General features: G+C 37.4%; 2 protein-coding genes across 5 annotated transcripts; both read left to right on the forward strand.

Annotated features, from left to right (window-relative positions):
* Positions 1-23,256: 23,256 nt before the first annotated feature.
* Positions 23,257-26,842, forward strand: LOC113290763. Its single transcript, XM_026540345.1, has 7 exons — positions 23,257-23,811; positions 23,901-24,055; positions 24,206-24,399; positions 24,504-25,362; positions 25,478-25,583; positions 25,680-26,325; positions 26,673-26,842. The coding sequence occupies exons 1-7, from the start codon at positions 23,257-23,259 to the stop codon at positions 26,840-26,842; spliced, it is 2,685 nt and encodes an 894-aa protein (XP_026396130.1).
* A 5,301-nt stretch (positions 26,843-32,143) lies between these two features.
* Positions 32,144-36,664, forward strand: LOC113285608. 4 transcript variants are annotated; one of them, XM_026534431.1, is made up of 9 exons: positions 32,144-32,659; positions 33,313-33,404; positions 33,947-34,066; positions 34,410-34,549; positions 34,914-35,033; positions 35,505-35,559; positions 35,676-35,839; positions 36,249-36,328; positions 36,449-36,664. In XM_026534431.1, the coding sequence occupies exons 2-7, from the start codon at positions 33,353-33,355 to the stop codon at positions 35,717-35,719; spliced, it is 531 nt and encodes a 176-aa protein (XP_026390216.1). In that variant the 5' UTR covers positions 32,144-32,659; positions 33,313-33,352; the 3' UTR covers positions 35,720-35,839; positions 36,249-36,328; positions 36,449-36,664. The 4 variants fall into 4 exon arrangements, with proteins under 4 accessions (XP_026390216.1, XP_026390214.1, XP_026390215.1 ...); XM_026534429.1 differs by lacking the exon at positions 32,144-32,659 and adding an exon at positions 32,682-32,969 and having other exon boundaries at positions 33,927-34,066; positions 34,430-34,549; XM_026534430.1 differs by lacking the exons at positions 32,144-32,659; positions 35,505-35,559 and adding an exon at positions 32,682-32,969 and having other exon boundaries at positions 33,927-34,066; positions 34,430-34,549.
* Positions 36,665-72,089: the final 35,425 nt, after the last annotated feature.

Consider the following 72,089-nt stretch of genomic DNA (forward strand, 5'->3'; position numbering starts at 1 on the left):
CCGGCCTCTTGCAAGCCAAAGAGCCAACCTTTGTTGGTCAAGGCAATATGCTCATGTCACCAAAGTGTTCGTGTCTCAGTCCTGAGAATTTTGATATTTTCTGATGTGCGTTTGAGCAACATTTCAAGAAAATATGAAGACATCAAGGTTTTTGCTCAAACTGAGGAAACTTCATAAGATGAAGGAAATAATAATAATAAAATAAAGAATCATGAAGTGTGGGACCGGCTATGGCGGAGGCATGGCCGGCCGTCCAATAAGCCCGGTCCCATGGCATTTTTCCTAATTTTATATTATTTTTCATGATTTTAGGGAAATACCATGAAATCAAGGAGTTTGTTGAAATAAAGGAGTTTTCCTTAAAGTGAAGGAGTTTCCATGAGATGAAGGAAACAATAATACTAATAATAATAAAATAAGGGGAATGTGGGACCGGACACAACAAGGGCATGGTCGGTCGGCTAGGGCCCGGTCTCGCGAATCTTCCCTAATTTTAAATTATTTTCATGATTTGAAGGAAATATCATGAAATTAAGGAGTTTTCATGAGATGAAGGAAATAATAATAAAATAATGAGGAATCATGAGGTGTGGGACCGACCACAACTAGGGCATAGTCGTCCGGCTAGTAAACACGGTCCCACGACACCTTTTCCAATTTTATATTATTCCCTTGATGTGAAGGAAACATCATGAAACTGAGGAGTTTCCTTAAAATAAAAGATATTTGTTCAAATGAAGGGATTTTCATGAGATCAAGGAAAATAATAAAAATATGATAAAATATAGAATTGGGCGTGGGACGGGCATCTGAGCCACGGTGTGACTGGTCGGCCGGTGGGCCCAGTCCCCTAGCGCCTTACCTAATATTTTATTATTATTATTATTTTTCTTCCTATTTTGCATAGGTTCATCGTTCCTTTGTGTTTTGGAATGCTCGTTCATGCATTCAGGTGCTCGTTAGTGCATTATTGTTGAATACACTTGCAACATTTTTTCGGGGCTTACTGGATAGCGGCTCAGATGCCCGCACGTTGAATATTTATCACTAACCCATGAAATTATTCTGGGAAGAAGAACGTCGAATATTCCTGAATATTCAGTTAATGAATTTAAGGATTAGAAATAATAAATTGATGGCTCTATACTAGCAGGCATGCTGTCTAGGAGCTTTAATTATCTGAGAATTGAGTAATATGAGCTTGTTGAAGCGTCATATTTTCTTTATATAGTCAGGGAAAATATTGTTACATCCTAAAGACGTTATTGCTCTATACTAGCAGGCAAGTTGTCTAGGAGCCATCTAATCTTTCGATTCTATATAAAAGTAATTATTGGAATTGCTCAGTATTGATGAGATATGCCGTTGCCTCAGCTGAGAGACTACACATCTACGTATACTCTGAGAGACAATATTCTCAGTCAGAGATTCTTGTGGCATGAGCTTTCATGCTTCGATGAGAGACATGAGCCTCAATACTCATCTGATTGATGGATCAGGAGTATGTATAATTATGGTTTTACGATTTTATCCTTTGTCGAAAATCCACCATCTATATTAAGTCCCCTGCTTAGTGAGGGACAGTCATGTTCCTCAATCAGCACTGGATGGTGATTTTCTAGTTACAAACGAAATAAGTAATTGAACTTAGTCGTAAGATAAGATGTTACCGGATTTTCGATTGCGCGAGCAAACCATGGATTGAACGAAGATCCCAGTGGCATGATAGAGCGTCATCTAACGAGCATAAAGTGGTGTAGCACCGCTGATTTGGTGATGGAACCTTGGTCTGTTTAGGATTCGCGGGTCCGGGCCCGAAAAGGAAATCCTTGTGAAATTTGGTTTTGGAAATAAAATTTGGGGATATTTGACGTTTGGTACCCAGAAAATTTCCAGTACCTAGCTTTGGTACCCAACATTTCAAATATTAAGAGTTGGTACGTTGACCCGTAGAAGACTGGTAAATTAAACTGTGGACTTGACAATCTGTTAACTAAATATTAAAATCATTAATAAACCTAAATTCTTTAACAGCGATTAACTCATCTTTACAAAAAAATAATAAATAATAAATTACAGTACAAAGTGAATTCATTACACCTCTCTAGCCTTCTCTATCATGATTCTCTTCTTATATCTCGAGCTAATCATGAGCTGTAATGAATTTCTTCTTCTCTATCTGATGCAAAGCTTTTTTTAGCTCATGTCAAAAGCAGCAGTAAAAGCAACTAGCGCTACTCATGTAGAAAGCAACGTACACGCACCATGATTGGATACGATACATGAAAATTGAATCCCCAAATCACTGTTTATAATATCACCAAATCATTCAGTAACAGTAAGATTGAGTATCAATTAAAATTAAATCCTTAAAAAAAATCAGAAGGATCAAATGTTGACGATAAAATTGAATTTCCTCGAATCATTCGAGCACCACCAGAACCAGCAACACCACACCACTACCACCACCGCCACCACAATCGAGCTAAATCCAGTCAAAACCCATCCCAATATCGCTAATCATACCTAATTTCAGTCAAAACCTTTCCCAATTCAATTATCAAATCCCATTAACAGTCAAACGAAAACCCAAGTCTAACTTGAACTTAATAAATTTTTATACCCAAAACTCGATCAATACTCCAACTAATATCCCCTTTTCCAACACAATCAACAAATCATCTATCAAATTTACAATCCAAACTATTCAAAACCTAATTTCCTCCCCCCTGAAACGTTAAACAAACCGCTATTCAAGCATTTGGAGACTTGTTCATTTTTCATGATGCGCGAGGTATGGTATCTCTACTTGCTCGCTGGTGTATTCCAACTCATACTTTCATATGCATATGGGGAGAGTTTACCATCACCTTAGAGGATGTAGTTGCTTTGTTGCATCTTCCGATGACAGGTAACCTTCCTGAAAGTCTCTCAGTAGAGGAAACAACAATCTCTAACATCTTGACAGCTGTAGTGGAGGATATTAATAAGGTATCCGGCAGCAAAGGTTGTTATGCTCACTAGTTAATACATTGGTGGCCGAGAGATACTCCTCTTGACTTGCATGTTGACGGTACATTATCTATTGTTGATTTCTTGTGTTTATGGCTGTCCAGAGATGTATTTGAAGATGCTGGAATTTTTTTTAAGGCATTCGTGATTCCTTGTGACATTAAGATGGCGCAGGGTGAGCAACTCCCAATAGGTAGTCTGTTCTTGGGTTCTTTGTACTCTAACTTAGACTCCTTGATTATAGACTCCAACATCTCGAATGGCTTTATGAAGATTGAATGCTATGCCAATACGATGTTTCTTCAAGCTTTGATGTGGGAACGTTTCAAGAATTATGCATCCATTCCACGTACTATCTTGCAAGGATTGAATGCTGACGCCCGTCATGTTTTCTCTGAGAGGGACAGTGCCGGGATCATGCGCTGGTCTACAAAGAAGCCCCGACTCAAGACCTGCTTCGTGAATGTGTTAGACCGTGAATCTGAGTTCAACTTCCGTCCATGGGTGTCAATTCTTCTTTATATTTCTCAGTTGAAAACTTTCAATGCTGAAGAGAGTATGACTTTGAAATCTGGTTCTGATTTGAGCGACGGCGAGAGGTCTTTTATGCTGAGTTGCACTCCTGGCTACCTGGTATCAACAATACATGGAGAATTCTCGGTGGAAGAATACAATATTGATAGGGCAGATCGTAAAATAGGTATGGATCAGTGTGTTCCGACTTTTCGAAGAAGGAAACCATTAGTTGAACAGCTCATGACCCGTTTAGACCGCACCCATGTGGAAGGAAGTGAATACTGGTTCCCTAGCTCAGAGCGAATTACATATGTAACTCCAGGTTACATAAACTTTTGGGATCAACAACTCGGGCGTTTACTCGATTTTGTGACGGTTGATTAACCTTTGGTGAAGGAGCCTCTTTCTGCTGAGATGATTGCTACTCGGCCAAGACTGAAGCATTTCCCTGGTGGTGATAAACAGAAAACATCTCCAGGATATTCACAAGTAAGTATTCTTTGTATAATCTTCATAAAATTATGATAATTGTGTTTTGATTATTGCATAAAAAAATTTCACAGGATGGTCATAACGTAAGACCTCGAATCGATGTAGACCTCTCAGAAACTGAAGCAACTGTTTATGGCGGAGAATGCAGGAGCAAGAATTATAAATTGTGGTCCAATACCATAAAGTCCCCAGTTGTTGCTTCGGTGAGTTTTCAATACTTCTCTTGATGTGACTTCTTCTCATCCACATTATTAGGATTAGAAAACTAATATTTGTTATTACGTTGCAGAAATTCACTCCATCGAGTATTGACGGTCTTCATTTCTCTGCTGCTGCTGGGCAAACAGTTTCTGACTTGAGTGATGAAGAAGAGGCCGTAAGTATTTCTTCGTATAACCAATTATGATGCTTCGTAGACAAAATACTAATTGTTGAGAATATATCCAGGAGGATGTCGCCATGGAAGTGGAGAGTACTGGTGATGTTCGTTCATCTTCGAAAAATAGCGATAAAGAAAATTTCCAGAGCTCAAAAACGAAGGAAAGAAATGGTGCTCTTGATGTTGATACGGGCAATTCAGGTTCTTTGAACGCTTCAAAGACCACCCAAGTAAGTATTTCTCTTGAGTTCTATCCATAGAAGCATAAATTTCTTGATTTATGGATGAATGAATGAGAATTCATGTGAATATACGAAATTTTTTGCCGAAATACGTCACCGGAAATTCCAGAATTCAGCCCTTTAGAAAAACGCCATAAAATCTTCATATGAAGTCAGATTTTTGCGATCTACCAATGTATCTTCATGCCCAGAAAATTTCCATGCTTTATCAAAGAAGATTTTTAAGTTTTGAGCAAGTTTAGGGGTCGAAATCGACGAAACAGTGAACTTCGGAGAGACTTTCAGAAGATTTTCAGTTGTCATGTAGTCCAATGTTTTGACCACATCTTTTTACTCGTTCATCCAATTGCTATGAAATTTTTATATTTTGTAGATAACATCCATATGAAGAAAATGGTATATATATCGACCTTATATTCTTCACCAACTGATCCCAGTTCGTCGTTTTGTACAGGGAAGTGTAAAATCCTCTCAGACGAGATGTTAAATTTTATGATTTCCTTCAGTTTCATGCTTGGATGGCTCTAATCTCATGTAATATTCGTAGTAGGTGCCAAATACCGAAGTTGAGAATGAAGGAGCCGATAATGATGACCTGAGCAACCGTGAGGTTATTGATGAACAAACGACCATCTCTGCACTTCAAAGTCGTGAGGGAGTTGTTGCTGATGTTGTTAAAGAGACTGAGACTTAAATTGTTGCTGCGTCAGGGTTGGAAGAAGCCGAACCACGAGTAAAAGAAGATGAAGAAACTGTTGTCCTGACTGTAGAAGTTGCTCCAGTAATTGAGAATGTATAGTAGTGCATGAATACCCGAGTGCAGGGATTGCTTTTGATCCTCCATTTGATGCATCACTCCCATACCACGAACTAGTTGGTGGATTCAGCATTACTATTGGATATGATGGCTTGTACGAGAAGATATGGAGGAAATTTAGTCACATCATCGTTAACAGAGATCCCAAGCGTGCTTTTTCTTTAACAATGCAAGTAAGTGTTATCTTGCGTGTTGTAAGTTATATATGCGCTAGGGACAGAAATAATGTTACTCTAGATGTACTCTTTGATTGGGTGTTCAATTTGGAGAATTCGGAGAGACTTGGCTTCAACGTGAAGTGGCTTCGTAAGAAGATAGATGCTATCAAGGACTCATGTGGGAATAACATACCCTTTCCCAATGATGCTGTGATGGAAAATGAAGACGAGTTTGTTAGGCTGACTGAAGAGCTGAACATGGAGAAGGAGGATTTACAAGTCTTTAAGGATGCATAGGAGCGAAAATCTTTCTTTGCTGATTTTCTTTGATTTCTTTTTCATAATCTCTTGAACTTCTGAACTTCTGAGATGTGAGGTTTTATTTTTTGGTTTTGGATAAGTAGATGATTGAGGATTTTCTCTTTGGATTTGATAGAGATTTTATTTAAGTAAATTGAATTTTGATAAATTGCTGGATTCAAATTACTGAATACAAGTATTGCAAACATTTTGGAGGAAATTGAAATACAGTGAAAGAAAATCTTAAATGCCAAATTCAGATATTTTGGGCGTTCATGCCTTGAACCCAAATACCTCAAAGATCCAATATCTTAGGCGTCGAATGCCTTGAGCCATGTTTCGTGTATTACTGCCAAGTTCGCCTTGCCATCCATGTTGATCAATTTGTAGTATCCACCAGCAATAGACTTAGAGATCATGAAAGGTCCTTCCCAGTTGGAGTTCTTTGCAGAATGAAAGTTACGCTTGGTTGCTTTGAGAACTAAATCTCCTTCTTGGAACTTGTTAGGTTTGATTATCCTCGCCTTGAATATATTCTATTGGTTTGGAATTACTCGTGCAGTGGGGTTCCAGGTTGTCGAATCCTTCCAATCTTGCGGCACATATGGACATTCACGCAAAGAGGAGTATCTAGAATACTGCTTGTCATGTTCAGCCATATCTTCAGCAATAAACTTTCTGATGGGGTGTTCAATTTGAAGAAGCTCCGTATTCAACCATTTGGTGTAATATTGCTGAGGTGAGGTTATCCATTCATAGCATTTTGTAATAGCTAAGTTGTTGGTAGGACGCAGCCTTCGGACCCAAGCAGTATATTTGAAAACTGACAAAATGGACGCATGAGACTTTCCTGGGTGCGGAACATTTTGACGAAAGCATTTACGCTTTCTTCAAGTTTTCGTGTTAGTTCCATTAAGGCTTTGACATGCACAAATGGTGGAGTATCCTCTATTTCTTCCGAATCAGATCTTTCTTCAACAGAGAAGTGTGCAACATAAGGTGTTGGAGTTACCTTTCCAGCATGAATCCACGTACGTCCAAGGATCATATCATATCCTGGATCCTCCCGGATTATGTAAAATTTGGTTTCTGTCCAGGTTGAGTTCACCTTCATTTTGAGAGTAATGTATCTATAAACATCTCTGGGCGTCCCTTCATGATCCATAACTGAGGTTGGAGCATGGATATATTCTTGTCGAGTGACACCAGCAGCTCCGATAGTTTTAAGAGGGATAATATTGAAAGTAGTGCCAACATCAATCAACGCTCGTTTGAACTCGTTTCCTTTGAGATGGACTGTGGTGAGAAGTCCCCAGTCATACATCTCTTTGTCTTTTACTGAAGGCTCAGGGAGTGTCTCTTGGATCAACAAACGCTTTCCTGACAAGATATGATTTAATGCAGCAAACATGTCTTTTCTTTGAGCCTTTGATAGGTACAGCGATTCGCATGCGTGTTCGATTAAGGGTTGAACCGCTTTTTTGACAGTTGGCTCAGAGAGAGTGAAGGTTATGACCGGGATAAGGTCTCTATGTACTCCTTCAGTCCCCAAGTTTATCTCTCCTGATTCAACTTTTTCTTGGAATATGCGCTTCAAGATTCTGCAGTTCTTTGTGGGATGATTGACGAATCCGTGGAAGCGGCAGTAACGAGGATTTTCCATGTCCTCTTCGGTTGGTTCTTTGTTGACAGACGACAACTTGATTGCACCGTCTTGGATCCAGACATCTAATAGTTCAATCACCTCTTCGATAGGAAAAGGGAAATCAGGTACTTCTTGATAAGCTCCTGTGTGTTGAGGGGCTTGTGCGTCTCTTTGGTTACCCTTCCTTTGTGCTTTAGAATGAGATGAAGAAGTATGTTTGTGTTGTGGATCGGCTTTTCGTTTGCTCCCCTTTGTAAAAACATTCATGGAAGGTTGGAGGTTGTACTGTTTGTTGATTAAACATATGCTACCTCGAGTTTCTCGTGTCTTCTCAGCTTTTGTAGTTTTAGCTCTCTCCAGTAAAGCAGGTGCAGTAGTTGCTGATCTTTTAGCCGCTTCATGAAGTTCGGAGAAAGTCTGGAATCTGATATTTTCCAGTAAATCTCTGTATACCGGAATCATTTCATTGATGCACAAGTCCACAAGTTTTTGTTCTGTGACATTTGGATCATGACAGTCCAGGGCTTGAACTCTGAACCTTTTCACATAATCATTAAGATGTTCATTGCTCCTTTGAAACATCATTCCAAGATCGGAGAGGGAGATTTACTCTGAGACAAAGAAATATTTCCTATAAAAAGCGTTAATCATTTCTCCCCAGCTTGGGATACTCCCTGGTGCGATGTTGTTATACCAAGTATATGCTTTACCTTTCAGAGATTTTGAAAATTCCTTCAGACAGACGACATGATTGTGCTCATGTTCACCCAATGCTTCCAAAAACCGAGAAACATGCTCTCGAGCATTGCCTGTTCCGTCATAAAGGGTGAATATTGGAGAAGTATAACCTTTTGGAAGAGGAATCCTTTGTGTAGCAGCAGGGTATGGAGGTTGGTGACGATGGAAAGATGAAGTCTTATCTTTTCCACGGTCCTCCAAGAGGCGTTCCAAGTCTTCACGAGTGATGAAACTGGACTGTTCCTTCGCTGGCGGATTGTCTGCAGCTTTAGCTTTAGAAACTTCTTCATCATCTACTACATGGATTGGAGTGACTTCAGGATCAGCGTCCGAAGATGTTTCTTTAACTTTTCCTTTCTCCTGAGTTTTCTCTGACATCTTGTCTGTAGGAGTCTTGAGATAATTGCACAACTCTTTCTGAGTAACAACCATGTCAATCTGATTCTTGGAAAGAGTTTCTTGCACCTTCATGAGATCACCTATTGTAGGTGGATTTTCTATGATTTCTTCAGAAGACCGGACGAATAGAGGATTGCTTCCGATGTTGGTTTGAGGAGGAGTGGTACCACCAGTACCGTTGTTAGGAGTCAGAGCAATTTCTGGAGCACCACCAGTATTGTTAGTGCTAGCATTGTTTGGGTTAGGATTTGTAACTGAACCTGACCTAAGATCAACCATCTTTGTTAGAATTAAGATTGCAACCGAGAGAATGATCTCCCACAGTGGTCGCCAATCTGTAGATGGGGAAAAAATATTTGCTGGTTTATGGACTTGAGGAAACTACCGTGCGGAAGAGACTCCTTGAACCGAGCAAAATATTTAACCTCACATAGATGCACTGCAAGAAGGGAGTGCTTTAAGTTCGAGAGATCAATCTGTAGGACTCTGGCCTAAACCAAGACAATGGACGTTCCAGAGTCAATTCGGTCACAAGAGAGGATGGGTCGATCTATAGGAGGGAAGCTGAGAAATGTGTGAGATCAATGGTGATCGAAGATTATAGGTGTGTTGTGCATTTAGCGTGAAGAAATAAGATAAGTTATGATTGATTGAATTTGCTCTATTGGGAGTAATTGCTCAGACGTTGAGTTCTTAATCTCTTGTTGTCTGTTGACGAGATATTGTCTTGTTTTTCAATCATGATTCAGAGATTTATTTATATTGCTAGAATTGTAAACACCTTGATCCCATGAAGTGTGACAGTTGCTGGAGTCAAAGAGTGGGGAAGTGGGAATCGTGTTAAAACAAGTTGCTCATCATGTGGAGACTTGGTTGATTTTCCATCCACTACTTTGCTAACTCCTCCAACTGATTGCACGACTTGCTCACATTCTCATCGTGTGTATGAACACACGTGCCGTACACAGCCTGACCAAAACCCTAGTTAATATCCCCATGTAACACGATTGATGTCTCGTGATTGTGAGTCTGCAAGGAAGACATGTATTTAGTTAGTCAGTTGCTGACTTTATGGGACGATGAGTCCTTGTATTGCTGAGTCGAACGTGATTTTCAAATGCTCTAAGAAAAGATGATCAAATGCTGGTTTAATCATTTATTCAAATAATGTTCGTCTGAACCTTAGGTGATAAAACCTAATAAATTATGAAAAGATGAAGGACCGACCAAGGGGTCGTGAAACCGGCCCTGGTTGGTCATGGGACTGACTGACGATCGTTTTATGAAATTCTAAGTTGTTTGGAAGAGTTTGAACCTAATGTGAACAAATTAGGTCAAATGATGAAAATATGGGGGACCAGCCTCTTGCAAGCCAAATAGCCAACCTTGGTCGGTCAAGGTAATATGCTCATGTCACCAAAGTGTTCATGTTTCAGTCCTGAGAATTTTGATATTTTCTGATGTACGTTTTAGCAACATTTCGAGAAAATTTGAAGAAATCAAGGTTTTTGCTCATACTGAAGAAACTTCATAAGATGAAGGAAATAATAATAATAATACAAGGAATCCTGAAGTGTGGGACCGGCTATGGCCAAGGCATGGCCGACCGGTCAATAAGCCCGGTCCCATGGCACTTTTCCTAATTTTATATTATTTTCATGATTTGAAGGAAATATCATGAAATTAAAGAGTTTTCATGAGATGAAGGAAATAATAATAAAATAATGAGGAATCATGAGGTGTGGGACCGGCCACAACTAGGACATAGCCGGCCGACTAGTAGACAAGGTCCCACGACACCTTTCCCAATTTTATATTATTCTCTTGATGTGAAGGAAACACCATGAAACTGAGGAGTTTTCTTAAAATGAAGGATATTTGTTCAAATGAAGAGATTTTCATGAGATCAAGGAAAATAATAAAAATATGATAAAATATAGCATTGGGCGTGTGACTGGCCACGGCGTAACTGGACGGCCTGTGGGCCCAGTCCCCTAGCGCCTTAGCTAATATTTTTTTTTATTATTATTATTATGAAAAGGGGCCACGAAGGCTTTAATTAAAAAAAACGAGAATATTTACAAATTTACAAGGATTTGGCTGGGAGACACGCAACAAGTTGCGCCCCATTGCCTTTTTGAATAATGATACCTAACCTGTGAAAAAGAAAACTGCCCAAATTATTATTGACATCATGACTTGCCATGCAGTTCTTCAATCTTTTCAAGAGAGTTGTAATGTCATCACTCAACTCCCCCAATGTCGTGAATGCTAGAACGCCGAAACCGTATCCAAGAGACGAACATAGGTCAGCATATTTGTTGCGCTTGCGGGTAATCGCGGCCGAGATGGCATGGCCGGGCGTAAAGGCACGGTTTCCACCCTTGGAAAATGGTGAAACCCCGGTGACATCAAAACAAATGTCACGTCCATTCTCCCAGTTATATATCATGAGGTATGCTGGTTTGAGAGGGGTACTCCTATCCGATGTAAGACCCATTGAAGTCTCCTTTCGTGCAGCTACTCCGGCTTTATAACACAGCTCAACAAAGAGATCTTGTACTAAGTCATGGCGGTACTTTAACCCCACTTCACTCGCACAATGAATAGCATGGTCACCGAACCGGTCCATGAGACGTTTACAACATGAGCAAGTGCTATCTTCGGCAAATAAAGGTATTCCTAAGCGATATTACAGCACTGACCTGAATTGCCGCGACCCTAAGGACTGATTAAGTCCTTAGATTGGAATTTCCTTTAGATAGTCTTGGGCATGGGGTTTCTTATTACATTGCCAAGAGATGGTGTCACGCTCAGACATTACAAAAGTAGATGGTATGGCCTTCACGATAGCATCATAATAACTAGTTGCCAGTAAATGCATAGGCTGTGGGGCGACGTCGTTAATGTTGAAAGATGAAGGGGATAAACCACATATACTAATGTACTGATCCAGCGCAGTTTGGAAGTGGGGGCTAAGACCAGGCGTCCCTTGTAGAATCTTGGTCTGTAGATGCTGGGTTTGGAAACAGGAAGCTAGGAATCCATATTGAACCGTGTCTTTCATGGTGTAGACTCCTAAACCACCATATTTTAGTGGGAGTGTGGCAAGGCGCCGTTGTAGTTGACCAAACCCTGCTCCGTCACTCGTGATTAGGTATTGCAGGAACTGCATTAGATGTCTGTCAAAATACTGTTGCTCTGCTTGCATACACTGTGGTCTGGTTGTCCGCATGAATAAGTACAGCTTCGAGACTCCGACGCAATTGCGAAGAAGTAGAAGCTCTGACTGCGGGTCTCTCAGTTTTTTGACACAATCCATCAAATGCAGAGTTTTCTCAACACGAGCTTGAATAACGTTGCTGCAGAATTCGTCATCCATACTCACAGGCCCGCCAAGAAGACGGACACCACAAGTAGGTCTGCCAATCTCAGCTGGGAAGGCTTGTGTACATATTGGGTCGGTTTGTGGCCAAAAAATTTCGGTCTTCTGTATGTTTAACTTCAGACCTTTTGCTGGGCCATCTTCTCTGAGAATCTGTAGAGCTTTGGCTACTTCATTCGTCTCACCAATTAGTGTACCGTCATCTAAGTACCACGCGTTAAGATCCAATTTACATGTTGTAGCTATTTTGCACACCAATGGATGAAGAGCAAGGGAGAATAGTAGAGGTCCAAGGGGATCCCCCTGCTGTATGCCTTGTGCCGAAGTCAGGGTGTGGTCATTGTAATATAGCTTGGCAGGTCGCGCGTAGCATAATTCCACCCACTTGGAAATACTAGTACACTTATCATGAACTTCAGAGATCAAAACGTTACGGTTAACTATGTTAAAATCATTAGTAAAATCAATAAGTAACATAGTCATATTGTCATTGGATCCCTTCATTTCTAGTAACCTGTTCACTGAGTGCAGGATTCCCTCGCCACCACAAGGTGTCCCAACACCGAATTGATGGTTTCCAAGGTATGCAGTCATGTCTTTAAGCACTGCAGACGCTGCCATTTTAGAGCATAAACGACGCCATATCGTACCTACTGCGATTGGACGTATGCCGCCACCAGGTTTGAGCAGAGGGGTTAACGGGGCGCTGGCGACGAATTCACCAAGTGCAAGTGGTCATTGTCCATACAACCACAGATTAACCACGCCGGTAACAGACTGTAAAAGCTCTTCTGCCACAGTACCAGCACTTCCACTCGTTGCATCGAGTAAGTGTTGCGCACGGAGGCCATCTCGACCGCATGATGTGCCCTTCGAAAAGCTCCTTAAATCCTTAACAACATCCTGGACATCGACTGCTATGGCCGCAGTAGAAGGATTGCCAGTAGGAATGACAGGAGGCCGTGAGTATGGATGTTTTTGTTGCAACTCGTGGAGAGTGTCTGGGGTGGCAGGAGCAACACCACCAGAAGATAGGATTCCTATCGCATCCGTATAATGTCCTTCATTCAACTTCTTCTGGCAGGCTTCTACGTTGGTCTTAACTTTCTTCTGTTGCTGTGGCTTTTTACCAGACTGCTGTCGTTGTTCATTCTGACGAGCCAATTCCAGCAGACGTTGTACAATGTTAACAAATCCGTTCGGTTTCCCCCACTCAACTAATGATTGGTTAATGGTTGCAATCTGTAGCTTTTTCCGTGTACAAGAGCGTGCTTCACTAGCATTGTTAGGCACATAGAGGTTTAGAGTACATACCGGTAACAGCAAAAGGTGCAGCCAAAGATGTAGTTCTGTGGGTTTTGCAATCACATTGTCCAGTGTGGAATTCAATACCCTGGAAAAATTTAATCGACACGGCGGAGGAATACTGGATGTTGCAGTAATATTTTTCTGATAAACTAAGTCGAGAAGTTCCAATGAAAGTCTTAGTTGGTCATCAGAAATGTCAGCGTGATTGCTCTCCGCTGCGAAATCAGTCTGTGGTTTGTTGATGCCATGTATAAGAAAGTCTGCAGACCTACCATTGAATGGTCCTGATAGGATGTTACCACCATGAGGACAGCATGGGCGCTTCCATGATTGTACTTTCATACAATCACAGCACAGCCACATCTCCATGAGAGTTAGAAGGCGTTCCCAGGCTTGATAAAAAACTAGTTGAGTACCAATCCTCTCTTTGCAGACTATTAACCTATCTTGAGTAGGCCAATGATGATCTTTGATGTGCCGCAGAATGGAAGTTTTTGCATACCCTCGACCGTTGTAACCATCCTGGCAATCGTCGAAGTGTTTGAATGGGCAGTGAGCCATTGTATCGTCCATAGGAATCTGTTGGTTATGGTACCTTTCATTGTCTCCTTCCTCATAACCTGATGAAAGATCTTGGGAAGACGATCGCCTGGTTCGAGGCATTGTAGAACCAAGGGAACTGCAATAACTGGTTTTCGAGATTTAGGGCAAAGGTGGATGACCAACACTAACCTAGATCAAACGATAGGTAAAAAGGTGGGGAATTCAGAGATTCACAGTGTGAGAAGATCTGAATACGTTAGGTTGATGAAAATTGCGTAATAATAAGAATATGTAACTCAGGTTTTCAATCGCCTGGGTTATTATTATTATTATTACTTTTATTCAATAAAAGAATTTACATGGGGTTGGTTGGGAGCCTAGCAACAAGTTGTGCCCCAACTCCTTTTTGAATAACTAAACTTATCCTATGAAAAATAAAACTGCCTATCTTAGAATTAGCATCATAATTGGTTAAGCAATTTCTTAACCGGTTCAAAAAAGCAATAAAATCATCTCCTAATTCACCTAAAGTAGAAAAGGCTAAAACCCCAAAACTGTAGCCATGAGATGTGCAAGTGTCCAAGTATTTGGCACACTTGTGATGGATAGCCGTAGAAATAGCATGTCCCGGAACAAAGCTACGAAGTCCACCACCTGTGAAGGGCGAAACCCCTGTAACGTCAAGGCAAGTGTCTTGACCGTTCTCCCAGTTGTGTACAAGAATGTCAGCTGGTTTTAAACCATTACCATCCGCCAAAAATCCCAAAGAAGCCTCTTTTCTAGCAGCTCCACCAGCCTTGTTGCATATGTCCATGGCCACATCACGAACCAGATCATGTCTGAATTTGAGGAGGACTTCATTCGCACAATGGATGGCATGATCACCAAATGTATCCATACTATGACTGCAACATGGGCACACACTATTCTCAGGAAAAAGGGGCACGCCAAGGCGGTATTGGATTACAACCCTAAACTGTCTCGGTCCAATAGTTTGATTGAGCCCGCAATAGGAATCGCCTTTAAAAAATCCATCGCATGAGCCATCTTGTTGCTCTGCCAAAGAACTGCATCTCTTGCAGACATTGCAAACCTGGTAGGTAATTCTCTCTTAACAACATCAAAGTAACGAACTGCCAATGATCTCATGGGGTATGGGGCAATGTCTTTGATGCTGAAAGTAGAAGAAGTAAGGCCACAAGATTGCATATACCTGTTGAGGGCTGACGTAAACTGATGGCTGGGAGAAGAAATGTCTGTAGAATGTAAGATAGTACCTTGTAAGCTCTGAGTTTGGACACAAGACGCAAGATAGCAATATTGACTTGTATCTGCCATGGTGTAAACTCCCAACCCGCCATCCTTAATGGGTAGTGTAGCTAGCCGTCGCTGAAGAGGACCGAACCCAGGACCATCCCATGTGACTAAATATTGTAAGTACTAAAACAAGTGGTGATCAAAGTGATTGGCAGCAGCATGAAGGACTCGAGGGTCAGTGGTGCCCATGGTAAAGTAGAGTTTGGACACACCAGTACAGTTGCGTACAAGTAAAAGCTCAGATTACGGATCTTTTAACTTCCTCACAGAGTCCATAAGTTGTATAGTTTTATTGACTCTGGACATTACCAAATCACTGCAATAGTGAGTATCCAGGCTAACAGGTCCACCAAGTAACTTAACACCTCCCTTGGCTCTGCCAATATTACTCGGAAACACCCCATCTATAAAACTCCTAGGGTCTGACGAAGACCAAAATACCTCAGATTTATTGATGTTCAAAAACAAACCCCTGGCACCACCATCATTTTGTATTATACTGAGTGCCTTAGAAACCTCCATTGTGTCCCCAATTACAGTACCATCATCAAGGTACCAGGCATGTAAGTCCAGAGAGAATTGAGAAGCAATTTTACAGACAAGAGGATGTAATGTTAAAGCAAAAAGCAGAGGACCAAGGGGGTCCCCTTGCTGAACCCCTTGAGCAGAAGATAAAATAGAATCACTGTAATACAGTCTTGCTGGTTTAGCATAACAGAACTCAACCCATTTTGATATACTGGGGAATTTACTCCTCACTTCTCTAATAAGGCATGTCCTATTAACTAAGTTGAAGGCATTCTTAAAATCTACAAGTAACATAGTTAGGTTAGATTGAGTACCTTTCAATTCAAGAAGTATGTTTGCTGAATGCATGATTCCTTCTCCTCCACATTGGATACCTACTCCAAACTGGTGGTTACCCAGGTATGCAATCATGGCCTGGCTCACTGAACTTGCTGCAAGCTTAGAGCACAACCGTCTCCAGATGGTACCAATTGCAATTGGCCTGATACCCCCATCAGGTTTAAGGAGTGGTGTAAGAGGAGCACTAGAAATATAATCCCATAAAACAGAAGGACATTTACCAGAGAGCCATAAGTTTACAACACCTGAAATTGAATTGAGCAAATTTTTAGAAACCGCAGCTGCTAACCCACTTAGAGAATCCAAAAGGTGTTGTGCTCTAAGTCCATCTCTGCCACATGAAGTACCCTTGGGGAAGCTCCGGATGGCAGTCAAAACATCTTTGACACCAACAGACACAGGTGCAACATCAATATTATCTGGAAGTATGATGGGAGGAGGAGCATAAGGGTTTTTCAGTTGAAGCTGATGTAGTGTGTTAGGATTATATGGTGCCACACCATTAGAAGAGAGGATCCTAATAGCAGCTTTATAGTGCCCATACCTGAGTTTCTTTTTGCAAGCTTCAATGTCAGGCTTTTGCTTCTTCTTGCTAAGTTTCCTACTACTCTGAATCTCCTTGTTAGTCTCCAATAATTGTTGTACCAATGTGATGCAGCCATTTGGCTCTCTCCACTTATCCAGGGCCTAGTTGATTGAAGCTGTTTGTATCCTTCTCCTAGGGTCTGATCTCTCCTCCATAGAGCTCTTTGGTACATAAATATTGAGAGTGCATGTGGGGAGCAGAAGCAACTGCAACCATGAAGCTAAATCATTAGGTTGGAACAAAACTTTATCAAGAGAAGCCTTTAAAGTTCTAGAAAAGTTGATCCTGCATAATGGTGAAATGTTTGATATAGTAGCAATCTGTTTCTGAAACACCAAGTCCAGCAAATTAACAGAAAGACACAAAGAATTATCAACACTACTTGTAGGTATGTCCAAGTTGGTATTGGTGTCACATGTAGCGGAAGTAGGTTTGTCAACACCATATAAAAGGAAATCAACACTTCTACCGTTAAATGGACCTTTTATAACAATACTACCTCCATGATCACGACACGATCGTTTCCATGAGTACCAACGCATACAAAGAAAGCATAGCCACATCTGCAGTTATTTCAACAATCATTCCAAAGACCTGTAAACATAAGCCATAGCATGAATTCTTTCCCTACATATAGAAATACCATTCTCAATAGATAAATGTCTATACTTTATATGCTTAAGAATAGAGGTATTAGCATAACCTCTCCCACTTACACCATCATGACAATATTCAAAGTGCTTGTAAGGGAAGTGACATGCTGCATCACCAACAAATTCATTGTCATTACATGGAGGTTGCACATAAGGACTTGAAGAAGCCTCTGTTGAAGAAGAATCCAAAGAACCAACTCCTGAATAGTTAGGCATACTTGCTGATGGAGTAATACTACCAGATGATGATCTGGTTGTCGGCATTTCACAATAGCCACACAAACAAGTTCACAAAAGAGAGAACTAAAAGGGCAATTAGGATTCAAGGAATGGGAAATTCAGAGTTCAAATTAGGTAAATAAACCTAATCGAAAACTTAAAATACCATTCGTTAAAACACTAATTATAACAAAACCCAAACCTTCACACCCCAAAACTTCAAAGTTGCACTACTGAGGATCGAGAGCTAGATGATCAGACTTTTCCCTTACAATCAAACCACACAATTACACACATAACAGTTCTAATTTTAAAATTCCTATACCACTGAACAAGCACAAATGCTGAAACTACTCACCTTGCACCACAAATGATTGAGAGCTACTTGATTAACTTCTTGCAATCTTGAATTTCACTGAAAAACCTCTTCTAATCAAAACGAACATCAAACAAAACAACCCCAGGACAAGAATAGAAGAAAGAAGAAAACCAACAAAACCCTCAAATTTCTAACGACGAAAGAATCCTCTACAAGAATTAAATCCCTAATTCAAAAAGAATTAAAGAACTGAGGAAGGAGAACTAGTTGATTTACTAGTAGCCAAAACCACGAAACCCACCACGAAATCACCTTCAAAAACACCAACTATCAATCTGAACAAAGAAACCCCTCCCCTCTTTCACGGAAACACCACTTACAATCAAAACAAAACCTAATCAATACAAACCCTTGATTCAACTAACTCTCACACTACAACTGAAATTCGAATCGACCAAAACCCTAATTAAATTTACAAAAAAGAAGTAATCTTCAAACTGTTGGAATCAGTCGATAAAGAATGAAAAACGAGAGAGGAAAAACAACTTCGGTAAGCTCTAACAAGTATTACATTAATTAGAAAGATCAAGGTTACATGAAACTAGTTGGAAACCTAACTATTATTATTATTATTATTATTTTATTTTATTTTTTTATTTTTTATTTTTTTTTTTTAAAAATTCCATTAATGGGAGAACGATGATTACATGAAACTAGTTTGGAAGCCTAACAAGCTAGGCTCCAACGACATACTACTACATTAATTGAACAGGTTGTTGTGCTAGCCTACCAGCGGGCCTCATGGGTAACCTTGCCAAGGGGAGCCGAAACGTCGGACTGGGGGGCGAGATTGTGGCACAAGGGGGGCAAGCTAACAACACCTTCCATGTTAATTCCTGCAATGTTACGCCATCGAATACTCGAACCTAGGACCTCCTGTAACGCATCACCTTTGGAGAACGGGGTTGACCAGCTGAGCTAGGGCCCGTTATTATAAGAGATGGTGGGTAGCCTAGCAACAAGTTGGGCACCAACACCTTTTTGAATAACGATCTCTAACCTATGAAAAAGAGAATTGCCTATCTTGAAGTTGGCATCACGTCCTTCCATGCAATTCCTTAATCTCTTCAGGAAAGTTAAGAAACCCATTATAAGCATTTGTAATTAAGTGTCTTAGAAGTACTTTTCTTCCCGACGAAGTCTAGTACTTCTTCGAAGAGGCTCGAGGATCTAACTTCACTGCTTTTATTATTATTATTATTATTATTATTATTATTATTATTATTATTATTATTATTATTATTATTCTTATTTTGCATAGGTTCATCGTTCCTTCGTGTTTTGGAATGCTCGTTCGTGCATTCAGGTGCTCGTTAGTGCATTATTGTTGAATACACTTGCACCATTTTGGTCGGGGCTTACTCGATAGCGGCTCAGATGACCGTACGTTGAATATTATCACTAACCCATGTAATTCTGCTGGGAAGAACCACGAATTGAAGTAACGAAATATTATGAAGAACGTAGAATATTTCTGAATATTTAGTTAATGAATCCAAGGATTAGAGATAATAAATTGATGGCTCTATACTAGAAGGCATGCTGTCTAGGAGCATTGATTATCTGAGAATTGAGTAATACGAGCTTGTTGAAGCGTCATATTTTTTTTATATAGTCAGAGAAAACATTGTTACATCCTGAAGACGTTGTTGCTCTATACTAGCAGGAAAGTTGTCTAGGAGCCGTCCAATCTTTTGGTTCTATATAAAAATAATTACTGGAATTGCTCAGTATTCATGAGATATGCCGTTGCCTCAGCTGAGAGACTATACATCTACGTATACTCTGAGAGACAATATTCTCAGACAGAGATTCTTGTGGCATGAGCTTTCATACTTCGATGAGAGACATGAGCCTCAATACTCATATGATTGCTGGATCAGGAGTATGTATAATTATGGTTTTATGATTTTATCCTTTGTCGAAAATCCACCATATACAACTACCATTGAAACAAATGATGAACATAGAAGAGTGAAATTCAATTTTGAGATTATGAATGATGTGTGTATGAGAATACGAATTGTTGTTGGGAAGGAGTTGTGTGTGGCCTCCAATATACAGCCAATGCCTAGGATTTACCAGTTTGCAGAAAGCACGGAAGGTGTTCGTAGAAATGCCTGACCGACTAGTCTTTCACAACAAGTTCAGTTCCGCTGAAGCAGTTCTGCTTTGTCACTGAACCAGTGCCCATGCCAAGTTTAGCCGAAGCTAACCATGCTCTCAAGGGTTGTGTTCAACTAGTCAGGACAGAATTTTAAGTTTACAAAGACACAAACTTTATGCGTCGATTTGATATATTTTTGGGTCTCGCTTTGTGATTGGAAAATAGGGAAGAAAGGTGGGTTACAACTGCTATCCATGGGACCGATAGGTCTGTACCAAAGGGTTGGATACGGTTCAGAGACTGAGATGAACGTAGAGAAGGGAATTCAAGTTACAGATACAAGTATTTTCCTGGCTGACAAGAAAGGAAACTCAGGGATGTTGTTGTTGCCGTTTGATTGATGCAAGAAAGGGTGAGGATTAAAGACAGAATTTGGAAGTTGCGAAGAAAGAGGAGTTGGGTTTCAATCCGATTCGAATTCACAAGACTTGAAGAGATATAAAAGGGGTTAAACCTAAAAGTTACAGAGGGCCCATACCCCAGACCTCTCGCGATTGTTTTCATCTCAACAGAAAGCTCATCTCCAAACCTTATCACCATCTAATTCTTTTAAAAATCTAAGTCATATGAGTCCCCACGTTGAACGGTGGGAATACCCCCCCTTCTCCTTCAATGGTGACCCTCACCCATTCTTAAAATTGCTCCATTCCACTTTTCCTCAAACTAGAGAAAAATGGGGTTTTTTTCACAAAATAAAGAAATTTGTTTATTCAACGTGGGATAATTTCCTGAGGATCGGGAGACAAACCGAGTTAACTCAGTCTCTGTTTTCTTTTTCCTAAAATGTTCAAACTAGAAATCTATAACATCTAATCATAGGATTTTGGTTTCTTGTATTCATTCTTTTTCCTTTTAATTAGTTTTATTTTACAGTATCATTAATTTCTAATCCATTCGTGTTTCTTTTGATGGCTTTCTAATTCTTTTATGTTTCCCCTTCATGTGATTGATATTTTGATTATTCTCTAATGGCTTTTGCCTTTTTTGTTGTTGTGATCATAGCTTTTGCTGAGTATATTAACAAGCTTTTGCTTAAGGGATCAAATATGAATGGAATCATTGTTTTTGCTAATGGTGCTGTGTTGATGAAGTCTTGGATCGGTTTCAACTCTGTAGATCCGGGTAGTAACTCATCCCGCCCTTCAATTTTTTCAAAAAAAATTAAAACCCACAAAGTCAGCTGCCTGTAGTTAATTTGTTTACTTATTTTACTTCTACCATCTAATGTTTCCAGCTATTGGTCTACCCATCCTAAGGAAAATTCTAAATATTCTTGTTACCTTACTTATCAGCCTAGAAATCATCCGCAATTACACAATAATATTAGCTATAATCAAGCATATCTTCTCAATACTATTATTGGCTATTCTTATAGCCCTAGCCTTCATAATATCTCCCTTATCAATCTTTTTCTCTGTGAAATTTCTTATTATTATTGTGAGAATTACTTTTACTAAAAGCACAATGATATGGATGAAACTCAATCTAACCATGTTGTGGATTTAGTCAATAAGTTCAAGCAAGATACACTTGATTTGGGAGATGTCAATGAAGTTGTCGCTATCAAAAACAATAACATTGAAGAAGAATATAAGGAAGAATGGGAAGCCAGTGCAATTGGAAAAATCATCATTGAAGGAAGAATGAGTTATGACATGGTTGAACAGGGCATCACTTTCACTTGGACTTTTCTCACCTTGGAGAATCTAAGAATAATAGAGGTTGAACCAAACTTAATGATTTTCAAATTAAATCAATGGGATATTATCAATAAAGTAATTGATGAACGGCCTTGGAGTATAAACAAGCATTTACTGGTTATTCATGACTATATCCCAGGAATGGTTTACACAGAGAAGCATTGGGGTTTTCAGCATTTTTGGATTCAGCTGAAATACTTATTACCAGAGCATATGAATGTCACCTCAGTCACAAAAATCGGCCAGGTCATGGGTGAAGTTGTAGCCATATAACCAAAAGATGTTATCCCTATTGGTGGAATTCCTGTGAAGGTTTGTGTCAATGTCGATCTTTCAATGCCTCTAAGAAGGGGCGAAAAATGTTCTACTAATGCAGGAGTTACTAAGTGGCAACAATTTTTCTTTAAGCGTCAACCCAAAAGCATATGCACTGAGTGTTATTTAATCAATCACTCAAAAGTTGTTTGCAAGGATGCTGCAATTTTCTTGAAGAAAGCACATGAGAATCCTTATTTTGTTGGAAAGGTTAATAACATCCGTAAGAACATATCAGTTGTAGCTGTTAATAACAACGTTGTCTCTATTAAGACTCCTGCACTAAAGAAGAATCATAATAAGTTTGTTAAATCGAATGTCTTTATCCCTCCAAAAGATGGAGAAATTATCAACTTGGACTCCTTGATCAAAGATGAACAAGCACCCACTGAATAAGATAGCAGACTAGGAAAGCGACACAGGGTTGATGAAGATACATCCAATATTCCTCTTTCATCCGAGACTTCGTCACACAGCAGTGTTATGATTCCATTCTCTGCCCCAACAATTGCTCAAGTGATCACAACTGGAGATAGTGAGATGTCACTTCCACACAAGGGGGATTAGGTTTTAATCTTATTCTTCTCGATCATTATTTTTTTGTTGATTTCTCAACTTAATTTTTTTATTTCACGTAGGTTTTTGGTTTCAATATCTGCATTTATTAGTCTTTTTCTGACCCTTACTAGTTTTAGAAATCACTTCCATTATCTTAGTTTTTTCCCGTTTCATTTGTGTGCATGCATTTATTGCCATAATAGGGGTTACGTAAAATTTTCATATTGTTTTGGTGATAGGTTTTCGTTTAGGTTCTCTTTTATTTTTCTTCTTTTAACCTACAATCTCTTTCCAAATCGCAATATAAAACTAATATCTTGGAATTTTCAAGGTATTAAGACCACTGCTACCAGAGATCATCTGTCTGATCTAATTAGATCTCAAAACCCAGATATAATCTTTCTTTGTGAAACTAAAATTCCTAAAAATAAAAGTCGTCCACTCATATCCCATTTTCAATATCCTAATCAAGCTTTTATTGAACCTATAGGACTATCTGGTGGTTTACTCATTCTTTGGAAAGATGGTTTCACTTGTGAGATTTGTGATTCTAGATACAACATGTTTAATCTTATTGTTCAACATGATCCTAGTCTCCCTGAATACTTGCTCACTTGTATGTATGGTTACCCTGACTTTGATAGGAAACAAGAACAATGGAATTATACTGAACAAATAAGTAGAAACCATAATGGTCATTGGATCCTAATTGGTGACTTAAATTTTCATTTTTATGATGACAACACTAGAATATCCTCCTCTTCTGATGGGTTTTTCAATAACATTGTCAACATTTATGGTTTAGAGGATATTGGTTATGAAGGGAAAGATTACACTTGGTCTAATAACAACTTAGGAACTGGGATTAGAAGGTCTAGGATTGACATGGCATTTGGAAATTTTAATTGGAATCTAAGCTACCCTAATTTTAAAGTTATGCACTTAACTCAAGTTGGGAGCGACCACACCCCTATAATGCTTTTATCTGATGCTAGTGTTCCTAATTGTTGGAAGCCATTTAAGTTTTTCCTTACTTGGTTAAAAGATGCCACTTGCACTTCTGTCATTGAAAAAGCTTGGAGCATAGACATCACAGGTTCTCCAGGGTATCAACTTGTTAATAGCTTCATTCAGTCAGAAAAGAGATTTCTTTATGGAACAAGAATCACTTTGGTAACATCCATCAAAAAGTGGATGATTTGCAGCAACAACTTGATGTTTTACAAGCTCAACCTCCAACAGATGATAACCATAATCATATTCTAAGTATCAACAAGGAGCTTCAGAAGTGGCATAAGAATAAGATTCATCTTCAAAAATCCAGAGATCAGTTTATTAAAGATATGGACAATAACAACAAGTATTTTCATACTAAAATCAACAAAAGAAGAAGGAGGAACAACATTGATTCTCTGCAGGATCATAACAACAATTGGCTTCACACAACACAAGAAATTTAAGCTCACCTTACATATCATTTTAAGGAGATAAGTACTTCAATTTCTGTCAGTCTCAATGAAGAACTTTTCATGATACTTCCTTCTATTATTACAAATGAAGATAATATTCAACTCACAGCTATCCCTTCACACCAAGAGATCCATGATACTCTTAAAAGTATGGAAAACTGGAGTGCACCAGGTCCAGAAGGTTTTCAGGCAGGATTTTACAAGAGCCAGTTGAACATTGTTGGAGATGATGTCTGTCAGATGGTTATAAGGTTTTTTCAAACAAAGCATATCCTAAGACAAATTAACAAAACCTATATTTCACTTATCCTTAAGAAGAAAAGCCTTATTGTTCTGCAGATTACAGGCCAATTGGGCTTTGTAATACCTCTTATAAGATAATATCAAAACTCATTGTTCAAAGACTCAAACCCTTAATGAAGAAAATCATTTCTCCTTATCAAGTAACATATATCTCTGGAAGGCTCATAAGTGACAATATTGTCATTGCTCAAGAGATAATACATTCTATGAAGAAGAAAAGAGGGCAAATTGGATGGATGGCTTTAAAGTTGGACATGTCTAAAACCGTTGACAGACTTGAGTGGGATTTCTTGATTAAAGTTCTCAAGTATTTTGGATTCTCTGATGATTTATGTGCTCTTATTTACCAATGTATTAGCACTACCTCTCTTTCTGTCATGCTTAATGGATCTCTTTGTGAAGAATTTCAACCAACAAGAGGGATCAGAAAAGGTGATCCTTTGTCACCTTATTTATTCATTCTTGCAATGGAATTTTTGTCTAGACATATCTCCACTGCACAGCAGAATAACTCCATAAAAGGAATTAAAGTGGATGTTGGTTCTCCAGCCACTAATCATCTGCTCTTTGCAGATGACTGCTTGATTTTCACTCGAGCAAATATTACTTCAGCTAATAATCTTTTGGATCTTCTTCACAACTTCAGCACTCAGTCAGGTCAGGTAATAATAAACTTTGATAAGTCTTCCATACATTTCAGCAAGAAAAATAATCTTGAATTGGTTGATTTAATCACTCAGCTAACGGGAGTCAAGCCTATGAGTTCTAAAGAAAAATACCTTGGTTCTCCACTGCTACTGGTTCACTCAAAGCAAGAGGCTTTTAAAGATATTGAAGACAATTTCATGAGTAAATACTCCACTTGGTCCTGTACTTCTCTTACTCAAGCTGGCAGGTCTACCATGATCAAACATGTTCTCAACTCAGTACCGATTTATCAAATGGGTACTTTCAAATTACCTACACAGCTCATCAACAAGTTAACCATTCTGGGGTCATAATTCTAATAGGGGCTCCAATCTAATAGCTTGGCACAAAGTTTGTATCCCTAAAGAATTAGGTGGTTTAGCCTTTAGAGATCTTGAGAAGCTAAATTTGGCTCTTCTTACAAAGATGGCATGGAGATTGTGCAACGAAAATGATGCTCTCTGGACTAACATCACGGGAAGCAAATACTTTAAAAATGGTGATATTATACACTAAGATTTGAAGGCTGGAAATGGCTCATATACTTGGAATGGAATTGTCAAAGGCATTCAGGTGGTACAACAAAATTACTTCATGGAAGTTAATAATGGTACGACAACCAAAATTTGGTTATATAGATGGATTCCAGGCATGATTTCTCCTTCTGTACCAATCAATGATTTCTTCAGATTTTATCAGAATGTTGAAGAGCTTATACTTCCTGAAACTGATATATGGAATGTTGATTTGCTCTACAAACTCTTTGACAACAATATTGTTCAGAAAATTATGAGCATTTTTCTTGATACTTTAAAAGAAGATACAATGCTTTGGATGCCAGCAAAAGATGGTAAGTTTTCTGTGAAAAATACATACAAGAAACTTACAATGACTACTTCAGGTGTTCAAGTTAATGGCAGAGATATCCAAAACAAGGTCTGGAGATCACTGTGGAAAACAAATACTGCGCACAGAACTAAACTGTTTGCTTGGAAATGCATCAGAGATCTGCATAATACCAGATATAAATTGTCCATCTATAATGAGCACATTGCTCCTCATTGTACTATCTGTGGAGGGAGTGCAGAAACCATAGAACATCTAATCTTTGAATGTGATCATGCAAAGAAAATCTGGAGGCTTTCAAGTGTAGATATTGAAGCAGTTCACAGTATTCATTATATTGTCAGAATGGGTAGAAAGCTGGTTCTTAAATGACATCATATATAAAGATAAATCTAAACTCTATAGTTTGATGGTTACCACTTTGGGTTATTTGGAAGGACAAGTGTGATGCAGTTTTTCAGGGAGTATCTCTCAAACCTGTTAGCTCCATGCATAAAATAATTTATCATCTGCATTCTCACTTACATGAACCTTTAACCAACAACATTAATCTGAATGTCAGTTTAACCTCTCAATGAAAACCACCACGACATGATATTCTTAAGCTTAATGTAGATGCCTCCTTCTGTCATAATACTAAAACACTTGGAACTGGTGTTGTTTTGCGCACAGGTACAGGAAGCTGTGAAGGAATCAAAGAAAGCTTCTCAAATGGAGTTTTGAGCCCAGAAGCTGGGGAGTGCATGGCCATACGTGAAGCTTTAACATGGGCAAATGATAAAAAGATCTTGAGGATTCACATTGAAGCTGATGCACAACTAGTTATCCTTTTTTTTATATAGGAAAGGCTTAGGCCTGGAAAGGCACTAAGAGGCAGTACATATGAGTTGCATTGCAACAGCTTTGGATGTACCACCCAATCTGCCAACGTTATTCTTATAAAGAAGGGATAAGTTAAATTCCTACATGTTTTGACTACGAGTAATAATACTAAGATTTAATAAAAAAGATATGGGATTTATGGCCATATTTGTACTAGTGTCTTCTTGACTTTGTCCCGCTTCATAGTATGTGAGATGAAATCTTCCTTGAGCAGCTTGATTGTAGAGTAGTTTGAAACGATCTAGAATGTCCATTGATTCAGCAGATATTGCAATGTTTGTGTGCTGCATCTCTTTGGCCCACTGGAAAGCTAGGTCAGCGCCTCCTGTGACTTCCCCTTCTCCATAGTGTCCTGGATGTCCTCTAGAGCCAATGATGTTTCCTGCAAAATATGTCATAGTTAAGGCAGTGTAACAAATAAAGTTCTCAGGATCTTGAATAGTACAGATACTGATATGTTTCCAAAATCTTGTTTCTACATTCCAGGTGTAATGTGCATGAGTATTGTTAGATTCCTATGGTAAGAGAGGGAAGTTCTTCAAGATATGATTTGGCACTGCATGAATTCTATTATGGTTGCACAAATGTTTCCTTATTCTGAGGGTGATTACTCCCACATTAGGATGGATTTTTTAAATATAAAATCACATCTAGCTTTCCAAATGTACCAACATGTGGTGGCATAGATGTTGCAATCAGTGTTTCCTAGTTGAAACAAGGAGTTCATCCACTCAATGAGATAGTATTGTTATCAAAGAGAGTATGGGAGGTGCCAAGAATTTCCTGCCAAACTGAAGCAGCAGTAGTGCAATTTAGGAACATGTGAGACATGGTTTATTCTTCTCCACTATTGCAGACAGTGCATAATGGATTGATGTAATGAAGTATGCTAGTTGTCTTGGCATTTGTGGGAAGAATTCCATGTGCACATTTCCAAATAAAGTTTTTGATTACTGGAGCCACCTCCATGTTCCAAATGGTTTCCCAATTGCCAGCTGGGGTGTCATTTCTGTAGATTTGATCAATTTTTGCCTGGTAAAGGTCCTTGACAGAAAAAACTCTTGTGTTGTTGATGTTCCAAATTATTCTGTCTTCTTCATTTGGGTGTGTCTGTAGAGTAAGAATAATAGCAGCTTCCTCCCTGCTGAAGATGTTAGAAATTTGAGCTTCATCCCAATTTCCATCTGGAAGAATCAAGGCTTCTAACTTATATATATAATGAGGGCAGTGATGAGGTTTTTGAAGTTTTGTTGTGGAGTTTGGTATCTTTCCAAATTTGGATCCTTCTGCCATTTCCAATCTTCCAGGAGCAGTGTTGTTGTACGTTGCTTATACCTTCTAGTATTCCTTTCCATATACAAGAGTCCCCATCCTTGGATTTAGTGTTCATGCTGAGAACATTTCTGCCTAGAAGATATCTGGCATCCATGAGTTTATACCATAAAGAATCTTTATCTTGCTTAAATCTCCATCCAATTTTTGTTCATGGAGCTGTTAAATAATTCCATAATCATGAATCCTAGACCTCTCAGATCTTTTGGCTTGCAAACTTCTGTCCAAGCCTTAGGGTAATAACCAGAAGGATTCTTTATGTTCTTACCCCAGAAGAAGTCTCTTTAGAGATTATTAATGTCTTTGCAAGTTTTCTTAGGCACCTTAAAGCAGTTCATTAGGTAAATGCAAGCTGAAGTGGTGACAGATTTGATGATTACCTTTCTGCCAGCAGGGTTAAGAGGTGTATGTTTCCAACCTGTGAGTCTCAGCTTCAATTTGTCTACTCCAGGCTTGAAAGAGTTGATTTTGCTTCTATGTGTGAATAAAGGAGATCCTAGGTATTTATCATTGAGCTGAAGAACTTGAACTCCCATAACATTTCTAATTTGATGAATGAGCTCTGGGTTGGTGTTTTTGCTGAAAAAGACTCCAGATTTATGGAAGTTGATAAGCTGCCCAGAAGTATTTCCAAAAGTCTGCAGGAGCTGCATAATATTTTCCGCTTCTATTTTATTTGCCTTGCAGAAGATCATGCAAATATGAGATGACTGATAGAGGGTGCTTCCTTGCAGATCTTTATTCCATGAATTGGCCTATCTCCTCGGCATGCAGTAAAGTTCTTGAAAGGGATTCCATGCAGAATAAGAACAGGTAGGGAGATAGAGGATCACCTTGCCTTAGTCCTCTAGAGGGTTTGAAGAATTTGTCAGGAGAACCATTGATGAGAACAGCTGATATGGTGGTTGATATGCATTGATAAATATTATTGCACCATAGGTCATCAAAGCCAAGTTTCTTCATAATTGTTATCAAAAAAAACCAGTCCACTCTGTCAAAGGCCTTGGCCATATCAATTTTTATTCCCATAGTACCAGAATTACCTTTTTTTCCTCTATTAGATCTCATGGTGTGTATAATTTCATGAGAAATAGTTATAGTGTCATGTATTTGCCTCCCAGAAATAAATGCTGATTAATAGGGGGATATGATTTTGTTTTGTAATGGCTTCATTCTTTGAGCTAAGAGTTTAGAGATGATTTTTTAGGTGGTGTTACAGAGGCTGATAAGTCTGAAATAGCCAGGGGAAGTTGGGTTTCAATCTTGGGGATGATGGCTATGAAGGTGGCATTCATCTCTTTTAGCAAGTGCCCAGAGAGGAAGAAGTTTTGAACCATTGAGACAATATCATTACCTATAATATCCCAGTTGATTTTAAAGAAGTTTGGTGGAAAACCATCTGGACCTGAGGCTTTGTCATTTGCCATACTGAATAAGATGGCCTTAATTTCTTCAGGTTCTGGTCTTATGTTGAGGGTGATATTATCATCAGGAGTTATGGTTGAGGGGATGAGATTGATTATTTCAGAAGAAGGTTTGATAGTTTCAGCTGTTTCCATATGAGAAAAATGGTTGGTAAAGCAGTCCGTTACCTCCTGTTGTTCTGTGATCCAACTACCTTCTTCAGTTTGAATTGTTTCAATTTTATTCCTTCTTGCTCTACTTTTTGTGGATCTGTGGAAGTAGCTTGTGTTTTGATCCCCCAGATTGATAAGTTGATCCCTGCTCTTAGTTTTCCAGAATTTCTCTTCAATGTCATGCCAGTTTTTGAGTTGCTTTCTTCCATCAGCTAGAGCTTGTCATCTGTCAGTTCTAAAGTAGTAAGTACGTAACCAAGTTAAGTGTTGCTTGCACTCTTCAATGTTGGTTTTGATATTTCCATACACTTCCTTGTTCCAAACTTTGATTTGTAATTTGATGTCTTTAAGCTTTCTGGCAATTGAGAAAGCACTTGATCCTGGGGTGACCTTGTTCCAGCATTCAGCAATAATTTTACTGCAATCAGCATGATCTATCCAAGGACCAAAAAATTTGAATGGTATCTTACCGTTCTTCCAGTGGGGATTAGAATTTAACAGAATTGGGTGATGGTCAGAACCAATGGCTAGCATATTTGTGATAGTAGTGTTTGGGAAAATATCCAACCAACTATCATTAGCTAGACCTCTATCCAATCTTTGCTCAGTTAAAGCAGGACCTTTTCTCTTGTTTGACCAAGTGAAAGGGCAGCCAGAGAAACCAAGGTCAATGAGATCTAAATTTTGAACTTTTTCATTGAATATAGAGGCTTCATTTGCATCAATGGGATGGGAACTGAACTTTTCTGTATCATGAAGAATGAAGTTGAAGTCTCCAGTGACCAGCCAAGGCAGTTTGTGAGAGATAGCAGTTTTCTTAAGGGTTTCCAAGAGTTTAACTTGGATTGAGTGTCATTAGGATTACCATAGTAACCTGTGAATAACCAAGGAGGTCTTTTGGCACTTCTGATGACAGCATTAATGTGGTTTATAGACTAATATAAGACTTCCAGGTTTAGATTGCTTTTCCATAATAAGGCTAAACTACCTGCAGTGCCACTAGCCCCACCTGGGTTAACATACCAGAAGTTGTTGACTCCTAAGTCATGTAAAGTTTTCTTGAGTTTATCATGCTTTTGCCTAGTTTCAGACAAGAATATTATGTCAGGGTTTAATTTATTAAGCATTTCATTGAGGTATCTTTTAGCATCCCTAGTGCCCAATCCTTGACAATTACATGCTAAGGAAGTGAAGAATTGCCAAAAATATGACACTGCTGGATACTTAGAGGTAGGCCTTCTAATAATTCTATCATAATGCTTATGAATCAAAAATACAAAAAGTAAATTAAGAAGATGGTTAGAATAGTGCATGACATGCTGGATATGGCAAGCTACTAAGCTGTAAAACAAAGTTGTGTTGGGTTTTAAAGATGGTTTTTTTGTTGTTAAATAATTGTGCCTGCTATCAGAATTGTTTCTTGAGACAATTTTGCTATGATTTCCAACATATACTAGAGTGTTAGTGTAGTGAGACCAGTAGGCATACATGGAAGAGATCACATGATTAGGACAGTGGTTCAAATTATAGGAATAGCTAGAGATAGAAGTTTTTATAACATGAATGGAAAAAAGATTCTTATGTAATGTTTTGGGGGATATAAAATGCAGTATGAAATAGAATGAATCAAAATCTTACCCTCAGAAAGCTTAGTCAAACTTGTATACAGATACATACCAGGATTTAGATTTGCAGGTTCCAAGCAGTTGACCCTTATACATTGGTAGTCGAAATACTTCAGAGCTAGAGAGGGAGATTGTTGTAGATAGATATCAAGCAAAGCCTTATGACCCAATTTAGAGCTTATTCCAAGAACAAAATTGTATCAATTATAGCTACCACTAAAAAATATCTTCAGAGAATCATATCTGACGTAAGGATTTTCTAGATAGAAAGTGAGATAGTAATTTCCAAACTGAGCTAAAACGAATTGCCTTGAAATTGAGATACTATAACTGAATAGAGCTTTATTAGAATTGAGATTGGTTTGTAGAACATTGAAATGCAAAGGCAAAAAAATCTTGGTTTCCTTTAATTTGAAATAAACTCTAATTCTATTTTCAATTGAAGCAACATCTGTGAGATGAGCACTGGTGATGATCAGGTGTTTATAATTTTTCTTGGAAGGGGAAAATCCAGCTTCCAATCTGATGTAACTAGTGATTCGGGTGTTGTTAATGTGATTTGTGTGATTGGTGTTGTATGTGATGACTGTGATGCTAGCGATGCTTGTGATTATATTCATCTGTTCTGTTTCGGTGATTGGGTTCTGGGTGTGTTTTGAAAAATTGAACTGGTTTGAGTGGTATAATGTATCCATAGAACTCAGAAGAAGAGAAGATTAACTATTGGTGTAGTAATGCATCATTTGAACTCAGATTCATAAACGTTTTCGAGCGGATTTTGAAATTCAGGTAACGACTCCGGTGAGATTCGACCGTTTGGAACTAGCCGTTGTAGGAAGACGACACTGAGTAACGGCTAGAATAGGCAACAGACGGGAGAACTCGGGAAGGGGAGAGAGGAGAGAGGGGAGATCTCATTTCGTAGCCGATTTTTTCTAGCGGTGCTTCCACAGAATCTGTACACAATATTGTAAACCTCACAAAGATCACAACTAGTTATCCAATCCATTACAGATGAGGTTCTTCTTATACAATGGGAGAATAGAAACATCTTAACAAAAATAAAACAATTGAGTTTAAATTTTGAGCTTTGTACTTTTTCTTATGTTAGCAGGAGAGATAATCAAGTTGCAAATGCATTTGCTAAATCTGTTAGAAGCACTGTTATAAACATCAATCTGTCTAATAATTTTCCGGCTGATTTTTGTAGTCTTCTGGCAAGAGACAATCACTCTCAAATCAGGTAATACAATCTTTTATTTTATCAAAAAAAAAAAGAAATTTGTTTATTAAAAAAAGAACGCAATACAGAAAAAACCTACGAACAAACCCTAAGAACAAACCTAGGTTTTCTTCCCTAAGAAATGCTTCCAATCTAGAGAACAATATTGCAATCCAGAAACCATAATATAATTATCGTGTTCTTATTCACAAGTCGGCTGCCATACAACATCAGAGAAGAAGGTTGGGTTTTTGTTGGATCGACTAGCACGAGCGTTGTTGTTGTTGTCGTTAAATCAAAAGATGGTGAATTCGGAAAGATTGGTGTGCAGGTATTTTGCTAAGGGTTTAGTTTTGAATTCGGAAGCCTGGAAGAAAAGTCATCAAATCAAGGTTTTGAAGATTATGAGTGGTTAATGGTTTAGGCAATATGGGTTTGTGTTGAATTCGTTTTTTGCAGGGAAAGAGATATAAAATGTCATATCTCAACCAACAGCAGTATACACAACAAGTGTTTGGCAAAATTCCTGGAACCACCGGTTCAATTAAATCAAAATAAAAAATTGCAGAAACCAAATATTCTTAAAATTGTTCCTGGTAGTCAATTTATACTTTCAAGATCTATGTGATGTTTTTGTTCTTATCATAACTGTCGAACTCTATGTTTATTTGTAGGATTGCTGTGTACAAAACACTCTACACATTTGGAAGTTATATGCCTGATGTCATGGCTGCAGTTGACCAGTTAATTTGGTCGAAAAAATTCGGTAATTTGATTTATCTTAGCTATGATTTACAAAACTAATTGATGCTTCTGAAAAAGATTGATGTTTCTGAACAATAACTTCCTCTTTGCATGTTAGTAAAGTATGTACTTTTATTTGCTACTCGGAATTAATTTATTGAGCCTCCAATAATTGGAAAATTTTATCAATCGCAATAAGCTATCCAACAGTTTTACCCAAATCATTGTTCATCCTGAATTCGTAGGTTGTCTATCATTATGATTGTTGGCGGTTTTGAAAAAGCTTCCAAGATAACCAGTATTGTTCATATGCATGTGAAGTATAGATGTTACCTGTTACAGATACTTGATTAGTAATCCATATTCATATAAAGTTTATTTGTCGTCGATAATGGAACTATATTCTTTCCTTTTGAGTAATGGCTAAGCATTCATTCCATATTACTATTGATTGTTTCTATTACTGTTGTATCCTTATAACCCTGCTTTAATCTCAAAACCGTGTTCGCGTCTTCTTACATAATTGTTCAACTCTATGTATTAGTTTTACTTCTGTGGTTTCAGGTGATAAATTCTGTTACGAGTTGGAATTCAATTGGAGTCGAATATTGCTACAATGGCCAAAAGCCTTTGCCCGCACCTTTCTTAGAAATTGCAAAGCAGTCTCCATGGGTTGGTACAAAGGTATTACTGAAACCCTTCGTTTTGTATATTATATAATGAAAATCAATAGTTCAGTGGTTGCTCTTAGTTCTTTTATGACCTAAGTCATTTACTTAGGTTGACAGTTTAGATGTTGTTTCAGTTGAGATGTTGTTTCATTTTTGTAATATGCAGCTTCTAGAATGTCTTAGAACTTCCATTTTCGTCGATAATGGAACTATATTCTTTCCTTTTGAGTAACGGCTAAGCATTCATTCCATAGTACTACTGATTGTTTCTATTACTTTTGTATCCTTATAACCCTGGTTTAATCTCAAAACCGTGTTCGCATCTTCTTACATAATTGTTGAACTCTATGTATTAGTTTTACTTCTGTGGTTTCAGGTTATAAATTCTGTTACGAGTTGGAATTCAATTGGAGTCGAATATTGCCACAATGGCCAAAAGCCTTTGCCTGCACCTTTCTTAGAAATTGCAAAGCAGTCTCCATGGGTTGGTACAAAGGTATTACTGAAGACCTTCGTTTTGTATTATTATATAATGCAAATCAATAGTTCAGTGGTTGCTCTTTGTTCTTTTATGACCTAAGTCATTTACTTAGGTTGAAAGTTTAGATGTTGTTTCAGTTGAGATGTTGTTTCATTTTTGTAATATGCAACTTCTAGAATGTCTTAGAACTTCCATTTTCGTCGATAATGGAACTATATTCTTTCCTTTCGAGTAACGGCTAAGCATTCATTCCATATTACTACTGATTGTTTCTATTACTGTTGTATCCTTATAACGCTGCTTTAATCTCAAAATCGTGTTTGCGTCTTCTTACATAATTGTTCAACTCTATGTATTATTTTTACTTCTGTGGTTTCAGGTTATAAATTCTGTTACGAGTTGGAATTCAATTGGAGTCGAATATTGCTACAATGGCCAAAAGCCTTTGCCTGCACCTTTCTTAGAAATTGCAAAGCAGTCTCCATGGGTTGGTACAAAGGTATTACTGAAGCCCTTCGTTTTGTATATTATATAATGCAAATCAATAGTTCAGTGGTTGCTCTTAGTTCTTTTATGACCTAAGTCATTTACTTAGGTTGACAGTTTAGATGTTGTTTCAGTTGAGATGTTGTGTCATTTTTGTAATATGGAACTTCTAGAATGTCTTAGAACTTCCATTTCCCTCGGATAGAAATTAAATTGGAGAATCTGTTAGTTCTTAACTTCCATCTCTATGCATGTTTATTGGTTCTTTCCTAGGTTTTTTACTACCAACACTTATTATATTTCCCTATGTCTGTTAGTTCTCTACCCAGGTTCGCTAATATTGGGATTTTATTAAGAACACTTGAATCAATTTGTACTGAGCCTTTCAAGAAATCGATATGATTTCAGAACTTTTTTTTTATTTTTGTTTTCATTTTTCCAATGCAATTTTGGAGTCTTATTAAATATTTGGATATATATACAGATAGTGATGATGTTCTGTGGAGATCCACTAATTCCTATCATTGTTACTCCTCTGGGTATGGGGAAAGTGAAACCACAACACTTCACAAGATATAGATGAATAGCAGAATTGCAGCTATGATCATAATGTTGGTGGCTACCGGGATCTTACACCGTTTTTCAATCAATGCAGGTTCAGACCCATTTAGTAATTTCAGTACAGTGGTAGTATTATGAGTTATATATTCAACTGGAACATGGTATGAGTACACCAACCGGTACAGGGGTCAATCTTATAATAGTTGGAATGGTTTGGGTGAACTGTTTCAAGGGTACCTTGATGATGGAACCATTAGGGTAAGTGATTAAACTCATTTATATTTTTGCACGTCTTAAAATAATGAGTGTTTTGTTTGATAGTTTTCCCAAATTTTTTATTCATTTTGATAATTGTCAAGAAATTTTGTCCAATTTATTCACCGATACTCTTGAATTCATTAAACTAAATGTTACTGTACTAGGCCTTGAACTTTGCTTTTAATGGTTACTTTCTTTACTCTTTAGTTTCAAAAAGGACAAAGAGGTTTACTGAGAATAGTTCACCGGTAATTATCAGTTAGTTTCTTATGAAATGTAAGAAGAACGGTTGTTTACAGCATTAATAGAATTACAATAAAAAAAAGAGTATTTTTAAAACCCTAATTATGTTTTAAAGGTATTGTATTTTACTTTGATCTCTAATGTCTCTTATTTTTTGTTGGATCAGAGTGTTAGATAATGCAATGCTGGCGAAGACTGTACTGAGAGAGGTCTTCAAACACGGTGGTGCAATCATACAGTGAGGAGGTAATGGTTAAAGTGATGCTCTAACTTTTTCTTTTTGATCATAATTTTCACATTCTCCATTTTCCTCTGTCTTGCCGTCTCTATGTTTTCTAACTATTTTGTTTTTCTCATTTTCTCCAGGCGTTGCTTCTTCTTTCTTCCTGTAACGTGATTACATTGTAAATTTTCTGCATAATACTGTAAAATTCGTGGCAACTATTTAATTTTTTTCACTGTTTAATTGGGGGTATGGAATGTTTTAAATGTCTATGTAATATATTTGATTGGTAGAAAATTTATTAGGTCATGTTTGTTGTATGGGTACAGTTTATTTGTTTAATAGATTGGTGATTTTTTATTCTTATTCTCGAAGCTCCTCGAACCGAGGAACGTTGCGGCATCACCTTGAAGTCGCCCGCCAATTTGTCGGCTCTACAACATTGCCATCACCTCTGCATTCTAATAGGAATATTAGAATGCAGGATTTCCTATTTTTTGTCTGATATATCAAGTTGTCCAAAAGTTATAATGAAACTTTAAGTTTGCTAATTTATAATAAAATGGTGGTGGTTAATTCTGAGTATGCATCGGGACGGGGCGAGGGGAAGCCGAGCCAAGCATGCATTGAGACGGGACGAGGCGAAACCGAACCACACCACGTCAAAAAGCTAAGCATGCATTGGGACGGGGTGAGGCGAAGCCAAGCCACACTAAATCAGAAATCCTAAGCATATTGGGACGGGGTGAGGCGAACCAAGCCACACCAAATTAGAAATCCTAAGCATCATCGGGACTGGACGAGGCGAAGCCGAGCCATACCAGATATAAAATTCTATGAGACTGGGTAGGGAGAACCCCCACGATACCAAATAAAAATGCACGACGAGCAAGGTAAAACCACATCACAACAAAATAAAAATATGGTTAAAAGTAAAAAGAAACTAAAGATGATTTCTGGGTCTTCCCGAGCGTAGCACGGGCACAAAATCTAGTCTGCATAATCACTCCATTGTCATACACCTTCACAGCACCATCTCATACATCATCTGCATCCACCAACTTGCATACCATCTGCATCACCACCTCCTCTGCATAATTATCATCCATCACCTGCATACACTACGTGCATTCATCTCCATCATACACCCACAGCATAGCATCACCATCTTTACCACATGCATACAGTCCACATCAATCCACCAGTTCTGCACTTCATCAGTTCACCTGCATACTTGCATATCCATCATCTCATACATCTACAACATCAAAAACAGCAGCTGCAGTCCATTCCATCACCACCACCAGCACTTCCACAATCCATCGCCAGCTCCTTCATCCGCAACAGACTACCAAGCATCCATATCAACAACAAGTGAGCACCACCAGTCGCAACTCCATCGCATCCAGGCCATCACCACTAGCTACATCACTTCACGAGCTGGACACTTTGTGTCATTGGTTTGAACTATCTTTTAGTTTTGTTTGTAGCTTGCTGTTTTGCTATATTTGATTATGAACCCCAGCAGCTAATTGCATCCTTATTAGGGACGATTTTGACGTCCGAAACTTGAATTCGAGTTGATATTTGAACCGCCTATTTTATTGCAATTATATTATTATTGCTCATTCTCTACTATGCCAATGATGTTTGAGAATTATTTTCCAATCGTTTAAGTTGTAAATTGAATGGTTGTTTGATATTTATATTGCTAGTTAAGACCTCTTCGACCCGTAATTGTCTATAAATTCTTAATACAAGTAGTGATATATGAATATTGACGATGGGATTTTGTTAAATATTCGTATGTATTGATTGACACTAGTAGATGAATCGAACTTTTGTATTTGTCATTAGGAATAGCCTATCTCACGGAGCTTAATGCATTTAATTAAGTCACACCTAGAGAGCATACTTCTAGGAAACTTTATAAGTAGAATCCGGTAGTCGAGCGCTTCCGTGTCCGGTGAATTCTTGAGATTACAAGATATTTTAGTGTACTAAATATTCTAGGGTTATTAGTAATTAGTGATTGCAGAAACGTAGCTATATTGATAAGATTTTTGTTCCGTGGCTGAGAAAGAGTCCTTGATCATTCTCATCCTCATCGTTTGCATTTATTTTTTTTGCATTGTTCATAAATCGAATTGACAACTTTAGCTCAACTCTCCCTTAGGAACGAACCTGCTTGTCATTGTACTACTAGTTAGTATAAGAGAATTAAGGAATTTCTTTTTGCGAGTTCGACACCTCCAGTTGTGCGTAAGTTCAATCAATTGTGAATCCAATCTTTGGTTGTTGATTAATTTGGTTGACACTTGGATATTGGATTTTGATACCGTCCAAGTTATTTCTTATATTCAACCAGGCTCGCAAATTCCTATTTGTTTGATTGCAGATTGAATTGAGAAATTTATATATAACTCTTTGATATACTTTTCTTAAGATTGAGTCTGACTGTCTAGTTGATTCTCTTGAAAGTATAATGAGTTAGTCCATACAGATTGCTAAGCGAAATATTTGGTGTGGTTTTAAGACCCCTGCTTTTTCACTACCTAATCACATAAAAGAGAACAAAACCACACACATATGTACAGAAGTTTAATAGAAACAAGGGAATCAAAGTAAATAGACTTATATATATATATATATATATATATATATATATATATATATAAGTTGTTTCTGGTGAAGTTAGATACTTATGCACAATTGCATAAAGTCTTTCTAAGCACAACTGCAAAAGAGTCTTATGCACAACTGCATAATAGTTACATAACCGCTATGTTCAGCTTAAGTACAAAAGTGTGAACATAATAAAAAAAACATAAAAGCCATCAATGTTAGTTGCTTGTATGCGTGATATACGATGGCTGAGATATCCATGAAGCATAGCATATCTCCAGAAAAGTTGATTCACCCTTCTAATCATATTGGATGCACATCTTAGGATGAACCATGTATCCTCTAATTCCAACATCTTGAAAGGTTGTTGCTGATTTGTTCGCTTTTACAATGCGCTCAGCTGGCAGGAGAATGCAATCAAGCGAAACCTTTGCAATATTAGGTGGTACAGGCGAGCCGTGACACATAAGTCCAAATTCACCAGTACAGAGTTTACCAATCGCGATGTTTTCACCATCCATGTTAAGCAAGGAACATTGTTGCATATCACCTGTTGCTGATCGAGCTGGAGATACGTGTTCACTAGGTGAACTTAAGTTAACAGGTGAGGTTTCAGGAGATAAATCTAAGTGACCATCTGAACCAATTCCATGACCAGATGAACACGCCTGATCATGTGAACTAGTCGAAGCAACATATGATGCTGGCATTGCAAATTGCATATCCTTCACAATGTGACACAATGATCCAAAGCCGCCGGTCGTAACCTCTATCTTACCACCTAGTTCATCCACCTTATGCTTCAGAACTACTCCCTCCGTACCACATATATAGGCGGAGGGACCAGTTCTCTTAGATTAAGAAACCTTTTTTGATTTCACAAATATCCATGTTTTTTTCTTCTGTTTTTCCCTTAATTGTATTTCCAATGTCAGAGACATGTACCCAATTGTGATGATTACCAAGCAAATAAATAGGGTAGTAGAAGTAAAATATGGTTTTGAAATTTTCGCTCCGCCTATATAGTGGTACAAGGAAAAATGAAAATTTTGCCTATATAATAGGTACGGAGGGAGTACATCTTTACACTTCATATCATACACTTTAGCACGCGCAGGAGCAGAACTATCAACTTGCGTACGAGAAACGGGGCCAACAACACGAACCCGTCTCCTAGAATCCTTTCCAAATGCTTCAGTCAATGCATCTGTGTTTTCTGGGGGGCTACCCACATCTTGCAACTCTTTGATCTGTTTTTGCCTCAGCCTGCGGTACCGAGCATAAAATTTTGTATTTATAAATCACGACAAAAAGTATATGTATAATTTCAGAAATGATATAAATGGAAAATAAGCTGACTTGCAAAGTATGGTTCTGCACTAGGTAAAATTCCCCAACCCTCTTGTGTATGAGCTTTTATCCACACATCGGAGGTACCGACTTCTACTCCAGGATTGGCGCTGTCCTAAAACACAAACATAATGAGTCTGTGAATATTGATCAACCATTATTTTCTGTAAGAGTCAGATCGAAACATTGTTAAAACTGAAGTAAACATACCAGTTCAGCTTTGACCAAGCAATGAGGTTTGCGACTAAAGAAATGAGAGTAATCATACAATTGTCTTTTCCTCTTATTCCCAGCTCTTAGTTGAGCTACCTTTTCATCATTTTCATTGATACAAAATGTTATCCAGTCCTCTTCTTTCACAAGATGAGGCACATTTTCGATTCTTTCTTTGTGAGTAGGATATATGTCATAGTAGTCCACTCTTAACCCATGCTTAAATCTCCTCCATGGATCAGACATCGACTTCACTATAGTTCGCTTAGAAGTCTCAGGTAAATATACACTCCCTGGAAAGACAAAGTTGATGGCTTAATACATCTATAACTACCTCAAGTCAGAGTTAATGTTGTTGTCAACCAAATTCAGATTCAGGGTAAATGTGGTACCTTTAGTTCATTCCAAACATCGTCTTTGTACTTCTAATGTACGTGCTTCCAGGTTTTGAACGAAATAGGCACATGGGTATGAACCAAGGCACCCTTCCTGTGTCCAAGTTTTGTTGCGTTAGCGGAAACAGGAAGTCATTTTTCATTCACCTCCACTTCTGCCATAATAACCTGCAAACTAACCAAAGCTAACCCCATTATTGTCACAAAACTTATAACAAACCTGTCACAATCCACATAAACATAACAATTAAATCTTATCAAAAAAAGCAATGCATTCAGATTTTTCAAATGATTAAACTACAAGGTAAAACTTCATGGCAATCATATCATTCTAAACTACAGAATCAACTCATATAAGTTTTTCTAAACTCTTATTTTCAGTAAAAACAGACTGATAAATAGTGGGTATCTCAGTGTTATCTACTAAGGAAGTTAACCCCTGCGGTGAATGCAAGACCAAGGACCATCCCTCGGGTGAAAGATCTGTTGGGTAAAACACTTGGGTTGCTTCTGAAGCCATGAAAAAGGGTTCATCCTGCACTCTATCAATGCTTTTAAGCTTAGAAAAGTTAACCTTTATCCAGTATGAGTTTGGATCAACTTGGCACCCATTAGTCTTATCTTCAACTCTGACCCAATCACAATAAAAAACTGTTTCTTGAAATTCCATATAGTTTAAACTGATAATCTTTTTAATGATTCCATAATAGAAAAATTCAGCTTCGACGTAATTTATGTCCCTAGACTTCGCTCTATGTCTGGTAATTTCTCTCATCGAGACACCATTGTTCTGTGTTACCGTTCGCTCATCGGAATCGTGTGCACAAAAGACGAAGCCATTAACTTGGTATCTCTTATACGACCGTGCCTTGAAGAGAGGACCCTGCACTAGTCGCCGAAGTAATGAATTCACATCATTGGCTTCTAATAACTGTTTTCAATGAGAAACAATGTTCCAGTTAGTGCATAATCTTAATGACATTTACGGTGAAAAGAAAACGAAAAGAATGATCTTACTATCATAATCATAATTATATTTATTGGATATTCAGTTCTACATTGTTATCTGTATTATTACTTTTTATTCATCTATCAAATATGGAATCCTAGCCAACAAGATTAGCAAACTCTGAACTGATAAACTTCTCAACAGCAAAGCAATGTCCAATATTCTCAACAAAAAAGCAATGTTTATGTCATAACATATTACCTCATCAAATAACCATAACAGAAAACTCTTCAATGGATGCTGCGATGTACGATTTCTCGGACCATGAGGCTTGCAACTGTTAACATAGGTAGCATACTTCCTGCAATCAAACAACAAATGAATATTAGACAGATAAACCTAATAATCGAAACAACAATTTCCTGAAACTAAAAAGCTCTACCTTTTCAAGTCATTTATTCCAACAAACTTGGATAGGACCCAGTTGCGAGCTTGTTCAAACTGTACCGTAGTCAAAGTGATATTCTTAGGCTTACTTAACGGCATCTCATCAGCGAACTCATCGTCATCATATAAAAAAGATTACCGAGTATGTTTGTGAGTACCTTTACCATTTAATGACATATCTTCCATGCAATATAAGATAGCTTCTCACGTGGTATAGCCTCTGGCGATGCAACCTTAGTGTACCTCATGTTGCGCACCAATCCCTTGAATCCTTTCATCAGCCTACAAAGATCAGTAACAGAAAGTTAAAAACTCATCATAACTAACAGTTCATAAATTGAAAAAAAAAAAGACAGTTGTAGATGTTACCTCTCAAAGGGATACATCTATCTAAATTTGACTGGACCGCAGATTAAAGCTTCATCGGCCAAATGCACCATTAGGTGGATGCTAATAACAAAGAAAGAATGAGGAAAATATTTTTCCATAACACAAATGGCTTCCACCAAACTAGCCTTATCTCTTATAAGATGTTCTCTGTTGATAACCTTTGCGCACAGAATCCTGAAGAATATATTGATACGGGAAGAGAAACTCGCAGATCTATTGGCATTGAAGTAGCTACATGAACCAACAATGGCAGTAAATATTGCATTGTGACGTGGTAATCGTGCGACTTGAAATTCCTTAGCTCTGGAGGATTAATGCTGACGATGTTGCGAAAGTTGGAAGAGAAACTGCTCGGCACCCTTAAGTTCTTCAAAATTATACAAAAAGCAACTTTTTTCCTTTCTTGACATTGCGAAAGCTCCATATGGCATTGTGGTTTTACCAGTCACCTCATCCACTTTCAACCATAATTTCCTTTTAACCCCCGTAGCTTCCATATCTTGACGTGCACCAGGACTGTCTTTCGACTTGCCATTTCCCACTATAGTGTTAATGAAAATGTGGGGGCCTAACAACCACACCCAACAATTCGTTTGGTAATCTGAGAGGACTTACTCCAATATACTTTCTAGAGAATCAACTAGACAGTCAGACTCAATCTAGAGTAAAGTATATTAAAGAGTTTAATATCTCTGTTTCACAATGTACTCAGCAAATCAAACACATAGAAATCCGCGAGCCTGATTATTATGTGAAACAACTTGAACGGTACCAAAGACCAATGTTCAAGTGTCAATCAATTTAAATCAATAACCAAAGGTTGGGTATTCTAATTGATTGATCTTAACGCACAACCTATGATATTTCAATTATATAACAAAATATAATACAGAAAAGAAATAATACAGACACCAGAATTTTGTTAACGAGGAAAACCGCAAATGCAGAAAAACCCCGGGACCTAGTCCAGATTTGAACACCACACTGTATTAAGGCGCTACAGACTCTAGCCTACTACCAATTAACTTCGGACTGGACTGTAGTTGAACCCTAATCAATCTCACACTGATTCAAGGTACAGTTGCGTTCCTTACGTCTTTGATCCCAACAGGATACTACACACTTGATTCCATTAGCTGATCTCACCCACAACTAAGAGTTGCTACGACCCAAAGTCGAAGAATTGAAACAAATCTGTCTCACACATAAAAGTCTATAGATTGAATAAATCATTCTTCCGCAGAAATTCCAAAAGTTTTTGTTCTGTATTTAGATAAATCAAGGTGAACAAGAACCAATTGATAAACCGGACTTATATTCCCGAAGAACATCCTAGTATTATCAATCACCTCACAATAATCTTAATCGACTAGCGAAACAAGATATTGTGGAATCACAAACGATGAGACGAAGTTGTTTGTGATTACTTTTATCTTGCCTATCGGAGAAATTAATCTCGAGTCAATTATTTCAGTTGTAATCAATACGATAGAATCGGGAAAGATCAGAACACGCAACTACAAAGAGAATAGTTGGGTCTGGCTTTACAATCCCAATGAAGTCTTTAAAGTCGTTAACCTACAGGGTCTCGAAGAAACCTAAGGTTAAAGGAGAATCGACTTTAGTTATACAACTAGTAACATACCGCAGGTGTGGGGATTAGGTTTCCCAGTTGCTAGAGTTCTGCTTTATATAGTTTTCAAACCAGGGTTTGTAATCCAAGTTACCTTGGTAACAAAGCATTCAATACTCACCGTTGGATGAAAAACCTGATTCAACCAAGCTAATATCTTTCAATCGTTGGATCGAACTTAGCTTGTTACACACAAATGAAATGTACCCTCATTTAGGTTAATGTAACCGTAGCTAAACGTGTACACCATGTTGGCTCACAAATAGTTAACCGAAGTTAGCCATATGATTACTCTCATATAAACCTTATTCATCTTAACCATAACTAGTTCAAATGACTCAAATGAAACTAGTTAAAGAGCCTTTCAATTGCTATATTCTCATAGAAGTATACAAGAACACAGTTGAAGCAAAATCGATTTGATTCATTCGAATCTATACATGAATATTATAGCCACCGTTTTAAAATATTGCATTCCTTAATTTATAAAATGTTTAGGTTCATGTATAAAACCGATTTTAGAAAGTAACCAACTTAAGTATGCAAACGGGTACGCATACTTAAGTAGTTGTACCGAGTTTGGTTACGCCAGTACGCATATGGGTGTGCATACCAATTCACACTCCAAACTCCAGTAGAAATTCACGGATGTGAGACTTCCGTACGCATACTTTCCCAGACATCCAACAACCACCAGTATGCATACGGGTATGCATACTTCAGGTTCCCGGTTTTGGGCTTACACACAAATGTGATAACACACTATGCTTATATCCAAACATGGTTACATGATTCTAAGATCTTTATTTCAAACATTGAAACTTTCTTAGAGGATGACAATAGACGTTTTCACATACTATTAACATCAAAGCTATTTTCAAGATATTGAAATAATCATTAACGAAACATTCCAAGACTACGCCAAATGATTATATCACACAAACCATGTAAGATGTTACTCGGGAATTTTCACATGATATAAGATGAACTTGGTCGAAGCGAAAGCTTGCCAGTGAGATAAACTCAGCTCGAAATCTCAAATGTGTATATAAAAAACTATATCGTAATACGACTTATGTCTCAATATAGAAGATAAAATAGAAATAGACTTTCCAAGTGATAGATGAGTTTCAGTATCCACATACCTTTTGTCGATGAAGTTCCACAAGCTCCCCTTAGTAGTTCTTTGTCTTCAAATGATGAACGCCGTGAAGTCTAAGCTAAACTACACAATCTATGTCATAGTCCGAGACATCTATAAATAGGATAGAAATCAAGACTTCTAGTTTTGATCACTAACATTGAAAAACATGCTTGAGATATCAATGCATGCGATTTCAACCGAGCAATGCTCTAACAGTTAAGTAGATGCTCAGTTATGTTCTTTTCTGTGTGCATAGAATCTGTAATATGTCGGATGGCATTTGAACCCCGGTTTGGCAAATCATATAGAATAGACCTTCGCGAAAACAACGACCGGTCCTGAACCTCTTCTTCTGCATCAGCATCTTCTTCATTTTCCTCTACATCTCTCCGTTTACGTTTCTTACTTGGTTCTGATGGTGGTTTTCCTTTACCATGTTTAGTTTTCAAATTATCTACCTTATGTTGAATCTGTAAGCCAGATAGTGGCCATGGGGTTGTACCATGCTATACAACTCCATTAAAATTGGTCTTATCATCTAGAAATTTGTGTCCTGTTGGCATCCATCTACGGTGTCCCTATAACATAATTTTCCTACTAAACGTCAGATAGTCTGAACGAGTTCCTTATCCGCAGTGATAACAAGCTAAATACACTTGTGTTACACATCCAGATAAAGTACCTAATGCAGGATAATCGTGTATAGCCCATAACAACCTTGCTCTCATTAAAAATTCATTTTTGCTAAAGATATCATATGTTAACACACCTTCATTCCATAACACTATTAACTCTTCTATCAGAGGTTCTAAATGAACATATATATCTTTATTTTGTGCTCTTGGGCAAGATATCAACAACACCAATATCGAGAATTCTCGCTTCATATACGAGGAAGGAGAGAAATTGTATGGCTGGACAATTACCGGCCAACAGCTGTGGTTAGTACTGAAACACCCATTTGGGTTGAAACCATCTGTTCATATCCCAAAGGTCACATTATACGGCTCCTTAGCAAACTATGGTGATAAGGTATCAGTACATCGCCAAGCTGAGGAGTACACGGGATGCCGCATAATATTGATATCTGACTGAGATCTAAAGTGCCAAAGCATTAACTCTGTTATCCATGACACGGTGTACAACCGCTGCAGCCTAGGAATTAATGGAAAGTGTCTTAAAGTATTTTGAGCGACTTTAGTAAGTTTTCTCTCCTCATTGAAAACTTTCTTATACCTAGGTTCATTACAAACATGACACTTAACCATTTCAATTTTATCCTTCCAATACAAAATGCAGTCATTTATGCATGCAGTGTAAGTTATATAATCCATTCCTAATTCTTGGATCATCTTTTTTAGTTCAGGGTACTTAGCTGGGAGTGTATTTTCTTCGGAAACAACTTCTTCATAATTTCTAAAGTGCAGTGACACCATTATCTGAAAACCCATACTAGGTCTTAATGTCATTCAGTTTTACAGCAGCATGCAATGTTGTCTTTCCTGATGGACCTGAATTGTACAATGGTGACCTAGCACAGCCATACGCAGATTTACGCTTCCTACTGCGGCTGGTTTCAGCAGGATAATGAACAGTATCATGTAATCCACCATTCTCATATACACCTTCTATATCAGGTTGGACTATATGATCAGATGCTACATCTCCTAAGTTATCAGCTACATCTCCTCCTAAATTAGCAGCAACATCTCCTCCTACATTTTCAGATACATCTCCTCCTATATTGTCATCTACATCTTCTCCTACAGCCGCAGCTACATCTTCTCCTACACTGAAAGCTATACCTCCTACCCTCTCAGCTGCTAGTGAGCTTTCCCCATGAAAACGCCACATCATATATGTCAAATCAATACCATGTCTTAGTAAATGAAATGAAATTTCACTAAGCGGCTCTAATCCTTTACTATTCTTGCAACATCTACAAAGGCATGAGAATAATGTACTATCGCCACCATATTTATGCACAAACTCTATGAATAAGCCTACACCTCGTATGTATTGAGAAGATTTATGGATATAACTCATCCATCCCTTATCACATTCCACTACCCTACACTGCTGATCCTAAGAAAATATATCTATGCTAGGTAGGTACAACTCAAACATATCATACTACGCTATACTATATCACGTGAAACAGAACAAATAATGAATTCGCATAAAATAGTATGCATGGGCATATACATCCATATAAATAAGAATGCAATGTGGCTAAGAACCATACTGCTGAGTGTGCAGCAGCCAGTAGGACCATTATAGAGTCATGGATTATGAGATACTTATTTAAAAACAAAAAAAACATTAACCGACAATAAAAACAATTAACTAAACAATTCTAACATAAAATTCGGAAAAACACCCACAATAACCAAGTTACAAATATCCCCCTTTTAGTCTTAATTTTATATTGCTATACCAACCCCCTTTCCCCAGAACCAAATTAAACATGATAATGTAAACCCAAAATAAAAATAACAGAAAACCTATTATTTCCCCCTCTGATAATATTAGAGATTTAACTTCTATGACACAGGTACAACAAAAACATATCATACTATGAACTGAAATTTAACTTCAAACAAATTAGTTAAAGCTTCAATATTTTTGGCTAGCATACTGCAGGATACTATGAACTGAAAATTAACTTCAAACATATCATACGATGAACTGAAATAAAACTAGTAAACACCCACATCTCACAGTAAAATGGATCTAATACACGTCCAAATTTTACACAAATAACCTTAAAAATAAAATTGGAAAAGTAAAACCCTAGATAAAATCAACAAACACCATTTTACAGTAAAATAAATCTAATACACAACCAGATTTCACAAAAAATAAACATAAAATTTAAATTGGAAACAAGCAGATTTGACAAAAGTAAAACCCTAAACTAAACCTAAAATTTATGAAATCGAAACCATAAGAGAAACAGAAACACCCAAATCTCACAGATATATTTCCAACTGCAAAGATGGAACAACTGAATGCTGATAAGAACTGCAAAAATGAAACTGACCTAACTATAAACTCAATAAACAAAGTAGTGTGTCGTTTCTGAATTGAATGACTCACATTTGCAGAGCTTCTGTTTAATGTAGGGAGAGAGAACTTTCCTTCAGAGAAGTTTTCAGATCTGGAAATTATGGAGGAAGAGAGAGCTTATGTGGCTGAGAGTGAGTCGTACAGATGAAAAGAGAGGGAGAAATCCCGTTCAATGAAAGTTGAGGCGAGTTAGAAAGTGAAAAATTAGTTTTATCGGACACGTGGAGTTAAGTAAATCTGTTCCCAACACTTAAACTAGTCGCACATGTGGAAGCTAGTGTTACTTTGCACACAAGTGGTTGGCACGCCAGGTGTAATCAGCAGTTGCAATTCTCAACAGCTGTAGAGCACTTGCGAATTTTAGAGCAGTTGCAGAATCAGTTTCGAATTCGCAACTGCATAAGAGCTGTTGCAAATTTTAGTTGTTATTCTAGAAAATGGTGTAGTATACAGAAGAAGACATTGAAGATTTGGAGATATTATTGGTTTGGCATCTTTGTGATTTGCTTCGTGCACAAACTTGATCGGCTGGGATCCGATTATGTCTCGTTTATCTTTGATATATGATTGATTGATTAGTCGTAGTATATCAGAAAGTTATCATTTGGTGGTATTCTTCAGTATCCCAATCTGATAGTTTATAAATCTAGATCTATTATTTCGGTAATCTAAATCTTTATTGATCTAAACGGGGAAAGGGAGTTTATCAGTTTAAACAAAAGAGCCTCTGTCGTACTAAACAAAAATATCTGATTAACTTCTTGAGGTTGATGGAGCGGTAACAAACAAATTAGTCATTTACTGTTTGGAAGACGTTCCAAAGGAGTTGAGTGCTTGAAGTCTTCACAACGGCTGAAGCAACTTAAGATAGTAAACTTTATTTTAGGATTCGCGGGCGTTGGCCAGATTGGTTGTAGGCACAAGGATACTGAGGAAACTAGGTAACTAGTGGTAGATTATTTTGTCTCAACTATACGAAGTTAGTAGTGTTTTTGTATAACGACTTAATTCTGAGAGTATTCAAGACTTGACTAGGTCAAGGTTTTTTTTTGCATTTGCAGTTTCCTCGTTGACAAAATCTTGTTGTGTCTTTACTGTTATTCTCCGCAATTATAATTATTGTTTTAATTATAATTAAAAGTCAATACAGTCTACGTTAATCCAGACACTTGGGTTGATCTCTATAGTTCAAGGTTTGGTTTCGGACTTGTATTATATACCAGGTGTATACCTTGTGGTTTTCTATCTTCTTGACAGTCTGTGTCTACATGTATCACGCATGGTATCGGACTTTTAGGTTGATATCTAAAAGATTATGGTGTACTTGATACCCTCGTCGTTTCGCTTGTGAGGACATCAAAACTTTTACCATGACCATCAAAGATGCCGCTAAGATTATATATTTCAAAATAATATAATACACTAACATCCACATACTCCTCGACTAATTTCTTTTCTAATATGAAACTGTTTGAGCATTGCTCGGTCGAACGCGCATGCGTTGCTATCTCAAGTATGTTTGTCAATGTTAGTGATAAAAACTATAAGCCTTGATTTCTAATCTATTACAGCTAAGTCTCGGACTAGGATAGAAAGTGTAGTTGAGCTCAAGGACTTCATGGCGATTCATTATACAAGTAGAAGAACTACTCAAAGAACCGAGGAACTTCTCGACAAAAAGGTATGTGAAGACTTGAACTTATCTATCACTTAAAAGTCTATCTACTCTATCTCCTACTCTTTGAGACAAGAAGTCGTATGCTATATATATAGACTTGGATTATACACATTTGGTATTTTGAGCCGAGTATACCTCGCCTATCTATATCTCGAAATATGTGTTGGTGAGATTTTCGCTTCGATCAAGTTTATCTTTACCATGTGACGAAAGTCATGATATGTTTCAATCATCTTGAAAATTTCTTTGATGAGAAATGGTGTAACAACTATATAACATCCTCTAAGAATGTTTCAATGATTGAAATGAGAGTTTAGATTACATAACCAATGGTGGACATAAGCATTGTTGTGGAAACACATTCATGTATAAGTCATATTCCTTGAATCAAAGTTTCCGAACTTTGTTGATCAAGAGAACCGTAAGAATAGCGTGAGCCAAGTCCGCGAACTCAGTCCGCGAATTGCTGAAGTTCTCAAACCCGAGAATTTCCGCTGGAGTTGACAAACTATTTGGGAGAAGCTAAGTCCGCGAACCGGCGAAGTTCTCATTCCCAAGAATTTCTGCTGGAGTTTGTAAACTCTGCCGGGTAACTTAAGTCCGCGAACCTAGTCTGCGAACTTGATAAGGTTATATATCTGAATATGATTTCTGAACTTAAACTTAAAAAAACTAAGGAAAGCAGTTTGCAAACCGTGGCTATAAAAGTTCATGAACCGATTCAAGTAAATCAAATAATCTTTGCTTCAATTGTGTCTTGTGTAGTACATGAGATTTCCTTGAAATTGAAAAACTCTCTAACTAGTTCATCTCGAAGTCATTTGAACTAGTTATGGTAAAGAAGAACATGGTTGATATGAAATGCTCATATGGGTAACCATTTGGTTAACTATTGTTGAACCAACAAGTGCATACGTTTGGGAACGGTTAACAAACCTAGAAACGTGCATTGTCAAATGTGTGTAACAAGCTAAGTTTTCGATCTAACGGTTGAGAAATATTAGCTTGAATCTAAATCAGGTTTTCATTTAACGGTGGATATTGATTGCTTTGTTACCAAGGTAACTTAGTTGCAAACCCTGATTTGAAAGACTATATAAAGGAGACATCTAGTATTGTGCAAAACTAATCCCCACACCTTACGTGTGATACTAGTTTGCTTGCTAGAGTCGTTTCTCCTTTAACCTTTGGTTTTCTTCTTCTAAACCAGGTTAACGACTTAAAGACTTCACTGGATTCTGAAGCCAGACCGATACTACTTTTATCGTAGTTGTATGATCTGATCTTGCATCTTCTATCGTACGAGTACAATCAGATTGATTGGCTTGAGATTAATATCTCTGATAGGCAAGATATAAAGAGTAGTCACAAACATCTTCGTCTCATTGTTTGTGATTCCGCAATATCTTGTTTCGCTACCATATGATTAAGATTGTTGTGAGGTGATTGATAATTATAGGTTGTTCTTCGGGAATATAAGACCGTGTTATCAATTGGTTCCTGTTCACCTTGATTATTATTAAAAGACGGAACAAAACCTTTAGGGTTTATCTTGAGAGACAGATTGATCCTTTGATAGACTTGTCTGTGTGAGACAGATTTGTTTATTGTCAATGCCTGCGATTTTGGGTCGTAGCAACTCTTAGTTGTGGGTGAGATCAGCTAAGGGAATCAAGTGCGCAGTATCCTGCTGGGATCAGAGGCGTAGGGAGTACAACTGTACCTGGGATCGGTGGGAGACTGATTGGGGTTCAACTAAAGCCTAGTCCGAAGTTAGCTTGGAGTAGGCTAGTGTCTGTAGCGGCTTAATACAGTGTGTGTTCAATCTGGACTAGGTCCCGGGGTTTTTCTGCATTTGCGGTTTCCTCTTTAACAAAATTTCTGGTGTCTGTGTTATTTCTATTTCCGCATTATATTTTTTTATATAATTGAAGTAATACAGGTTGTGCGTTTGAATCAATCAATTGGAAATCCAACCTTTGGTTGTCGATTGATATGGATTGATCCTTGGATATTGGTCTTTGGTACCATCCAAGTTATTCCTTGTATTTGATTAGAACTCGCAGTTCTTGCTTGAGTAAATCAAATCAAGAAGAGATATATAAACTCGTTGATATACTTTTAATTTATTGAGTCTTTTTTGATTCTCTTAAAAGTATATTCGAGTTTGTCCATACAGATTGCTAAGCAAAATATTGGGTGGTGTTGTTAGACCCCGCTTTTTCAATTGGTATCAGAGAAGGCAAACACATTCAAGACTTTACAGGTGTATGTTTGTAGCGATTTGACTCTATGGACAGAGGTGTTATCTCTATTAATGTACCACCAGTCTTCGATGCCTCTAATTACTTATGGTGGAATGCGAGCTTTTCTTCAAGCGCGTGATTTTCAATCATGGGTATATGTTGTTAATGGCTATGATGCTCCCGTTGTGGCAGTTGGAGATGTAAACGTTCCCAAGAATATTGGTGAATATAATCCTTCCGAGATACTTGTTGCAAAGAAAAATTTTGACGGTTTGAATGCCATCATACATGCCATTACCCCAAATCTTCAGCACCATGTGTCAAATTGCACTAGGTCTAAAGATGCTTGGGATATCTTAGAAACCTGAAGGTAACTCCAGTGAAAAGGAAGCTAGGATTAAAAAACTTAATTCCGATTGGGAGAACCTTCGTATGGTAGATGAAGATACATTTGATGAGTTTAATCACAGAGTGTCTGAAATTTTTAATGTATCTTTTGCATTGGGTAAGACTATTCATGAAAAGGACACTGTGATGAAAATTCTCAGATCGTTGCCATCTAGATACGAGTCTAAGAAGCATGCCATCGTTGAGGGAAATAACCTTGATAATCTTTCCAGAAATACATTGGTTGGAAAGCTAAATATCTTTGACCATGAGCATACATCCAAAATCGGAAAGGATGTTGCCTTTAAAGCACAGAAGAACACTAAGTTACTTGGTAAAAGTAAAAGTATACGTGTCTATGAGGATGATCATACTGAGGGTGATTTTTCGGATGAAGATCTTGACAAATCAGTCTCCTTGATCACAAGACAGTTTAGGGATCTTCTATTGAAGAGAAGTAAACGGTTTTCAAGAGACAAACATAAGTCATCAGACGAACCTCACAATCGCGTCCCTCCTAAAAAAAGGATGTTGATGAGGCTGATGACAAGGATATGCCACAGTGCTTTAAGTGTAAAGGTTTTGGTCATTTTGCAAACGAGTGCCTAAATCGTAGAAAATACACTGGGAACAAAGGTCTTGCTGTAACACTTGATGAAATGTCTGAGATCTATGATTCTGATGAAGATAGGAAATCAAATGTGGGTTTTATATGTGAAAACATTGATTTTGATAATTGTAGCAATACATATATCAACCTTGATGGAAGAATCAATTGACCCATCCTTTGGAAGAGAATCCAATCAAGCTGGAAGAATCAATTGACCCATCCTTTGGAAACTCTTTTTGTAATGTCTCAGTATCTACTATGTGTCTGGCTGCTTTCACACCACAGATGCCTGAATACTATCCAAGTTTGACGTGCTCGTTTTGTTCTCAGAAGGGTCATGAACTATCAAGATATTACAAGTACAAACATCAAGTGAGGCACGCCAACAAACTTCAAAGAAGAGAAAATCGATTGGAAAGGAAGCTTAAACTTGCTCAGAAGACTGCTGAGGTATGTAGGATTTTATATTCGTCTAAGAAGTTGGTTTCCAAAGACAACATAAGGTCATTAGAGAAGAAGGTATGGTCAAATCTCTTTGATAGACAGAAGTCAGAGGATTCCTCTCAAGAGGAAAATGATGGACAAATTGTTGTTCACCACAACACAAATTAATTGTGTTGTTTGGTAAATCTTGTCTCATGTGCCTGATCAAAAGAGATAAGATTGTGTACCGCTTAGGCTTTAGGAAAAGTTTTTTTTTATTAGGTTTGTTTTTCCTGTCTATCAAATAAAGTAAAGGGTTATTATCGACAATTCTACTCTTTATAGGGTTTAGAATTGGGCGTCCACGAACCTGTTTAAAGGTTGCGAACCCTACATTCCTTTTTTCTCTCTGATATCCTTTATATCTTAAGACTGCTTGATGAGATTGTGAATTCCACTCACAAAAACCAGTTGTTTATAACTGTTCTCTAAGCATCATGTCTTTGGATGGAAAAGATGTCAATATGATTGTTAATCCATCAATCAAGGAAAAAAAGAAATCTCCAGTAACTCCTTCCTTGAAAAGAAATAGGAGGAATACAAGAAATCCAAGGGTTGTCCCTTCTAACTCTCAGAAGTTTTCCGATGTTCTTGATGAGTTGAAGGAAGTGAGAAAGGATATTAGTGAAATAAAGTCTTGCGTTTTAAGATCTTTGGAAATTCAGAAGGCCCTGGTTCGACATCATCAGCCAAGACGGTTTGTTGGTATTGACTCCTTCCTCCACGAACCTTATTTTCCAATGGCTGTTGACAACAAGGAGTTCGGGAATGATAAGGAATTTCTCAAAGACATAGTTTCCTAGTATGTCTTCCTTTTGATTTAGTAGGAAGAATAACTAGTTCTTTGAATAGCAATGATTGTGACTACACATAACTATTATTTTTCATCTTCTTGTTCTTTTTAGGTTTATTGGTATTAAATTCTAAAAATATTTGGAGGATGATGTTTTTGCATTATTTAATCTTTATGATTTGTTATATTGCAATTTGTTATGGGATATTGGTGTTTACGTCCGTGAACTATGTTTGTCCCATACTTTTTCAAAAGTAAAGTCGTTCATGTTCGGTATTCACGTACTGGTAAAAGAATGAATGGACTATTGACAAATACAAAATTTAAGCCTATATTGTCAATTATCTTAATGGAAGATAGGTTAAAATCTTTTGTTGTCAAGGATTATGTCTGAAAAAGCGGGGGTCTAACAAGCACACCAATATTTTGTTTGGAAATCTGAATAGACAAACTCCAATATACTTTCAAGAGAATCAACTAGACAGTTAGACTCAATCTATAAAAAGTATATCAAAGAGTTTTATATCTTTATCTCTTGATTCAATCAGCAATCAACAAATAGGGATTTGCGAGCCCGATTGAGTATAAGAGGATTAACTTGAACAGTACCAAAGACCAATGTTCAAGTGTCAATCAATTCACTCAACAACCCTAAGGCCGGATACAAGAACTGATTGATCTTAACGTACAACCTGTGATATTTCTATTATATAAATAAAATATAATGCGGAAAAGAAATAACACAGACACCAGAATTTTGTTAACGAGGAAACCGCAAATGCAGAAAAACCCCGGGACCTAGTCCAGAATAAACACACACTGATTATAAGTTGTTACACTAATTTCGTACTACCTATTCGGGCTAGATGTAATACCTTCTTCAGCACTTGTAGAACTCCTAGCAGAATACCGATGTTCTTTAGAAATTCTTCACACAAATCTTCTAGCAGAACCCGAGGCTCTCTTTAGAAGATACCACAACACGATTGATACGATTCGATATTTTGTTTGCACAAAACACCGGTTTGATTTCCCTTTAGATATGAATCAAGGTTTTGGAAATCTTGTGTTTGTTTTGATAAAAACAATTACTAGGTAAAAGTAATCAAAACAAACTTGTAGATTAGGGATTATTATACTCTTCAATAAAAGTAAGAGAAACCTAATAACTCTACAACAAGAACAACTAGAATAAATCTAGAGATATCTTTTTTAAAACTTCTCAAGGATTTTTACGAGATGCCTCAATAGAAGTTTTACTTTCTAGTCTCCGATTTCAATTAACAAGTGTTGGTATATGATCGGAAACTGAAATCTATCAAAACCTAGGGTTTATGATCAACAACTCTTGAATTGTTTTATATCAGAAGAGAAAACCTTAGAATAGACAAGAGGTGAAAAACCTAGATTACAAGTTGTATAGTCAATCACGAAGATTTGATTCAACTCGGCTTTGTGATCCCAATACAAAGACTTTATCTCACTCTTGTTCACGAAGAACAAAAGACATGGAAACAACCTGCAAAGCTTACGCCTATTTTCCAAAAGGGATGAAAAACGTGTAAACTCACGAACCCTTTATTTATAATAAACAATAGCTTGGAAGCTAAGCAAAGCAAAGCTATTTTCTTTTTTCAAGTCTAAATATGGGAGTCTTTCCTAAGTTACAAATATTACGCATAAATAATTAATTAAATAATTAATTAGCAAATATTTATTTATGTGAATAAATCACATTCTAACTTAGGCAGGAATTAAAAGTTATCACAAACACTTTAATATGGTAATCAAATATGTTTGGATTAATAGCCATCTTACTTAGACAAGGAAACATCACCAACTTGACCAAAAATAGCTTTTGGTCACGTAATTGGGCCCAAGTCCATGAACAATTACAAACAGCCCATGAATTGTTTCCTACTAACGAACTTTAATAAATCACTCATAATTTCATCGTTATAACTCGGAATTGAGTGATTCTTGGATCGTTGGATTCATAAGCTCATTCACTATAACATGAGATTATTTATAAGGATAAAGGTTATTGTCTCCAAGGTCATAAATCAAATTACCTCAAGTATATATACATAAATGTACATTTACCGTCATTGGAATTGTTCCATAGAGTGAGCATTTATCTTGATAGAATTGAACAAGAATCAAAATGAAATCAATCACATACCTTTGTTGATGAAGTACTTGTTGATGTCTTCTTGTAGTCTTCAATCTTCAATCTTCATCCTTTAAGAATAGCTTCGATTCAACTTCTTAGACCTACTCTAGTCCGAAACTATCTTTAGTATGCTAAATCAAGAATGCATTTTGGCAACTAAAATTGACAACTAACTTGACATACCAACGCTAGTGGGTTCAACCGAGCAGTGCTCTAACAATGTCTATTAATTGTCGGTATGCAAATAGTGATTGAAGATAGAATGAATCCTTGTGTATTCCGCAGTATTGATCAACCCTGATCTATATTTTTATGTATTATTGTGAGGCTCCGTAATGTAACTTATGTTGAGCATTATACAACCAAGTTGATTTTCTTAGCTTAGTTGTTGTTCCGTGAGATATGTTATGTCGAGCATATTGAACTAAATTAATCATCTTGTTTGGTTATTTAGTTATTGCTCCATACGTTTTCTTGTGTCGAGCAAAATGACAATTAAATTGATTACTTTTGTAATTAGTTTGGTTGTGTATTCCAATTAGATTAATTATAGGTTCTCTTGTAATTAATCTAGTTGAGTATTTTCGTGTCTCCATAACTTCTCTTATGTTGAGCACAATCAATTGAATTGATCACTTTTTGTGTTTAATTTGATTGTGTATTCCGATCAGATTAATCATGGGTTTACTTGTGATTAATTTGACTGAGGTTTTGGATATAGGAAATCATTCTCATGGTTTTTGGTGTCTAATAAAAATCCTTCTTTTCTTTCGAAATTAAGGTCGCTCTTGTTTTTTTTTCGGGAATGACATCAGATGGGGGGGAGTTCTTTTGAACTTGTGCTTAATGGTCATATCTTGAGGGGTGTGTGGCTGTGGAATTTTAGTGGGGTATCTTTAAACTCCTTGATGAATGAATTTAGCTTCGGCTTTATGATTGCATATAAATTAGTTGGTATGTATTTTTTTCTTTTTGTCATGAAATGTCTCTCTCGAAAATTTCATTATAATCCCGTGTTTGTACCTTTGCCAATTTTATTGACAAAAAGAGGGAGAATTAACATGTTCACACTACAAATACATATGATTTTCGGATCATTGTGTAATGGGGAGTGGTTTCCATGTGAGATGGAGTATTGACTAAGGAGTGTGATACATATCACCATAATATTATTGTTGAAGTTATGATACAATTGAACTTTGACGCTGTGTAATAATACTATGACATTGTATAACAATGATCGAGAACTATGTTTTCTCATTGTTATAGCTACGGATCTGCAACAACGGTGATTCTAAACTTACAACCTTTGGGATCATTGGAGTACTTGGAAGTGACGAAGATTTCGAGGAATGTTGAATATTAGACATGTGGAATAGGAGCTACTAAATTTTCTTTATCTTTTTTGTATTCCATATGTATTGATAGTTTTGTCACTAAAATTGACAAAGGAGGAGATTGTTTGGGCATTACTCGGTCAAACTCGCATGCGTTCTCAAGCATGTTTGTCAATGTTAGTGATCAAAACTATAAGTCTTGATTTCTAGTCTATTATAGCTAAGTCTCGGACTAGGATAGAAAGTGTAGTTGATCACAAAGACTTCATGAAGATTCATCATACAAGTAGAAGAACTACTCAAGGAACCGGTGGAACTTCTCGACAAAAAGTTATATGAAGACTTGAACTTATCTATCACTCAAAACTCTATCTACTCTATCTCCTACTCTTTGAGACAAGAAGTCGTATGCTATATATATAGACTTGGATTATATGTATTTGGTATTTCGAGCCGAGTATGCCTCGCCTATCTATATCTCGAAATATGTGTTGGTAAGATTTTAGCTTCGATCAAGTTTATCTTTACCATGTGACGAAAGTCATGATATGTTTCAATCATCTTGAAAATTGCTTTGACGAGAAATGGTGTAACAACTATATAACGTCCTCTAAGAATGTTTCAATAATTGAAATGATAGTTTAGATTATATAACCAATGGAGGACATAAGCATTGTTGTGGAAACACATTTATGTATAAGTCTTATTCCTTGAACCAAAGTTTGCGAACTTTGTTGATCAAGAGAACCGGAAGAATGGCGTGAGCGAAGTCCGCGAAATCAGTGCGCGAAGTGCCGAAGTTCTCAAACCCGAGAATTACTGTTGGAGTTGACAAACTATTTGCGTGAAGCTAAGTCCGCGAACCCAGTCCGCGAACCGGTGAAGTTCTCATTCCCGAGAATTTCTGCTGGAGTTTGTAAACTCTTCCCGATAACTTAAGTACGCGAACCTAGTATGCGAACTTGATAAGGTTATATATCTGAAAATGATTTCTGAACTTAAACTTAAAAAGACTAAGGAATGCAGTTTGAAAACCGTGACTATAAAAGTTCATGAACCGATTCAAGTGAATCAAATCATCTTTGCTTCAATTGTGTCTTGTGTAGTACATGGGATTTCCTTGCAATTGAAACTCTCTAACTAGTTCATCTCGAAGTCATTTGAACTAGTTATGGTAAAGAAGAACATGGTTGATATGAAATGCTCGTATGGCTAACCATTTGGTTAACTATTGTTGAACCAACAAGTGCATACGTTTGGGTACGGTTAACAAACCTAGAAACGTGCATTGTCAAATGTGTGTAAAAAGCTAAGTTTTCGATCTAACGGTTGATAAATATTAGCTTGATTCTAAATCAGGTTTTCATCTAATGGTGGATATTGATTGCTTTGTTACCAAGGTAACTTAATTGCAAATCCTGATTTGAAAGACTATATAAAGGAGACATCTAGTATTGTGCAAAACTAATCCCCACACCTTACGTATGATACTAGTTTGCGTGCTAGAGTCGTTTCTCCTTTAACCCTTGGTTTTCTTCTTCTAAAACCAGGTTAACGACTTAAAGACTTCATTGGGATTGTGAGTCCATACCGATACTACTTTTATCGTAGTTGTGTGATCTGATCTTGCATCTTCTATCGTACAAGTACAATCAGATTGATTATCTTGAGATTGATATCTTTGATAGGCAAGATATAAAAAGTAGTCACAAACATCTTCGTCTCATTGTTTGTGATTCCGCAACATCTTGTTTCGCTACCATACGATTAAGATTGTTGTGAGGTGATTGATAACTATGGGCTGTTCTTCGGGAATATAAGACCGGATTATCAATTGGTTCCTGTTCACCTTGATTATTATCAAAATACGGAACAAAACCTTTAGGTTTTATCTGTGGGAGACAGATTGATTCTTTGATAGACTTGTCTGTGTGAGATAAATTTGTTTAATGTCAAAGCCTGCGATTTTTGGTCGTAGCAACTCTTAGTTGTGGGTGAGATCATCTAAGGGAATCAAGTGCGCAGTATCCTGCTGGGCTCAGAGGTTTAGGGAGTACAAATGTACCTTGGATCGGTGGGAGACTGATTGGGTTTCAACTACAGTCCAGTCCGACGTTAGCTTGGAGTAGGCTAGTGTCTGTAGTGTCTTAATACAGTGTGTGTTCAATATGGACTAGGTCCCGGGGTTTTTCTGCATTTGCGGTTTCCTCGTTAATAAAATTTCTGGTGTCTGTGTTATTTCTATTTCCGCGTTATATTTGTTTATATAATCGAAATAATACAGGTTATGCATTTCAATCATTCAATTGGAAATCCAACCTTTGGTTGTCGATTGATATTGATTGATACTTGGATATTGGTCTATGGTACCATCCAAGTTATTCCTTGTATTTGATTAGAACTCGCAGTTCTTGCTTGAGCAAATCAAATCAAGAAGAGAGATATAAACTCGTTGATATACTTTTAATCGATTGAGTCTTGTTGATTCTCTTAAAAGTATATTCGAGTTTGTCCATACAGATTGCTAAGCGAAATATTGGGTGGTGTTGTTAGACCCCCTCTTTTTCATAAACCTCTAGAAAGAATTTTGTCATAGGTTTTGAAGCATTCTTTATTAACAAAAGTAATCCTAGAAGTTGTTTAATTACTTGATTCACCTTTTTTCTTGAGGGTAATTTCCGTTTGTGAAGAAACCTCATTCATTTTCTTAGGTTTCATAGCATCCATTTGATTCCAACCATACTTACTAAAGATAGTAAATTGAGAAGGAGAAGAAGGAATAACTTACTTGAATTAAGCCTTAAAGAGCAATCACAACAATTGACACAATCCTTGTTGAGTAAATTTGATTCCAAACAAAATCGTACCAAGATTGTATAATATGGACTCCAAAATCATGAGAAATATAACCAGTTTCGTATTCTTAGGTTTCATTTACCTCTACGTTCGTCAATTATTGGAATTACTTTGGTCATTCACGAACTCAGATCTCAGGGGTATGCGTGCCTATCCCATTCCGGAATTCAGATCCCTAGGGTATGCGTACCTACCTTGTGTCCAGAATTTCAGTTGTTCTTAAAACTCTCTCTAAACAATTCGAAACATTCCCAATTGCCATGGAAAATAAATATCATTGCTCGGGAAAATTTCCAAATGATCAACTTGAAACAAAAATAGTTCATGAACAACAAATTATTCTTAATCAAGATTTTTAAGGATCTATGAACATCCATTGCTTGAATTACATTTCGAGAGATTTATCAAGACAAGCTTGAATCGAAATATTTTCGTTGTAAAATTAAATCTACTAAAATTATACAATATAGCCTGATAAGACAGAATAGTAAATGATTTTTGAGTAAATAGGATGGTTCAGTATTCACGTACCACTTTGTCGATGACGCTCCAAATGTCTTTGTTTGTTCTCCAGTCTTCAATTTAAGAGGGTATTCAACGATGTCTGATACTCAACTACCATACTTTAATCCTAGTCCGATACTTGACTTTAGTAGACTAAAAATCAAGATATAGTTTTGTGCATCTAACATTAACAACAACATAGAGATAGCAAAACTTGCAAGTTCGACCGAGCAGTGCTCTACCATTAACCATACTCGTACGTTAATCCACTTGGTATACGATCTCGTAGTTAGTCCGGTTTCGTACATATAACTATGTAATAAGTTAACATCTTGTTGAAGAAATCTTTTGGAATATATTATATCTCTATAGGATTACACAAGATGTGTCTATAATAAGTTTATACAAAAAGATTGTGGTGTACTTGGTACCCTCATCATTTCATTTATAGATCAAGATATCTCTAATTTATTTCTAGGTGATCTTGTGAGAGAAAATATATTAGGTTAGGGAACATGTAAACCCTGGTTGTTGTGGAGAATATTCTAAATAGAATTGACACTCTGCTAGAATTAATTATTTTGAAGAGAATTATCATTTTGCTAAAATATTTACAAGAGAAACTCCTAAAGAGAATCAGTGTCCTTCTAGGAGTTATACAGGTGCACGAATACAACTGAAACAAGGTATTACATTTAGTATGAAACATGGTAGTAGGTAATTAATATATCAACTTAAATTAGTGCGCATACTCCTTGAATCATTGGTATAAGAAAAGAGCTCAGATCACTTATCAACAGTCCATAGAAGACATCCTCAAGAATGAAGATAAGAACTCAAGATATTTTCATCAAAGAGCTAATTATAGAAGGAGAAGAAACAACATAGATTCTCTGCAAGATAACCAAGGAAATTGGGTTTCAATTAGAGAAGATTTACAGAAGATTCTTAACAACCATTTCAGCTCCATCACCACAACCAGCAACCCAAATGTTAGAGAAGCAATTTTAAATCTCATCAATCCTGGAGTTAATAAAGAACAAAACAAGATACTGGCAGCTGTGCCTGAGACGAAATAAATCAAGAAGATAGTTTTCAAAGCCAAGCCTTGTTCTGCTCCGGGAACGGATGGGTACCAAGCAGGTTTTTATCAGAACACATGGGATATTGTGGGAAAGGAAATCATAGAGATGGTGCAGAATTTCTTTATTCATGAAGAATTCCCAACTGAGTTGAATGAAATTTTTCGGTGCTAGTTCCAAAAAAAGAATATGTCAGTAAATTGGAAGATATCAGGCCAATTATCCTATGTAATATAAGCTACAAGATAATCACCGAGCTGTTATCTGTCAGACTAAGACAAGTCTACCAAATTTGATTTCTCCATGGAAAGCTGCTTTCGTCCCGGGAAGGAATATTCATGATAACAGGATAGTGGCTCATGGGATAGTTGACTATATGAAAAAAAGAGCTATTTCTGGAGTTATTGGTGTCAAACTAGATATGGCCAAGGCGTTCGACATAATCGAATGGGTTTATCTGGAAAAAGTTATGTCCAGAATAGGTTTTTCTTCAAAATGGTGCAGATTAATCATGAAGTGTATTAGTACCTCAAAAATTTCTCTGATGCTGAATGGAGCTCCGATACAGTTTTTCTCCCCATCAAGAGGTCTAAGACAAGGCGATTGAATATCACTATACCTCTTCATACTTGGAATGGAAGGCTTTAGTCGATTGTTAAGCAATGCAGAACAATAGAAACTGATAATTCCAGTCCAACCAGCAATTCAAGGGCCAAAAATTTCTCACTTATTTTCCGTAGACGACTGCATCCTGTTTACAAAGGCAACAAATGAATCTATTCACATCCTAATGAACAATTCTTCTTCTGGTCAGTTAATAAGCCTTGGTAAATCAAGTATATTCTTCAGCAAGAACCTGGATCTAATTGAGTGTGAAAATATCTCAAAGATGTTAAACATGCCATCAATGAAGTTGGATGAAAAGTACTTGGGATTAAATCTTTTTACTTCCAAAAATAGAGAGCAATGCTTTAATCCTTCTACAGAGAAAATGAAGTTCAAGCTACAAGGATGGCAAGGTAAACTCCTCAACCAGGCAGGTAGAACAACTCAAATAAAAGCTATTTTTAGTTGCATAGCTCAACACCAGATGAGCATCTTCACTATTCCAGATAAAATGGCTAAAAAAATGGATTTCATTCAAAGAAACTACTTCTGGAGAAAGGATAAAACTAAAGGGCTATATCCAAAAGCTTGGTATGGGGTTTGTTCTTCAAAGAGATATAATGGTCTAGGTCTAAAAGATACCAAAACCTTCAATCTAGCCCTCCTAGCAAAATTAGCTTGGAGGATGCTAAATGAAGAAACTGCTAAGTGGAATAAGTTATTAAGAGCTAGATACTTCAAGAAAGAATACCCTCTATGTGATTCTCTGCAAAAAAAATGGCACCTGGACTTGGCAAAGCATAAAAAAAGGGTTGGAAGTGATCAAGAAGTTCTACATCTGGGAGGTTGGAGATGGTTCTTCAATAAAAGTCTTCAAGCACAACTAGATTCCAAACATTGTAGTTAAAAATATTCTATCTCAGCATACAAGCAACATCAATATCAACATGAAAGTGCAGGAATTAATAAATCAGCAGAACCACACTTGGAAGATAAAAGAGTTAAAGAAACTATTCAATCAGGATGTAGTGAATAAAATCCTCATTATCAAAATAAACACAGGGATGAAGGACAAGATGAGATGGAATTTAACTAGATGCGGATAGTTTACTACTAATTCTATTTATAAAGAGCTACAAAAAGAAAAACAGGTGGTTCATCACAACTCTTTGCAGATGTCTGAAAAGGCTTGGTTAAAACTCTGGCACACATAAATTCCTCATAAAGTTCAACAATTCATTTGGAAATGCTGTCATAACATTGTCCCTGTCAATAAAAATTTGGGAAGATTCATCTCAAGCAATAACAAGATGTGTCCAATGCGTGATAAACAAGAAGAATCTGCCATTCATCTCTTGTTGAAATGTCAGTATGCTAATGTAATATGGTTTGGTATCTCCTCATCTCTACATCACTATATCAATCAACAAAATGAAGTTCAAGAATGGATCGGAACCTGGTTTGAAGAGAAAAATTCCATTGAAGCAGAGTATCTTTTTCTTCTAAACCTAGCTGCCATCACTCTCTGGCATATCTGAAAATCCAGATGTGAAAAAGTTTTTGAGAATAAAATGCATCATCCTGCTAACACTATAGGAAGGATAAAAAAAATCTGCATAAATTATGGCATTAGTTCTAACATGAATCATATGAGGGACAAAAAATCTCAGCAAACCTGGGAAAACCCTCCAGTAAACTGGCTGAAAATGAATATAGATGCTTCTATAATTGATAAATATACTAATGCAGGTTTTGGTGTTATCCTTCGTGATCATACATGAAAATTCGTGGGGGCAATGGCATTCTCAGGAATATTTAGAGACATTCTTCAAGCAGAGACGATGGTCCTCCTAAAAGCTCTACATTGGGTTCTGGAGATGGGTCTATCTAATGTGTTCATTGAAGGGGATAATAAGGAAGTGGTCAAAAGCTGTAAATTCCAGTAGGCAGTGGGAAGATGAGAACCTAGTTATGGAGTGTCATTTTGTTCATAAGAGTCTAAATAATTGCGTGGTTCTGTTTAAGAAAAGAAGTGGCAATCAAGTTGCAGAGAAACTTGCAAAATTTGCTAGATCTAGTATAAAATTTCAAGTTTGGTGGGATGTTCCTCCGAGTCTGCTTTTTAAAGTCCCGAAGAAGGACAGTAGTGAGTCTAGTTTGTTTCTTTAGTTTGGACTTCTGTCAGTCCTATGTGTCAATGTGCCTTGTTAGTCCTGTAAGTCAGTTTCTTTAATCAATCTTCCTTTGCTAAAAAAAGATTAGTGCGCATAATTCTGGTACCTGTGTTATTTATTTTTCCGTATTATATTGTTTTATCTTTATAACTGAAATATCATATGTTAAACATAAATAGTCTTAGCTCAATCATAAAGAATCTAGAGAAAATGGGTTATTTGCCCAAGATTCCCTAGAATATGGTTTTAATGGACAAGTAAACATTAGAAATGGGTGATATGGACATTATAAATCGAAACGAATTATGTCCCTCATTTCTCTCTCCAATTTTAAAACAAATCACAAAATAATCCATAACTTTTAAAATATATATCTGATTTTTATAAAATTCATATTTTTGGAAAGGATTTTAAATTATAAACAAAACAAAATCCATTGTTATAGTAAATTCAAAAGATTTTTTTGTAAAAAAAGTATAGTTAGGACGAAATTGATTGCATCATGGCTTAAATTAGGATTGGAAATTTATTTGAAAAATAGCTAGGATGAAACTGGTTACATACTGACCTAAACTTAAATAAAAAATTATTCAAAATATCGCTAGCATTAATTTGGTATCATCGTGTCTTAGATTAATTTGTTTGGACTAATGTGTAACTAGTATGAAACTGGTTTCATCTTATTTTATACTTGGTTGAATTTGTGTATATATGTTTAAAGCAGTATGAGACTGGTTTCATACTGCTTTAGATTCTTTAAATTTCTTTTCGTCCATGTTGAAACTAGGATGAAACTGATTTCATTCAGGTATAATCATGGATGTACATGGTTTCATCCAGGTTTATCATGTGATCAATGGTCATTATGAATGAACTACGATTTAAGTTATTGTAAGAAATAAAAAACAGGTGATGATGATGATAAACATGTAAGTGCGACATTTTAAGTCATTTATAGGAAATATAAGTAAATCCGGTCACCAAAGAATAAACGGATAGCCATTTAAGACAAAAAAATGCGAAAGAAAAACCAATGTTGCTCACGACACCCAGAAAGAGAGGCCTTAATTATCCTGGCTAAATTGGGGCCTAATGTGATTAATTTGGGCCTACGACTACAAGACAAAAAAGAATAATTTGAAGTAAAATGGATAACCCCTTATCCAATTATTTTACTAAATGACAAAACTACCCCTGATTGATTAGTGCTAATTTGGGCGATTAAATGATGTTTAATCAAGTTAACCCTGAAATCAACTACCATTAATTCATCATCAAAAACTTGAAATTCTTTTTTTTTTAAACAAACTCGATCCAGAATCGGTTGATGTTCCGATTGTGGGTTGTGTTTTTTCAAAGGATGAAGTTGTTGATGGTGGATTTTCAACAAGGCTAAAATCGTAAAATCATGATACTGCATGTTTCTGACCCGACTTTAGGAACTCATGTGACGATTTGTGTTTTTACGATCTGTGAACCGTTTTCACAATCTTTGATCGAGTACCTTTCAGAGCCACGATGAATATGTTTCTCGAAAGGCCTCCCAGTTGCTAAGCGTTCGATGCTACGCATTTCATCGTGCCTCTCTATGTAGAAGAAATATTGGGCGGTCTTCCATACATAATTGTTTGTTGAGAGGGAAAAACGCCTTCAGGACGTCGGCGACACTCGTTGTTCCCTGACTACATAGAGAGACCTGCCTCTACATAGAAGAACGATTGGGCGGTCCTCCATACATAATTGTTTGTTGAGAGGGAAAAACGCCTTCAGAACGTCGGCGACGCTCATTCGTTGTTCCCTGACTATGTAGACAGACCGTGTATAGATTCAGGCGGCTCTCCATACATAATTGTTTTTTGAGAGGGAAAAACGCCTTCAGGACGTTAATAACGCTGCACGTTGTTCCCAGACTATGCACCTTTCAGAACGAGTATGATGCTTCAACTATCTCATATCTCGATTCTACAATAGATTAATTCTACCGTGACATTCACCGACTGAATTCCTAAAAGATAATATATTTTATCTTATCACTCCGTTCCAAGGCTGATCCTCGGCTGATCCCATGGATTAGCAATAGATAATCACTTTATCTCATTACTCCGTTCCCTAAATTCCCCGACTGGATTTCATGGATTAGTAATAGATGCTCAACTCATTTCATTACTCTGTTTCATGAATCATTCCCAGCAGAATTTCATGAATTAGTAATAGATACTCCACAATCGGGCTTCTGAGCCACCATCGAGTAAGTCCCGAGAAAATAATGAAGTGTACTTACAAATAATGCACAAACGAGCACCCAAACACACGAACAAACGATCAAATTATGGACGAACGAGCGACCCATGGAAATATTATAATAATTAATAAAATAAGGAAAAGCGTGGGACCGGGCCCACCGGTCGTCCGGTCATGCCTTAGCCGATCCCCTCCCTTATTTTGTTTTCACTAATATTTTTATTTCCTCCCTCATCTCACAGGGATTCTCTCATCTCACAGAGATTCCCTCATTTGAGCAAACTCCCTCGTTTGACAGAAAACTCTTAGTTTTCAATACTTTCATCAAACAAAAAATAGGGAAAGGTGAAACGGGACCGGGCCACCTAGCCGGCCGGCCATGCCCTAGCTGTGGCCAAAATTCTTTATTTTCTCATATTATTATTTTCATCACCTCATGGAACTCCATCGTTTGACCGAAAACCCTAGTTTTCAATATTTTCTCAAATATTGCTCAAACCATGGAAAAGCCAAAAAGTAAAACGGTCACTTGACCGACTAGGCTTCCCACGTCAAAAATTAAAATATCCTTTTTTAATATTCTCAAATTATCTGTTGCATGAACAAAGTTCTTCTTGCTCATTCGAGCAAAAATTGAGAGTTTCAGTCAAGATCAAACTCTTCTGAAAATCCAAAATATTACTCGAACGATCGTCAGAAAATACCAAACCTCTCAGGAATGAGATACGGACATCTTAGTGCCACGGGAATGCTTCCTTGACCGACCAAGGCCGGACCTAAGGCTTGCAAGGAGCCGGTCCCACATATATTCACAATTTTGACCTAATTTGCTAGCAACTGCTCATATTGGGTCCAAACTTTCTCCAACCAACTTGGGACTCGCTCAAACGACTGGAAACTGGTCCCACGACCACCAAGGGACGGTCACATTCCCTCTTGGTCGTTCCCTCACCTCTCCACAATTAGGTTTTACTACCTAACGCTCGCTCGAGCATTATTCTAATAAATGATCAACAGTAGTATTTGATCATTCTTTCACCAGCCGATCAAGAAAGGACCCTGGAGCATGCTCACTCGAGCACTTGGGCACCACATGGTCGTCCATTATCCCATGTGGTCGGTCCCTATTTACTCAATAGCCTATTTTCAGTAATTCATCAATTGATGAACAATTGATCGAAAAATTAGGGTTTCGAACAAACGCTCGCTGAATCACAATTCTGAGCAGTTCAAACACTAATAATTTTATGATTGATCCAGCAATCAACATCTAAATTAATTATATAATATTCGTCCTTCCCAATATTTTAATTAATTATTATTTGGTCATACTACCAATAATCCATCGAATGAGCAATACTTGCTCAAATGCTCAAATATTGATCCAGTTATCAATATTCAATAATTTATTGAATGAGCAATACTTGCTCAGACGCTCGATTCATATACTAATATTCATTAATTTATCGATCAATTGCTGGAGCAATATTTGCTCAGACTATCAACATCACTTGTTCAAAGAACCACTTCCCGAGAGACATGTTCAATTTATGAATCATAAAGCGTTCGACTATCATGCTCCACTAAACAAAACTTAGACCCATCGTCTAATCAAATCAAACGACGGACTAGTCAAATCCACGTTCGTGAGACAATCAATCACGTCACGTGGGGGATATCAATTAGGGTTTTGGTCTGGCGGCCTATAGCACGTGTGTTCATCCACGATGAGAAATGCGAGTAAGTCGTGCAAGCAATTGAGGGAGTTAGCAAAGTAGTGGTGGACAATCAACCAACCCTCTGGTGAAACCACGATTTCCCACTTTCCCAATCTTTCACTCGAGAAACCGTCACACTTACTGGAGATCAATGTGTTTACACTTTCCGGCAATATAAATAAGTTTCTGAGTCCATGATTGAAAAGTAGTACAAAAAACACACAGAAAATCCACGAGATATTGAACAGACAATCCATCATCCAACCAAAAATTGTGTGACCAACACTCTTTCAATCGTTCAAACTTATTCATCATTTCCAGAAACCCACAACACATTCATAGATTACCATTGATCTCGCACACTTCTCATCTTCCCTCCTATAGATCAACCCTTTCTCCTCTTTGTGACCGAATTGACTCTAGAACGACCATTGACTTGGTTTAGGACGGAGTCCTACAGATTGATCTCTCGAACTTAAAAGCACTCCCGTGCAGTACATCTGTTTGTGGTTAGGCAGTTTGCTCGGTTGAGGATTCTTTGATCGTTCTATCGTCTCTTCGTTCTCTAAAAAACCAGCGAACCGTTTTTCCCCATCAACAGATTGGCGATCACATTGGGAGGTTAATCTATCGGTTGCAATATAAAATTTTCACAAAATGGTTGATCTTAGGTCAGGTTCAATCACAAATCCTAACCCAAACAACGCTAGCACTAGAAACAATGGTGGTACTCCAGAAACTACTCTTGTTTCCAACAACGGCACTGGCAATACTACTCCACCTCAAACCAACGTTGGAGACAATCTTATCTTCGGCCAGTCTCCCAACGAAATCAGAAAGAATCCACCTACCATATCTGATCTCATGAAGGTGCAAGAGACTCTCGCCAAAAATCAGACTGACATGGCTGCAACACAGAAGGAGTTGTGCAATTACCTCAAAACTCTCACTGACAAGATGACTCAGGAGAAGAGGAAAGCCAAAGAAACGGTTGATCCTGAAGTTGTTCCAGTCCACGTAGTTGATGATGATGAAGTCCGCAAAGTTGTAGAAAACCCACCAATAAAGGATCCTGCCGGTTTTATCACTCGCGAAGATCTGGAACGCTTTATGGAGGATCGAGGGAAAGGCAATGCACCATCTGTCCATCGTCATCAAACTCCATACCCTGCTGCTATGCAAAGAATCCCTCTCCCAATGGATACACTTCTTCAACATTCACGTTGTACAATGGGACGGGGAATGCTCGAGAACATATCTCCCGGTTCTTGGAAGCGTTAGGGGAGCATTAGCACAATCATGTTGTCTGTCTGAAAGAATTCTCAAAATCTCTGACAGGACGAGCATATACATGGTACAATAATATTGCACCAGGGAGCATTGCTAATTAGGGAGAAATGGTTAATGCTTTCTACAAGAAATATTTCTTTGTCTCAGACAAGATCACTCTTTCTAACTTAGGGAGAATGACACAGATAACACTGAACATCAGAATGAGTAGTGAAGATGTTCAGAATTCAAGCCTTGGATTGTCATGATCCTAATGTTACTGAACAACAATTGGTGGACTTGTGCATCAACGGGATGATCCCTGTCTACAGAGCCTTACTAGAAAACCTTCGGTTCCAAACTTTCTCAGAACTCCATGAAGCAGCCAAGTGATCAGCAACTACTGCTCCAGCCTTGCTAGAAAAAACAAAAACTTTTAAAACTGAGGAGTCGAGAGACGCTCGAGTCAACACTAGGCGACTAATAAATAAACAGTATAATGTTCAACCCTCCATCAACGTTGCTGAAGGAAGCAAGAGGAAAGCTGAGGCGCAGCAGCATAAGAATGCCCCTCCAGCGTCCCATCCTATAAAGCACCAAGGAAGGAAATCCAGGACAGAAATGCACAACCACCGGCTCAGCGTCAACATAACGACCAAGAAGATCCAGATTTCGCTTTTCCCGTGGAGGAGGTGATCGAGTTATTGGAGGTTTGGATTCAAGATGATGCTATCAAACTACTTGTTAGAGCATTTCTCGGTCGAACTCGCATGCTTTTCTATCTCAATCATGTTTGTCAATGTTAGTGATCAAAACTATAAGTTTTGATTTCAAGTCTATTACAGCTAAGTCTCGGACTAAGATAGAAAGTGTAGTTTAGCTCAAGGACTTCATGGAGATTCATCATACAAGTAGAAGAACTACTCAAGGAACCGGTGGAACTTCTCGACAAAAAGGTATGTGAAGACTTGAACTTATCTATCACTCAAAAGTCTATCTACTCTATCTCCTACTCTTTGAGACAATAATTCGTATGACATATATATAGAGTTTGATTATACACATTTGTTATTTGGAGCCAAGTATACCTCGCCTATCTATATCTCAAATATGAGTCGGTGAGATTTTCGCTTTAACCAAGTTTATCTTTACCATGTGACTAAAGTCATGATATGTTTCAATCATATTGAAAATTCTTTTGACGAGAAATGGTGTAACAACTATATAACGTCCTCTAAGAATGTTTCAATGATTTAAATGAGAGTTTAGATTACATAACTAATGGTGGACATAAGCATTGTTGTGGAAACACATTTATGTATAAGTCCTATTCCTTGAACCAAAGTTTGCGAACTTTGTTGATCAAGAGAACCGGAAGAATGGCGTGAGCCAAGTCCGCGAACTGTCGAAGT

The sequence above is a fragment of the Papaver somniferum genome, chromosome 6 (assembly GCF_003573695.1).
Source record: "Papaver somniferum cultivar HN1 chromosome 6, ASM357369v1, whole genome shotgun sequence".
Lineage (NCBI taxonomy): Eukaryota > Viridiplantae > Streptophyta > Magnoliopsida > Ranunculales > Papaveraceae > Papaver > Papaver somniferum.

Bases quoted from the DNA above. Each gene is read 5' to 3' on its own strand.
- LOC113290763 (XM_026540345.1), top strand. From the start codon at position 23,257: ATGTTTAATCTTATTGTTCAACATGATCCTAGTCTCCCTGAATACTTG. The intron at 24,056-24,205 runs GTATTTTCATAC...AATTTCTGTCAG, and splicing joins GATATGGACAATAACAACAA to TCTCAATGAAGAACTTTTCA. The intron at 26,326-26,672 runs GTATTCATTATA...TTTTGCGCACAG, and splicing joins AGATATTGAAGCAGTTCACA to GTACAGGAAGCTGTGAAGGA.
- LOC113285608 (XM_026534429.1), top strand. From the start codon at position 32,941: ATGGTGAATTCGGAAAGATTGGTGTGCAG. The intron at 32,970-33,312 runs GTATTTTGCTAA...GTTTATTTGTAG, and splicing joins TCGGAAAGATTGGTGTGCAG to GATTGCTGTGTACAAAACAC. The intron at 35,034-35,504 runs GTATTACTGAAG...ATATATATACAG, and splicing joins CTCCATGGGTTGGTACAAAG to ATAGTGATGATGTTCTGTGG.